The 72,089-nt window shown below is 43.0% G+C and overlaps 1 protein-coding gene across 1 annotated transcript; it reads right to left on the bottom strand.

Moving 5' to 3' along the window:
• Positions 1–2,932: 2,932 nt before the first annotated feature.
• On the bottom strand, positions 2,933–51,070 carry LOC309560448 (major histocompatibility complex class I-related gene protein-like; the record flags this gene model as incomplete). The annotated part of the gene is made up of 5 exons (XM_082264081.1): positions 50,966–51,070; positions 28,880–29,143; positions 26,353–26,640; positions 21,089–21,444; positions 2,933–2,950 (listed from the first exon to the last, which is right to left on the bottom strand). The coding sequence occupies exons 1-5, from the start codon at positions 51,021–51,023 to the stop codon at positions 2,933–2,935; spliced, it is 984 nt and encodes a 327-aa protein (XP_082120207.1). The 5' UTR covers positions 51,024–51,070.
• Positions 51,071–72,089: the final 21,019 nt, after the last annotated feature.

The raw sequence follows: 72,089 nt of genomic DNA on the forward strand, positions 1-72,089 counted from the left end.
TACAGTATTTAGCAGTTTATATTTAGTAAAATCATTTATTTTCCCTGTAGTGCGGGAGGCCAGATATAGTGAATGCAGGCTCCTGGGTATATATATATTTAAAAGACAATGAAATGTCCATGCTCATCAGCGATTCTGCCTGTAAGGGATGTAAGTTTAGTCCATGATATGAGCTGCAAAGATGATAGCTGGCTCACTTCAAGTATAACTAAAGGCAAAACTTTGTTTTTTTTTTTAAATTGTGGTTGGAGTCGAGAGGGATTAGAACACCTGTCAGTTTCTATTGCTGTCTATGTCCCCTTTAGGGAGATTCACTCTCTCTATTTGTCCTGTTTACCATTATCATTAAAAGTGAAATTAAAAGAAAATCCCACATTTTGGGTTGTCCCCAGAATAGTAATAGAGGAGAAATCTTCCAATGGGGACACTAGTTCTGGAGACCTGGGGGTCCCCAAGGAATTCCCTTAATTTGCTGGGATTTCTTATCACTTCCTGTTTGACTATGAGACAGGAAATAAAGGTAAATCTCTGATATGGGACACAGATGGCGGAAAAAAATAATTGACAGGGGTTGTAACCTTCCTTTATATAAAAAAAAAAAAAAAGTTTTGCCTATAGTTTTATTTTAAGTCTGAGTCTGAGATCCCAGGATGCACCTGTTTCCTTTTCTGAGAATGAAGGATGATGGGATTTCTTTTTTTAATAATTTTTATTGCCAGACAAGGAAGTATCAAATTACACACATGGCTCATAACAGAGCTATATAGAAAATATAACAATGGCCCACACTTAAATGTAGTCTTAACTTTGACCACTGTAGAGAGACAAAATAGACCGTACGCAAGGTATCAATATTTAATCCAAGTCCAGCATAAAAGTTTACATTTCCAAAAACCAGGAAAAAGGAAAAAAAAACACAGAAGAACAAAAAAACAAAAAATAAATAGATAAATTAAAGCATTGGTATAAATATCAGGACCATTGGAGTGTGATATAATGCTATACAGGTAGCTAAAGGAGGGTCCACAAAAACAATAAGAGGGGTTATTCAAGCATTGGGAAACTCCTCCATAGTTGCTGGAGAATCCTCCCATCAAAACTTTATCTTCATAAATTTTTTTGGGGCATCCGTGGGCCTCATACTTCATTCTATAAAGTGGATGAGCAATAAAAAACAGTTTCTTCTACATAACCAGAGTAAAGCCGGGTACATACTAGTAGTTTTTTCTTTCCTTTAACCCAGCGGGCTAAAGAAAAAAAAAAAAATGAAAGAGCTCAGAAGGAGCTCTTTCGTTTTTTTAGTACAGTGATCTCTCCTGCTGAGGTATTGTGTTCTGACAGGGAGGCGCCAGAACACACTGTCGCAATGACGAAACGCATCGGGACATGGCTGTACAGCAACTGGAAGTGATGTTCTGGCAAAGTAAAGATCGGTTGGGTGAGACGCTGCTTGCCATACGTTGGGTCCGCCGCCACCGTAATATGTCAGTTTATCACCGCTTTGTTACATGAGAGTATTAATTGTGCTAAATGTGAGTGTAATATTTATAGGTATTTATTTTGTTTTAAATACATTTATGTTAAACGGTATTGCACTATTGGAGTTTTCTTTTGTTTTACATACATGGGATATCTGTGAGTCACCATTGAAGACGGGAGATCAGTGTTGGCTGGTATGTAACCCTGAAGGGTATATTGCCTAATTTGCCAAACATAGGAATGTGAGGCATTACGTTTTGGTGCGTTTATACTAGTGATCGACCGATTATCGTCAAAGCCGATATATCGAGGGCCGATATGCAGTTTGCTCGATATATCGGGATTGGCCTTTTGATTTACCGATATTTTGGGAAAGTGCATGTACTGGGGTGATGCCTGCAGCTAGAGATCTTGTGCACAAAATCACATACTGGTATGTGATTTTTGGGCAGCCGGGCCGTCCTGCCGCAGTATATATGGCGGTCTGAAAGTGGTTAAAGGGGAACTTCACTATCTCAATCAACATGAATTATTACTATTCTTATGCAGCTAGCATTAGTAAATACGTAGATAGGAAAGTATATTGTATAAATTTTTTTAACAGTCCTTCAGTTACTTCCTGGTTTCTATGCCTAGGCAAATGATGTCATACATCCCAGGAGTCTTCAGGAGAGGAGGGAGGGTTCTCAGCTCAGCCTATCCCTGAGCTAAGGGCAAATAGATTCCAGGAAGTAAATTTTATATGAATCATCTGCCCTTACTCAAGATGGCCACTGCCAGAAATGCCATGGAGTGTTTTTCTAAATGATTTCTCAACAAAATAAAGCATGGAAACATGAATAAATGGGGGAGTTTGCTTTGAATATTAATTAATTAAATAGCATTCTTGATTTGTGGTGCTCAGATTCAGTGCAGTTCCATTTTAAGGTAGTTGTGTTTTTTTTTTGTATTGATTTTTTTTTTTTTTTTTTACACTGCTGTAGGTGTAAAGTGCAGACACCCAGAGGTGCACATGCTTGCAGCAGCCTGCAATTCTCCACCATCACGCCTGAACACCTGACTCTTCTGATGGGCAAAGTTCCGGCTCTTCCTGGTTGTATTGAAGCTTTCCCTGACCTCATGGGAGGAAATGCCACAATCTCCCGCACTATCTAGAAGAGTCGGAAATTTGCCCATCAGGAGAGTTTGGCATTCAGGCGTAGCAATGGGAACTTGCAGTCTGCTGCAGACATGCGCACCTCTAGGTGCCAGTACTTTATACCCAATAGCAGCTTTCTTTTTTGTTTTGGTATTTTGAACAGGAATGCATTTATGCATACAAGATCAAACATATAAAACAGTATAATAGTGAAATAAAAAGGTAACAAAGATGACATGAATATATGAAAGCAAAAGAATTGCAGCAGGGCTAGTCAAAGCCAGTTGCTTTTTTCTATCCCCTCTTCTTCTGTTCTTACAGGCTGTCCACGTCCTATAAAGGAAGGCAGAGATAAGATCATCATTTACTCATTCTCCGTCTTCTATACCTTTAACTGTGCTTTTAGAACTCATTTTAGATACACATGCGAGTTTGATAAGCTTGAAGTTTAAGGCTCAGTTCACACTAGCTCATTGGCGGCTGGTGCTCCATCAGTCGGGGGGGGGGGGGGGGCGGCGGCAGAGGCCCCCCCATATCACTGCCCCCGCCTGCCAGCCAGTTTACTTACCTTGTTACTCTGGAATGACAGGAGGCGGCTTCCCCCTTGGGCTCCTTCATGTCCCTCCCCAAAGCCGTCTCCTCCCCCCTTCTTGGCCAATAGCATGCCTTCTCCTTTCGGCAAATCGGAAAACAGGTCTCAGGACCCGCTTCCTGATTGGCCGGGAGGACAATCAGTGTGGCAATAGCGAATGTTCATTCACTATTGTCACACAACTGGGTGGGTAAGTGCTCTGCGCCCCGAGCCCACCCTTTTATGAAGCCTATTAGAGCCTCTGGCTCTAATCACGTGCTTAAAAAAAAAAACATTAAAATACATGCGTCCGGCGCCCTGCATGTAGATTAGGGGGCCGGATGCATGGATGGGGGGGGCGATGCCCCTGCACCCCCAATGGACGGGCCGCCACTGCACTAACTACTTCCTATCTCGTGAATATGGGTGTTTCAAGATGGCCGTGACTTCTTCTGGTTTCGCCAGGATGTGATGCTATACTTGGCTTGTGATTAGAGCATAGGCGCTGCTATCAGAGGAGCAGGGCGCCCGTGTTTATTCACACAGACCCCTCGTTTGGTGAGACGCGGGGGGGCCAGGGGGCTGTAGCCAATTTCCCCTAATTAGAGGGGGTATTTAGTGAGGCTTCTTAGCCTCAACTTTTCTGTTTGGTGAGACAGATGGTGGTGTTGGTGGATGCATTGGGGACTGGTACGTGAACGATTTTAACCCCCTATACTTTTTGAATGGCTAAACATCGGATATTTATATAACTATTATTTTTGTTTGTCTATACTGTGGAGACACTCATCCTTCTTACCCCTCTGCATTGGTTCTGAGCAATCCCCCTTCTTACAAGAGTGCACTATTCTGATTAAGGCTGATAAGGCGTGTGTGCTTTTTCTTGTGTGTGCATATATACACCATATTGTCAAAAGTATTGGGACACTTGCCCTTACACCAGGGTTCCATGGAATCCTAGGGTTCCTCCAGAGGTTGCTAGGGGTTCCTTGAGCAATGAGCAATTTTTATTTCTCAGATGCGTTGCCACTGACACAAGTGATCTTTTTAGCTACAGGTAAGGGGGCTCATTCCTCCCAATGTCCCCAGTGTAAGGAGCATTCTTCCCACTGACCATCCCACTAATGTATTATGAGTTGAAGATAAAGTAATTTTTAGCAGGGGTTTTACTAAGACCAGAAAGTTATTTGTAGGGTTCTTCTGGGTTGAAAAGGTTGAGAAAGGCTGCCTTACACACACATTAACTTTAATGGCATCCCAGTCTTAGTCCTTAGGGTTCATTGAGTTGGCTCGCCCTTTGCAGATTCAACTCTTCTGGGAAGACTGCCCACAAGGTTTAGGAGTGTGTCTATGGGAATGGTTGACCATTCTGCGCTAATGCTTTAATTCCTCCCAAAGGTGTTCTATCGGGTTGAGGCCATTCAACTTCCTCCACCCCAAACTCGCTCATCCATGTCTTTATAAACATTGAACAGGAAGAGGCCATCCCCAAACTGTTCCCACAAAGTTAGGAGCATGAAATTGTCCAAAATGTCTTGATATGATGACGCCTTAAGAGTTCCCTTCACTGGAACTAAGGGACCAAGCCCAACCCCTGAAAAATAACCCCACACCATAATCCCCCCCCCTCCACCAAATGATTTGGACCAGTGCAAAAATCAAGATTCATAAAGACATGGATGAGTGAGTTTGGGGAGGGGGAACATGACTGGCCTGCCCTCAACCTGATCGAACATCTTTGCGATGAATTAGAGCGGAGACTGCGAGTCAGGCCTTCTGGCCCACATCAGTGCCTGACCTCACAAATGTTCTTCTGGAAGAATAGTCAAACATTCCCATAGACACACTCCTAAACCTTGTGGACAGCCTTCCCAGAAGAGTTGAAGCTGTTATAGCTGCAAAGGGTGGGCCGACTCAATATTGAACCCTACAGACTAAGATTGGAATGCCATTAAAATGATTGTAAAGTCTCGATTTTTTTTTCAATAAAAATAACAAACATGTTATACTTACCCCCTATGTGCAGTTGATTTTGCACAGAGCAGCCCGATCCTCCTCTTCTTGGGTCCCTCTTCGGCTCTCCTGGCCCCTCCCTTGCTTTGAGTGCCCCCTAAGCAACCAGCTTGCTATGGGGGCACCCGAGCTGAGTCACAGCTCCATGAGTCCATTCAGACACGGAGCTGTGGCCAGGCCCCGCTCCCTCTCTCTTGGCTGACTGACTTTGAATGACAGCAGTGGGAGCCAATGGCACTACTGCTGTATCTCAGCCAATCATGAAGGAGAGTCTAAGACAGCCGAGACACTCGTGGACATCACTGGATCGGGATGGGCTCAGGTAAGTATTAGGGGAGCTGGGGAGGGTGCTGCACACAGAAGGATTTTTATCTTAATGCATAGAACGCATTAAGATAAAAACCTTCTGACTTTACAATTCCTTTAGTTTAGTTCATGTGCATGTAAAGGCAGGCGTCTCAATACTTTTAACAATATAGTATATATTGCCAGATCCATGTAGCTTAATGATTTATGACCCTTTTCCTGCTTTTTAAAGCTGAGTAATGTCACTTGCTTTGCATGCTTATTATCTTTCTGATACCAAAAGGCCTTTATTTGATATTTTGGAAGTTCAAGTCAAGCCTCTAGGACTACACATCTCTTTATGGACAAAATAGGGTGGGCTCTATAATAGTACCATTTAGGTCTCTTTGACAGTTTGTGACAGTTTGATTGAAATGGGTAAGTTCTCACTGTCCCCCTATGAAGACCTCAAATTTTGTTTAGTCTCCCTCCCCCCCCCCCCCTTTTTTTCTGCCTTTTCTGGTTAAATAGGATGATTGATTTTGTACTGTTATACAGTACATATATATATATATATTATATAAATATATATTTTTTTTTATTTCCTATTTTTCTTTGTTTTCGGTTAATTGTTTTTTTTTTTTTTTTGCAGTGTCAATCAGTAAGAGTGAATCTTGATTAAGCTATAACAGTGCAACGCATTGATTTCACACGCTTACAATATCCAATATTGACTGTGCAACACTTTATTGGTTTTATATTATATGATTTTCTTTGGATGGCACTCCATCATTTAATGTGATATAATAAAATGATGATTTTATATATTTGATGTCCTGATGTTTCCTCATTTATCGGCACATTCTAAGTCCCTTTCCCTGTGGTCGGTGAGGCCCCTTTCCTCCCTTTTCAGGCTGTGGTCCTCCCTTTTACAGGGTCATTGGTGTGGTTTGACATGTACTTGTATGGGATGGTGCCGTTATGAGGATATATTCTGTGTTTTTTTTCTGGCTCACACCTGCATCTGTATTACTTGGTTCACACTAAGTGCCGGTTCACACTTATGCGATGCGGGAAGGCTGCGAATTCGCAGCCTGTTCCCGCATCACAAACGCACCCCTGGCAGTTCACACTGCCATATGCGATACGCTGGGGGTGTCAATGAAATGTTAACGACACCCCCAGTTTGATCGCATATCGCAGTGCGATCTTTACAGTTCGCACAGGATCGGATCGCACAAGTGTGAACCACTGTGCGATCCGATCCTGATGCGGCTGCAAAAAAAGGGTCCTGTGCGTCTTTGCTGCGGGTGCAGTGCGAATTTAGCCATACAAAGTGTATGGCTGAACTCGTACCGCACAGCCGATCGCATGTGATGAAGGAGCAGTGCGCTCCGACATTACATGCGATCGCCGCAGCCGCACATATGTGAACCGGCACTAAAGCGATGTGACTTTCTTGTAGTTTCTAGTGCAACTATGTACTGTATAGACAGAGTTATTAAGGTTGAATAAAGACACTAGTCCATCCAGTTTAACCTGGGTAAAACCTGTGCGACTTGCTTGCAACTTTTCTGTGACTTTGACCTGACTTCACAGAATGTCACACAGATGTCACAAAGGTCACATCAGCATTTAGACGCAACTCCTATAAAATTTTGATGAAATCAGTTTTTTTTTTTTTTTTTTAACCATTACCTCTCCTCCCAGGTCATCCTTGCGGTCAAAAAAATGTTCCTCCCAAGAACATTTCATTCACACCTGAGTGTAGCAGAAATGTGCATTCCTGCTCTTCTTTTTTTTGTGGGTTCTTCATGCGTAAACGCCTGTCATGGATAGGGCAGCACATTCGATTGAGAAAAGGTGCAAAAAAGTGTGTGGGAACACGCTTTACCACTATGTTTAGGTGTGAATGGGATGTGCTTGGAAGGAAGTTTTCAGGTAGCAAGGATGACCGGGGAGGAGAGGTGGGAGTTAAAAAAAATGCACTTATTTAATCAAAGTCATATAGGAGTTGCTTCTTATCTATTGCTGATGCGACTTCTGTGAGGAAATTTGCATTAAAGTAGGATCGCAGTTGCATCAAGGTTGCAAGCAAGTCGCATCTAATGCAATGCTGATGCGACTTCTTTGAGTTACATAGAAGTCTATGGGGAAGAAATTACCACTATATTGCAGGAACTTTTTCCAAAATTGCACTGCGCTGAGTCACATTGATTAGAATGGGCACCATTGGAAACAATTAGATTTGCCTTGTCATGCGATTCTGTGCGACTTAAGTTGCATCAGAATGCGCACTAGTGTGAACCAGGGCTAAGTATCTCCTCTGTGGCAGTCATAAATTAAAGAAAAACATTCTATGACCTTTCTTAATCAGCCAAATCCTCCTGTATTTGAGTCTCACATTCCTTCTCCCCTCCCTCCCAACATTGCAGTTCCCAGTGGGAGGGCTTTAGCTCTGCCAATCCAGAAAGCAGTGGGCAGGACTGGGAGTGGCCAGCTGCTGATTGACAAGCTACAGGCTTGGCTTATTAGCAGATACAACCATAACAAAGAACTTGTGTAAATTATCCATTTTTAATTGTATTTTTTTTACATTAAAATAAATTAAAAAAAAAAAAAAAATTATATGTATATATATATATATATATATATACACACTTTAAATGTTAAAAGTGCTTACAATTTTTTTTAATAATTTATTACGATGTTTAATTTTTTTTTTTTTTTTTTTTTTTTTTTTTACAATTTGTTATTTTTTTTACAGGACAGGGAAGCCTGCAGCAGTGCGAGGGGGGGGGGGCGGCAAAGTGAACGGGGGGCACACGAGGAGGGGGGGTTTACAAACAGGCAGAACAGAGAGGGGGATCGGTGTTGGAGAAGCAATTACAAGAACGATGCCCTGTGTCTGTGTCTCTCCCTGCAGCAGCTGAAAGCTGGCAGGAGAGGGAGAAACTGGCTTTCAGCTACTGCCTGCAGAGAGCCGCACATTTTTTCCTTCTGTAATTGCCCCTCAGCCCGACCACACCTATTCTCTGTGCTGTTTGGGCACCCCTGTGTGCCTGGGCCCCCTACAGTAGGGCTGGTGGTCCCCTCCTATCAGCAGCCCTGCTCCTGCCACAGTGGGTGCCAGCCCCTGTAGGAGCACATCTCACTCCATGAAACAATCATGTGGTTTCAGGTTTCCAGCATGTTCCTTCAACAGAAGTCGATCTAACATTCAACTTCTGTTGAACAGGAAAGGCCACATACTGATGAAAATGTGGCTGCTGTTTGCTGAACTGGCTGAATTTCGATCCAATCTTTGGCAAGCTTTAGAACAGTGACCTAATCCCCCTTAACTCCCAGCCTGCCTGATTTGTTTAGTTTAAAGTTTCAATCAGATAGAAATAGTCAGAAGGCAAACAGCTTCTTTGTATATAAAACTCTGAATGCTCCGCAATATTGTGTTATGACTTTGTTTGCAAGATTTTTATAACTAGGGAAAATATATCAACATTAAATCACTCAAAACCATTATAGTTTCCCTTTAAAACATACAAATCACCCCAAAATACACTGTACCCATATACAGATCTTTCCGGCCCTTGCCGCCATACTTACTTGAATAGCATTTCTTTTCAATGATCACATAAGCACAAATCGCCACAAAGCCACAAAGAAAGAAAACGATGACAATATACAGTGCTGTGAGCCAAGAAGATGGTTTTCCTGTTTTTGATTCTGTTCAGGGAAAAATAAGAAAAGACAATGAATAGGTTTGCTGCATTTATTTTATTTAGAGGTACAGATTATATTTTTCAATAGCAGTTGAAGGGAAGCCACATTAGCCATCACATGTGGCAGTTGATGAAAGGATCCCTCTCCATCTGTGATTTCATACATCCTGCAACTGACACATCTTGGCATTTGATGGTGGATGTACACACTGACATCAACTGATGTTTCATTAGAAGTGTGTTTTTATTCTGTTATGTTAAAAATGGATATATGAGTTGCATTAAGGCTCCATTCACATTAGTGCGTCTCCTAAGTTGCACGATTTCTATGGCAACTTTTGGTGCAACTTTACATTCTCTGGACCAAAGTCGCAATAAAGTAGTGCAGGAGGCAGTTTTTCAAAATGGCACACCATAAATACACATGCACGTCAGCAAGATTATTAGTATAGACATAATTATTAGTAAGTCTACTTATTCTGTTTTTGACATTTGATTGGGTGGCTCTTGTAAACAAAAACCTTCTGGGCAAATAGCAAAAGAGCTGTAATACACATTTTCTAAACCGTCCAGCATAGGATCCTATTACCACTCAACTCCGAAACATTGGGGAGACTGCAATGGACACTCAATTCTAATAACAGTTATTGAATCTCATATATATATATATATATATATATATATATATATATATATATATATATATATAATGAAGGTCACTAGAGACTCCTGAAACACTTGGAAAACGTAGAGTTATCTAAAATTATACAAATACTCATAATCAGAGGACAAAGACTGTCCCAGCATCTTGCTTAGTCATATGCAGATTCTCTGATTGGTTCAGCAGCAAGGTGGGCATGAACCATTAGCAAAGATCTGAAAGCAATGCATTGTCTGCACCTAGGACTTTTAAAAGTTTAAAACCAATTTAAAGTTCCACAATTATTATATTTTTGTAGTCCTGTACTCTGCATTTTATCATTTATTTCATGTATCTAATTTTTGCTTGGAAAGACCCTGTACTCTCAGAGAAAATGCTACTTCCAGCCCTCACACTGCAGTGGTCTGTGGTTGTAGAGCTGACAAACAGCCACACCCCCTGCACAAACTTCCACACCCAAACTTGCATGGTAGAGAATGGGAGGGGCTATCTGACCAGATCAAATCAGACTAACCCCTCCCACCGCTTTAAGTGCATTCCAATGCTGGGAAGTGACCCGGACATCCCATTCTCAGGATCTCCTCCTGCCACCTCCCAGTCATAAACAGAGAGCAGGAGCTGTCAGTCACTGTACGGGAGTGCACAGAAACCTTAAGCCCTATATACAGTACATATATGTGTGGCATGTGGGCATAAGGCCCACCCTTCCTGCAGCTGCATATAAGCATTAGGGTTAAAGAGGATCTGAGCCCGCCACCACCTTTTTTTTTTTTTTTTTATACCCCTCCTTACCTTAAGGTGGTATATGCAGATTTCAGATCCTCACCCATCCAGTGGATCCAGCAACGTCACACAGATCTTTTCATGCGCGGCTACAGTTCTGTCCTGAGCCGCCCTGTTCTGATGTCATGGAAATGCCTGCTGGCTTTTCCTGGTTCAGTGGACAGGCCTCCTCCTCCTCCTTTTCTGAATGGAAGTCTATGTCTCCTGAGATATGTGATGTGCATATCCTGGGAGGCACAGCGGGCAGTGTGCACATCATTCGCCTAAGGCGACTGACATACATGAAGAGGCGTGGCCAGTCATGTTTGCCTGAAATCGAGGGAAAAGCCAAAAAAAAAAAGAGCAACATGTACAGGTGATGAGAGGAGGGGTGGAGTGGAGGGAAGTAACCAGTCTGCGACAGTCCTCAATGGACATTCTCTCCCGCTGGTGGATAAGGTGCTTTCTGGCGCACCATAAATCTTCCTGAAAACAGCACAACACCCACCAGGCATTGTTATTATCCTCCTGGGAAAAGTTAAATCCCACAGTTTTTTTTTTTTTTTTTAAGCCCGTGATGTATGAAACACACTCAAACTAACACCTGGTGTGTAAAAAAGTGCACACACGCAAACGTAAGAACCACAAAAAGTGCACTAGGCGTACACATGGCCCTCCTCCGAGAAGGAAGGGCCCTGACCCTGATCCCCCTGGGCGCAAGACTCCTGACAGGGATTGAGGTACTCACTATGGCCTGCCCAGCAGAGACCTGTGTGACCCCGTTCTCCAGGGGGACTGCCGAAACAGCCCACCCCAAGTACTAGGTGTGGCTCCCCTGAAGGGAGACCCCATGAGAGAGGACGAATTAAGCCAGAAGGCCATATCCACCCCCCAAGACTTTCAGGGCAGGCCCGAGGACCTACGCCGTACTTGTCGTGCAGTGACAACCAAAAGGGACAAACGTGGACACACAACAAATAAGAAATTCCTCTGGTCCTGGCCAAAAGGCCCATCCCAAGAGGCAGGTGCGGAAAAAAGTGTGTGTGGTACAGTGACCAAGGTGCCAAAAACTCGATCTGCCCCTCGAGAAAAGCTCTGAGCACATATGAAAGCTAGAGCACATAGAAAGCTATGAGCACATATGCGATCGCCGGGCATTAAAGCCCACTTGGCTCTCATAGTTTTTACATAATTGGGAGCCATGATGGTAATCTGTGTCAAAGACTGCTTTGTCACTGTGCTGGGAACTCTTTCCAGCACAGAACCTCAGGCTGCTGTGGATTACGTTGTTTTCCATGTCTTTCGCCCTCCTTGCTTTCGCACCAGAGTAAGCAAATCTGCATATTACTCAGATAGATGTTGGGACATTCTTTGGTCTCTGTAAATATATGTGTAGTTTTTAGTTAACATTTTTTTAATTAAAGTTATAGTAAACACACACCGTTTAAATTGTCCTTTTTCTGTCTATGTATTATGGTACTGAGAGTACCACACCTATAGGCACGTGTTTCCGGCCAGCAGCGAGTGGAGCTTTCGGCTCAGTGTCTATTGTGTTGTTGCTGAGCAAGCTGTGGAGGGAGAGCTGTGCACGGGTTAGAGTTTCCCTTTATACATATTGTGGATGTTACGGGCTGTTTCAGAGGAGATAGCGGAGAGGAGACTTGGAATACGCTGCTTGTAGCCCTGGAGAGGCTAAAAAGCTTTTATTGACCCTACTTGGCTGTAATGGTCACATTACACCAGGTGAGATTATTTATGTAGGTGAGGAGCACTTTGTGGGGATACGTTTGTCTTTTGCCATTTGGGAGCACCAATAAGAAGTGGATGGTGTAAAGGATGGGACACTCCTTGGTATTACTTGGACACTTTTAAGTTTATCAAGGAGCAGGGGCTGCATGGAGTTAAGCGCGACTCGTGGAAGCCAAAAACTATCTACAAGTTGATCCGAGCCATGGACACTGTGGAGACTGTTCCAGGCCTACCTTCAGCTACTTGCAAAGAGGTCTGGAGGAATGTCTCTTCAAAGAGACTCACCAACAGGTACAAAGATCTGGCATGGACGGCAATCCAGGGGGGTTGCTGCTCAGGACATTTACTGTATGTATGCCAGAAACCTGTGCAGATACAGACACTGCCCATTTTGCATCATCCAGGAGGAAACTGCTTTGCACGTTTTCTGGGAGTGCCCCTTTGCACAGAGCCTGTTGAGGGCCTTGGAACCTGAACTCAAAGACTTTGGTGTGCTGAATTGACTTTTTGTGGAACTTTTTCCCAGGAGGATATTAACATCTGGCGGGTGTTGTGCTGTTTTAGGGACGCTTTATGGTTCACCAGAAAGCGCCTTATCCACCAGGGGGAGACAATGTCCATTGAGGACTGTCGCAGACTGTTTCACAGTCTGCTCAGAGACTATAACTTGATGGATCTCATGGAGGAAGAGGAGGTCTGAAGATTTCCCTTTCCCCCACTCTCCGTTATGTGTCAATAAATGTTCGGGCTTGAGATCGGATTCCTCTCCCCTACCCCCCATCACACCTGTTGTTTATTGAACTGTATATGGTTTGAAACAATGCATGCATTGTTTAGTAATTCATCCCAGTACTTCATGGCAGTCAGGGTGCCATTGTCTAGCCTGTAGAGGTCTGTGCCTCCCTCCATAGATATGCCTCCCAAGACAATCACTGACCCTCCCACCAAACTGGTCATGCTGAACAATGTTACAGGCAGCATAACATTCTCCATGGCTTCTCCAGACCCCTTCACTTCTGTCCCATGTGCTCAGGGTGAACCTGTTCTCATCTGTGAAAAGCACAGGGCGCCAGTGGCGGACCTGGCAATTCTGGTGTTCAATGGCAAATGCTAATCAAGCTCCAACGTGTTGGGCAGTGAGCACAGGGCCCACTAGAGGATGTCAGGCCCTCAGGCCACCATCCTTAAGTCTGTTAGTGATTGTTGGTCAGAGACATTCACACCAGTGTCCTGCTGGAGGTCATTTTGTAGGGCTCTGGCAGTGCTCATCCTGTTCCTCCTTGCACAAAGGAGAAGATACCGTTCCTGCTGATGGGTTAAGGACCTTATACAGCCCTGTCCAGTTCTCCTGGAGTAACTACCTGTCTCCTGAATTCTCCACCATGCTCTTGAGACTGTGGTGGGAGACACGGCAAATCTTCTGGCAAAGGCACGTATTGATGTGCCACCCTGGAGGCATTGGAATGTCTGTTGAACCTCTATAGGATCCAGGTATCGCTTCATGCTACCTGTAGTGACACTGACCCTAGCCAAATGCAAAACTAGTGAAAAACAGTCAGAAAAGATCAGTAGGGAAAAAAATGTCAGTGGCCTCCACCTGTAAAACCATTCCTGTATTGGAGGTTGCTCATCTAGTGTCCCTGTTGTTAATTTCAATAACACCAAAGTTGCTGAAACTGATTAACAACCCCCTATGCTACTTACCTGGCCAGATCAATATCCCAGGAGATTAATTGACTTGATACTAAACTCTGATTAAAAAGTGTTCCTTTAATTATTTTGAGCAGTGTATAAGAGAACTGAGTACTATGATTGTATTACTAAATTACATTTCCAGTTTTCCTACATTGCTAAAGAAGTGTAGCACTATCCTGTAGGGCTTGCGTATGATGACTTGTTGGGCTTCCTCTGATTACCAGCAAACAGTCACTTAGGGACAGTTCACATATCCGTCCTCAATCCCGATGGCTCGTCACTCAATAAACAGTCCAGGGGTATTGGTTCTTTTAGTGTTTATTTTGGAACTTGGATGGAAGAAGGGAATAGTGGGATACTCCAACTGTAACTATTCACAATGGATAAGGACAACTCTCACTTGGCCTCACCAGGTTGCCTGTGGAGGCAGGTGCACTGCTTAATCCATACTGCCACATGTATGGAAAGGGTTAAATCTCCTTGCTCTTTCTCTCCAGCAATAGACTTGGTGAACTATATTCTCTTCAGGACACTTACTAGCATCCCCTTTTACTGACACCTGTCCACTGACTCTTCTAGCTGCGGAGGTGGCCCCCCTCAGGTCAAGTCCCTTGACACAGATCTGTACTCACTGTACTGCAGAATCAGATCCTCCAGTGTCTCCCCTTCCAGTCGGCTTCACAGGACCTCCGGGTTCAGTTCCTCACTCGCACTCTCTAGGCCCTCAGGTCGACCACCTGAGGCCACATGGCACCTCTACAGAGGAGGAGGCAGCTGCCCCTTCCCCTGAGACTACGCTATCCAGCCGAAAAGACTCCAAGCACATGTGCTCCTGGCATTTATACAGTATCCCAGCATGCAACAAGGCACTTTCCTTTGCCAAATCACCAGGGCTGTATCAAACACATGTGCACTCATTTGTCCGGTTTCCTCCCACTGTCGTATATGTCTCCCTATTGGACCAGTATGAAACACTCTGTAGACAGAATGAGTTGCACCTGAGCACATTGAGCAGACCCCACTAACTGATCCTGCTCTCTGATACGCAGGGAACAAAATAGATTTACCTGCAATCGCTCTGACACAGACAGGATTGAAAACTTTACTTTCTCTCTCTAGCACCTACCTAGGAGGGTGCTATAGAACCTTCTTCTAGAGAAAGAGTAAAAGAGCTATAATACATATTCATATAAGAATCAAGCTGAATAGCACATTTTCGGTTGCTACTCCCTTTTTTAATGGTGCACATCCTTTCATTAGAGATGTTGTTGTTGGGGGGCCTCTCCACAATAACTATTAGTCGTTCATCCCCCTCCATCCTGCTATTTACTCAGCTACAGTAGGAGAACATACACTGTGCACTGTGCATAGTTGGAGTGCCCGCTGGCGTAAGGAGAGTGCACTGTGTAGACTTGTCGTTGCCATAGAAGCCAGTAATACTTCACCCTATAGCGGAAGTCCAGGCTCTACCTAACTAAGCCTAAAACTGCTCCCACCTATTTTCTAACACCTAAATTAACTACCCTGTTGTAAAAGAAAGATGATTATACTAAACCTACTGGTTGCAATCAGTAGCTTAAGAAGAAAGCAGGGACAGCCTACAACGGAAGCGCCATAGTAAGCCTATAGGTGATGTCACCACTCAGTCATTTCAGCTATTGTTGGTGCTCTCTCCTCTCCCCTGAAGCCGGCTGCTAGGGAGACCATGTGGCTGGACCAGAGCACCCTGTGAGTAGGTTAGGTATATGTGTCTTCCTTTTACGGGGTAGTTAGTAAAGGTTTTAGAAGGGTGGGAGCAGTTTTAGGCTTAGTTAGGTAAAGCCTGGAATTCCACTTCAGGCTGGGTTTACACCTCCGTGCAGAGCAGCTCTCAGCAGGGGTCTGGTGTGTCCCTGTTCTACATTTCAGGTCCAATTTTGGTCCAAATTTTAGGCTAAATATGCACAGGACCCCTGTGCAATTTTCTCCGCAGGCCCTCCCGGAGCCATGTGAACCGACTCCTTTGGGAGCCAGTGACAGGCTCCTGACTTGCGAATTGGATGCAGGGAAACCCACATCCAATTTGCACTAGTGTGAACCCAGCCTTAAAGCAGATCTTCGGTTAGAAAAATGGATTTTTGTAAAATCTTACCGTAAAATCCTTTTCTCTTAGCTCATTGACAGACGTAGTCCTCGGTGATACACCACCTTCGGGTTATGTTGCCTCCACAGGAGCAGGACTAGACAGGAAATTAAAAAGCTCTGGCCACACCCTAGGGGCAGTCCCAGAGGGTATGTCCTCTCTCTCTCTGCCTCAGCAAATCAGTTATGTGAAAAAGCAGTCTTTAGAGATTTTAACCCAACCCAACTCAAAAAAACAGAGGGGCGGGGACTACGTCTGTCAATGAGCTAAGAGAAAAGGATTTTACGGTAAGATTTTACAAAAATCCATTTTTCTCTAGCGCTCATTGACAGACGTAGTCCTCGGTGATACACCACCTTCGGGACGTCCCAGAGCAGTATCACAACTGAGGGGTGGGAAAATGAAATCAAATCCCAATCTAGAAGGCCCAACCGGTGCCAACTAGAAGTTTACAATGCTCATCCTTAATGATGAGACTCAACAAAAAAGAGAAAAAATTTTTTTTTTTTTTTTTTCAAACAGAAAAAAACCCTCGAGGTAGACCACCGGTCTCCTCAAATTGCGGCCTGCAAAACCTTGCGGCCAAATGAGGCATCCGCCGATGCCGTCACATCAATTTTATAGAATTTTGTAAAGGTATGTACCGACGACCAAGTGGCCGCCTTACATACCTGGACCACTGACGCCTGATGGCGAAAGGCCCAGGAAGTACTGAGCGCTCGAGTGGAGTGCGCCCTAACAGGGAACGGAGGACTCTGACCCTTAATAGAATAAGCCTGTACCACCGTTTGTCTAATCCATTTGGCAATGGTCGCGGCAGATGCAGGCAAACCCTTTCTGGGGCCATCCGTGATCACAAAAAGTGAATCCGTCTTACGGAATGATTCCGTAGCTTTCAGGTATACCCTGATTGCCCGAACCACATCTAAGGAATGCAACGCATGTTCCCGATGATGCTTGGGCTGAGGACACAAGGAAGGTAGTACAATATCTTCATTCAGATGAAAATCTGAAACCACCTTAGGAAGAAAAGATGGCTTAGGATGAAGTACTACCTTATCCCTATGAATCACTAGGTATGGGGACTGGCATGATAATGCAGCCAGTTCTGACACCCTGCGAGCAGAAGTAATAGCCACCAAGAAGACCACCTTCTGGGATAAAGTAAGCAAGGGAATCTCCCTGATGTTTTCACAGGGAGGTTTCTGTAGAACCGACAAAACCAAATTAAGATCCCAGGGCGGTAAGGGCGCGCGGACTGGAGGAGCCAGGTGCCGCACCCCCTGGATGAAATTCCGCACCAAGGATTTGGTAGCTAAAGGTTTCTGAAAGAAGATTGCTAATGCTGAAACTTGACCCTTGATGGTGCTCAAGGCTAGCTTCTGCTCAACCCCTTGTTGCAAAAAGGCCAATATTCGAGACACCGAATAGGTACGTGGAGGAAATCCTAAAGATTCGCACCACGCAATATAAGTTTTCCATGTGTGATAATAGACTTTGCTGGAAGTCGCTTTCCTTGCTTTAATAAGGGTAGGAATGACTGAAGTAGACAAACCTCTGTCCTTCAGTACTTGGGTCTCAATGGCCAGGCCATTAAAACCAGCGACTGTAAAGCACGAAGGTAAATTGGTCCTTGAGACCACAGACACTCCCTGAGACGAAGTTCCCACGGAACGTCTGCGACTAACATGTCCAAGTCGGCCAGGCCGGCTTGAGGAGGCCAGCCTAGAATTTCTAGGACCACTGGCGCTGATTGGATCTGAACCAGGCGTCCCTAGAGCTATCTGGCCCCGACCATCCGAGAAAGTCTGGTCGTTTTCTGTTTCCACACATTTATCAGATACCTGATAGTTATCAGGAAAGGTGATCTTTTCTGGTTGAACCTCAGGGACCGAAGTCACCCGACTAGAGGCTACTTGGCCTATCTGGTCAATCAGATCCGATTCCTGTGAGGTATCGGGACTAATCTTAGGAAAAGGTAAAGGAAAAGATCTATTCAGGGAACGGTAACTACCGCTTCCTGTGGTACTTAAATGTTGGAAGGGAAGAATCGCACCGGTAGTAGTGGTTGATGCTCGATCTAATGTCCTGAATACCGGTGAAAACGTCCCCCCACCCTGAAACCGGGTGGGGGCGCACCTTCAGGCTGTGTACTCCTTTACTTCGGGTTTGGCTGGGTTGGTCCTCTGCTTGTCCGACCAGCCCTTCTTGAACCCTCCTGGAGGAGTCTTGCCTTTCCCGGGAGTACCAGCCGGGCGCCCTTTATGGGCGGTAAAGAAAGGTCCTCGCTTGTTGCGAGGTCCCTTAGCTTTTGCAGCCTGTGGCAAAAAAGTGCTCTTGCCCCCAGTGGCATCCTTGATGATTTCATCTAGGTTGGCCCCAAATAGACGATTCCCCTGAAAAGGGAGATTGGTCAAGGTCTTTTTGGAACCTAGGTCAGCTGACCAGCATTTTAACCACAGCACACGTCTGAGGATCACTGCTAACTTAGATGCATGCCCTAACAAGGGAGTAGTGTCCAAGGCTGCGTCACAGATAAACCGTAGCCCTTGTATGATCTGTTCCATCAAATCAGATGTCTCCTGGGGAATATCTTTTCCCCTATGATCTTGGCGTACCATTTTCGCCCATTCCGTAAGTGTCTGGGAAACTAGACCAATAACAATTACTGGTCTAAATGCTGACCCTATCAGAGAAAAGATAGTGCGGGACTCTGCTTCTATCTTTCGATCCACCGGATCCTTAAAGGACGAAGTGTCCTCCACTGGAATAACCGTGGCTTTATTCAGCCTGGAAATAGGCGGATCCACGACTGGTGGTACCGTCCATTTCTTAATGATGGATTCCTCAAACGGATAGCGTCTAGCAATACGCTTGGAAATAGTAAAGGTACGTTTAGAATGCTCCCATTCTCCTTTAATCTGATTACCGAAACATTTAGGTACAGGAAAAGCCTTCGCCGTCTTGATGGGCTTATTAGTCCCAAAAGGCCTCTCTGTTTCAGTTGCCTCTGCCGGTAAAGCCTCAAGTTTTAAGGTTTCTTGCACTGCCACAACTAGTGCGTCCACCAATGCTTCTTCCTGAATTATAGCAAGAGAAGAAGCGTCCTCCTCACTGTCTGAGGGGGCTTTACCTGGGATAACAGCCCTTGCAGAGGAACCTGCAACTGCCGTGACCATCTCTGAATCTGAGTCAGAGGTGTCAGATAGTATAGGGGTAGGCGGGGGTCGCTTCCTTGACCCCCGTCCCTGACAGGCCGCCTCCACCCGAGCCACCAAAGACTCCAAAATTGCCGTAAATGACTCTATACTCTGTGCACCGGCGGGTCCCGAGGCCCCCTCGAGGGAAAACAGGTGGGGGAATATGTGTGGCAGGGTCCATAATAACTCCAGTTACTTCCTGGATAATATAATTCAAAAGTAAAGAAAAAAACTTTTTTTTTTTTTTTTTTTCTTTTCTGACCCCCAGCGCCACAAAAAGCCCCTTAGTGTTACCTGCTAGGGATCCCTATCGATCGAGAGAGAGAGAGATAGACCCCCAGGCTCACCACTTGATGCTCAGAGTTAAACTGCAACAGCTTACAGCGCTGTCTTGACAAACAGGAAGTCTTTTGGCTGGCTGCCCAGGAAGAAAGGAGGCGGCTCCGCCCCTCTGCACGCCTTCCGGCGCCTCCCCCAAGCTCCACGAGGTGTAGGATCACCTCAAACATGGCCGCCCCCATGCTGGAGACACGAGGCTACGCCAAAATGGCGGCTCGTGCGATCCAGCAAAAAAAATGGCGGCGGCCTATACTGAATAGCGGTGTGCTGCAGGGCACACAACACTCTCTCTGCATGGGGATATGGCGTGGTTGGCGGTACCGGCCCTGGCGGACCGCATGGCCGTTCGGGAGGCCTGCTAATAGCTGGAGATCTGATTTGGAAGGCAGTCTACATGTCCGTGGCTTCTGACTGGTAGGTAGCTTATACTTAACCCATAAGATTCCCAGAATGCCACAGATTACATCTTTTAAACATGTATACAATAGATTGTTAGCTCCCAAACCAAGCCTCCTGGCTTTTGCACACATAAAATCACACTCAAAGTAGGAGGATTTGTGACATGTTATAGGATAGAAAGGACTCTTTCTTACCATACAGAGAGGGGCCCGCGTTCACCACAAAAACCGTCAGGGAAAAGGGGGAACATACTACTCACCATACCGGAACCAGGCGGCCACCAACTCCTGACAGTACCCCTCTCCACCGGGGCGGGAGGGCTGTCGACCGATACGGACGCCGTGACTCATGGTCTTTGGCGTTTCAGCGAGACGTTTAACTCGCGGGTTCAGTCCTTTTAATGGGACTTTGTCGCGGCCGACCCAGCGCGGAGCTATGGCCTGCACGCGCTCGTAGGCTGAACTGGGGTGACCACCGGATCTCAACATCCAGCCCGTCGCCCAGTTCAGCTTTCTTGCTTGAAGATCTCACAGGAACACTGGAGAAAAAAAGCTGTCTAACAATCCTTTAAGAAAAAAATTCTTGCCAGGACCTAAGATCCCAGCAAGGTATCTAGGTCCTTACTCCTAACTAGACAGAAAATAACTGATTTGCTGAGGCAGAGAGAGAGAGGATATACCCTCTGGGACTGCCCCTAGGGTGTGGCCAGAGCTTTTTAATTTCCTGTCTAGTCCTGCTCCTGTGGAGGCAACATAACCCGAAGGTGGTGTATCACCGAGGACTACGTCTGTCAATGAGCGCTAGAGAAATAACAATTAACAGTAAAAATGATCAGGTCATTAAAAGATATAAAATGAAACCAGCTTTTATTGCAATATTCAACATCAGTCCATATAGACTTCAGTGGTAGTGCACCTAAAACACACCACACGGATGTGAACCGACCCAGGACTTACAATTGAAATCAGCACAAAAAGTTTGCATACAATTACATTTAGATCTGAAAAAAATGCTGTACCTTTCATATCCTGTTCTGTCAGATTCACAATAAGAACATCATCGAAACTGCTGTGGCCCACATGACAGGAGTAAGTGTCTCCCTCCTTGGTTGGCACTTCCACACTGACTCTGATCTGATAGCTGCCATCAGGATGGTGGAGGATTGGACTCATTTCATCTGAAGAAACATGGTCTGTCCCATTCCTCACCCATTTCACATCCACAGGTTGAGGGTAAAAACCGTATGCCAAACAATACAGTCTAGTCTTCTCCTCTGACTGATGACGACCCCACACCTTCACTTCTGGATGCACTAAAAAAAAACGTAAATAGAGACGATAAAGTTATAGCAGAACTCTGGCAATATTTTCCCCCCATGCAGTGCTCAACTGTTTGTTTTAGCCAAGGGTGCACAGAAAGACTATACTCACCCAGTCCTTCCCTCACGTCCAGCAAGGGATTGTACCTGCCATCCTCACATCCAGAGCTGGTCTATGGGCCGGATGACATTATTAGGAACAGTCCATGAACAAGACTGCTAGTGTGCAGGGGGGGGGACAGGAGCAGCAGGGACGGGTATTTTACTATGAGGATTGGCGGATTAGGTAAGTATATCTCTGCTCTCCTCACCCCTAGACAAAAATGAGCAGTTAACCCATGCAGTGAAGGCAAAGCCCCACGGCATGGGAACTTTTTTTTTTTCTTTTGCTGGAATTCTTCTTTAATATTCTAGACTTTTCAGAGTGGTCTCCAAATACAGGTGCATCTCATAAAATTAGAATATTATCAAAAAGTTAATTTATCTCAGTATTTCAATTTTATATGCTCCAAAACAATAAGGTGATACCACCCTTCTCCTGCGCTTAGGATCCAAGCTCCCCGACCACACTCCCCACGGGACTCACAACTGGCATCTCAGATGGCTAAGGTCTTGCTGCCCAAAACGGACTGGGGTAGTCCAACGATACTAGAGGCAAAGAAAAACAAAGAAAGGGCGCACCGACCTAGCGCATTATCCTCATTAATAGGCTTTATTCATGCAACATATAAAATGGCTACTCACAAACATAGGCGAAAAAAGATCATATCGAGCTCAGTTGCTCCAATGTCAGGAGTAGTCCATAAATTAGTCCATATCCAATGAGATGACGGCTGACACGTTTCGAGGCTCAGCCTCTTCCTCAGAGCCTCGAAACACGTCAGCCGTCATCTCATCGGATATGGACTAATTTATGGACTACTCCTGACATTGGAGCAACTGAGCTCGATATGATCTTTTTTCGCCTATGTTTGTGAGTAGCCATTTTATATGTTGCATGAATAAAGCCTATTAATGAGGATAATGCACTAGGTCGGTGCGCCCTTTCTTTGTTTTTCTTTGTTTCAATTTTATATAGATGAGTTACACACAGTGATATATTTCAAGCATTTTTTTCTTTTAATTTTGATGATTATGGCTTACAGCTAGTGAAAACCCGAAATTCAGTATCTCAAAAAACTAGAATATTACATAAGACCAATAAAAAAATGATGTTTAATACAGAAATGTTGGTTTACTGAAAAATATATGTCCATGTACAGTATAGTATACACTCAATACTTGGTCGGGGTTCCTTTTGCATGAATTACTGCATTAATGCGGCGTGGCAGGGAGGTGATCAGCCTGTGGCACTGCTGATGTGCTATGGAAGCCCAGGTTTCTTTGATAATGGCTTTCAGCTCATCTGCATTGTTGCATCTAGTATCTCTCATCTTCCTCTTAACAATACCCCACAGATTCTCCATGGGGTTTAGGTCAGGTGAGTTTTCTGGCCAATCAAGCACAGTGAAACCATGATCATGTGACCAGGTATTGGTACTTTTGGCAGTGTGGGCAGGTGCCAAGTCCTGCTGAAAAATTAAATCATCACTGACTGTGAAAACTTCACACTGGCCCTCATGCAACTTGGATTCTGTGCCCCACTACTCTTCCTCCAGACTCTGGGACCCTGATTTCTAAATTAAATGCAACATTTTCCACAGTCAGTGATGATTTGGGAAGCCATGTCACCTACTGGTGTTGGTCCACTGTGTTTTATCAAGTTCAAAGTCAGTGCAGCCCTCTAGCAGGAAATTCTAGATCACTTCATGCTTCCCTCTGCTGACCATCTTTATGGAGATGCTGATTTCATTTTCCAGTAGAACTTGGCACCTGCCCACACTATACCAAAAGTACCAATACCTGGTTTATTGATCATGGTATTACTGTGCTTGATTAGCCAGCAAACTTGCCTGACCTAAACCCCATAGAGAATCTGTGGTAAATTGTCAAGAGGAAGATGAGAGACACCAGACCCAACAATGCAGACAAGCCGAAAGCCGCTATCAAAGCAATTGGGCTTCCATAACACCTCAGCAGGGCCACAGGCTGATTCCCTCCATGCCACGCCACATTGATGCAGTAATTCATGGAAAAGGAGCCCAAGTATATAGTCCATACTATACTGTACATGAACATACTTTTCAGTAAGCCAACATTTCTGTATCCTTTTATTTTTTTTAGATGCACCTGTATGTGTTCACTATTTCAGCTCTTACAAAGTGATGACATGTACAATGAATGCTCCAATAGCAAAAATTAAAATAAAATTGTAACATTTTGATACATTTCAATAATTGTATAAAGTGCATGAAGTGATGTACTTCCATCCCATCCCTCCATTTTTGGATTTAACCACAGTATTTAAAGCAGTATTTTTCCCCTTATTTTAGGAGTGTGTTATTCTATATCAATATTTTTAAATTTGATTTTTTGACCTGCAGATATCATGTCAATAGTATCTACTCCTGAAGAAGTGAACTAGGTTTACGAAACGCGTTGAGATTTGGATGCGATTGATTTTGGCCTTTAAGAGTCCATTCACACTGCCGCGACTTGTGAGGCGACTTGTGTGCCCTCAAGTCGCCCCCAAGTCGCTTGACATAGCAAAAGCAATGTTAATCAATGAGTGCCGTCTTAATTGGCACTACTGAAGTCGCTCCGACTTCTGAAAAGGGTCCTGTACTACTTTGAGGCGACTTGTGATCTGACTTGTCCCATAGACTTCAATTGGAGTCGCCTCCTTATCTTATTTGATCCGACTTGTGATCCGACTTTCCATTAAAGTGGTCTTGAACAAGAAAAAAAGAGCATTTTTCTTATCATTTTTAGTAGCACAGGTACACTTTTTAGACCCCCCAGACACTAAATCCAAAAAAATTCATGCCTGCCTCCAAAAATGCCCGATAAATGCCTGCAACAAAAACGGCCAGGTGGAGAGAAGCCACTACCCTGTGCTACTAAAAATTATAAGAAAAATTATATTTTTTTTCTGGTTCTGGACATGCTACAGAGCTGAAACTTCACAGGTACACTTTTTAGACCCCCAGACACTAAATCCAAAGAAATCTCTTTTTTTTTTTCAATAATTGTTTCAATAATTGGCTCTATATCAAAAACGACAATTTTTAATAACTTTTTTTCGTGTGATTGAGCATGACCCAGAACCATCATATTCTGATTGGCCAAATACAAAGTCGTACAAAGTCGTCTATCACACAAGTCGCGCTGAATACACGCAAAGTCGCGCTGAAGTTGCGCTAACAAGTCGCCCCTTATGAGGCGACTTAGAGGTTGCGGCAGTGTGAACCGGCTCTAACTGTTACTTTGTGTAATTTAAATATTTATATGTAATCATGGTTATAGTAGATCAGCTAGTTTATTTTATTGAGAAATGTTTTATACATTATTGTTTTATTGTAATAAAAACTTTTTTAATTACATTGTTGTCTCTGCTATACCTCATATAAAGTTCCATGGGCATTTGAATTATTATTGTATATAATTTCTATATATTTGTTCACCCTATAATAAAAACAAAGTCCTTTTTATTATAAAAACTATGTACCAAAAACTTTCTATGACATTAAAATGTGAATACACTGTTTAAAGTTTAAAAATTAGCCATATAGTTATTGTTAAAGCGGAACTAAAGTAAGCAAATACTCACCTGCTCCAACGATTTGATGTCCCCGAGCTCCCTCACCAGTGCTGTCCTCTTCTCCCTGGCTTCTACCTGGTGTGGGGTTTTGGGCCATCTTAATTGGCTGGTGTGGGATTATGTAACTTCCATGCATGTGTATGAATTGATTCATCCCAGCACCAAGGCACTGTGCCAAGAGTGTGTACAATGAGCTGGACATGCAAAGCTCAGCGTACAAAGAGACCAGACAAAATTGTAAGATCTGGCTCTTATTGGCTTCAATGGAGTTTGTGTACTATGTTTGGAGTTTGTTGATTTCTGGTTGGGCTAAGCTAATGTTAGTTGGACAAAACTATGCTTAGTTCCATCTCTGTAATGGCCGGCATCCTCAGCAACCCTCCAGATGGGCCTGGGCTGCATGCTAAACTCTCTTGGACACCTGCCTGATTGGATACAGAGTGAATGAATAGATAGGTAAATCCTCCTAGTCCATAGTGTAGCATGTGTTCAAGCCTATCTGGAGAGACGCTGGAGATGCCATGCAAATATAGCAGTCGCGGCAGTTTACTCTGACAAGCCAGGCAAATGCACGTGTGGAGGGATGCCGGGATCTGGCGCAAACCTAGTTAATGGGTGCAGGGTGTGTGCTAATGACGTCAGCTGGTAAACTGTTGTGTCCCACTGGCTCTTACATCCCAAAATTTACATACAAGGAAGTCGTGAAGTTTTCTATAAACAGAGCAAGGGCTAAGGTAAGGCCTTGTTCTAAAAATCAAAGAAAGCTTTCCTTTTTCTGGTACATTAGTAATAATTGGTACATAAGAGAGCTGGATTTTGGAAAAGGTGAACTTAGCCTTTAATGGTTTATTTTAAGGGGACACATGTCAACTATGACATTCTTTCTATGACTACCTTTCTTTTGCCTTCTTGTGTGTTCCTAGAATGCATTGCAATGGGCCTCCTTACTGCCAGTTTATAATTTGAGGTAGATTATTAATGAATAATGGGAGATTTCTCAGGTCTGGGGGTAGAGAAGACCTGGAAATAGCATGTGTCACCTCCCTGCAGAGCCATGATATCTGAACCTACAGTTCTAAAGCTATGAAGCTTACCATTTATACCATTATAGAGGACACAGTCTATACCCAGAAGATCTTCTCATTTTATTGCAGGTACACTCCTACTGGTAGATAATATAATTCTATCTTTTTTTTTCTTACCAGGTTTTAAGGTCTCTTTCATATAGTCCAGGTAGACCTTGAACCACGTTTTACACTCTTGCTCCATATACCACTTTTGCTTTTCAGCACTGGACTTGCGGCTATTCCAGACATCCGTCATCTTCTTCGCATCTTCCATCAGGGCAACATACTTGGACACAAATGTATCCAATGCTATAAAATGACCCCCATTGGCTGCAAACTCTTCATATCCGCTATAGTTGTCATCTTCATCTCCTGACATCTGGCACAAAAATCGAACTTGTAAAACAAACCCGTTATTTTGATCTGCAAGAAAAATAATAGTGAATTTATATAAACCATTTAGCAATATCAAAAGCTATGTAGAATGTATAACATGCACACAATTAGGTTCAAATAACGAGGCCGGTGAGGATAAGTCAGTTGAGGCAACCAATCAAATTTCCTCTTTGAATAAATGGCAGCAGCCTGAAAATGACAGTTGCTGTTTAACCACTTAAGCCCCGGAAGATTTTACCCCCTTCCTGACCAGGGCCTATTTTGCGATTCGGCACTGCTTGACTTTAACGGACAATTGCGCGGTCATGCGACGCTGTACCTAAACAAGTTTGACGTCCTTTTTTTCCCACAAACAGAGCTTTCTTTTGGTGGTATTTGATCACCCGTGCGATTTTTTGATCATGCTTTAACATTTTAGGCCAATTTGTTTTATGCTACATATTTTTGGTAAAAAAAAAATCACAAAAAGTGTATTTTGATTGCTTTGCGTTTATTAACTAAGGGAAAGATTAATGCGTAATGGCGGCAATCTGTGATTTTTTTTTTTGTGGGACTGCGACATTGCGGCGGACAGATCGGACCCTTGACTGACATTTTTGACACTTTTGGGGTTACCAGTGACATTACTACAGTAATCAGTGCTATACATATGCACTGTTACTGTAAAAATGACACTGGCAGTGAAGGGGTTAACTTTTTTTTTAGAGGGAGGGGTTAAGTGTGTCCCTAGGGGCGTGTTTCTAACTGTGATTGGTTGTGGCTGTGTGTGTAAGAACAGTGATCAACGGTCCTGCATAGCAGAACCGTATTATCACCATTCTTACACAGGGGAGAATGACAGGTGGCTTTGTTTGCATTAGCTGCCTGCCTTTCTCCCAGTGTAACGGACGATCGCGAGTGCCCGGCAGACATCGGGTCCGCCGGGCACACGCGCGAGGGGGTCCGTGACAGCGCATCCGGCGGCACGCGCTCGCTCCCCAGAGCCTCACAGGCTAGCGACGTAGACCTACGTCGCTTTGCCTGTGAGGGGCTGACTGCCGACATAAATCGTCGTTAGGCAGTCAGCAAGCGGTTAACAATATTGATGGATTACTGCACTATGCGATTTGGCTAGGTAAAGTGGAACTTTAGTCAGAAAATTAAGTCCCGCTAGATCACTTCAGGCTGGCCCCTTTTGTAGGTATAGCTATGTAAAACATTAAAAATAAGTGTCTATATTGTGTAAAATGCAGTAATATACTGTCACATCCTGCTCTGCACATGCTCAGTTGCTCTCCATTTCAGGCATTTTAGGCACTGCCCAGTTTGTAGAGACTAATCTGCTGCCAGCCTTAAAGAGGGATAGGCCCTCCTATTCTTTATAGCCAAGGAAGCTGCTTCTGTTTAATCCGCAACTGTCATGGTGCTGCACATGTGATCAGTTATGACACTAGCCATTTGATGATTTGACAGTTTGGTTAAGGACACAAGCAAATATGACAGTTAGCAACCCTAGCATTCCAGGAATGTTTTTTGAAACCATTAAATTGATGGGTTTAGTTCTGCTTTATGATTTACTGCTGTTCAGGGGCTCTGAGCTTCAGCAAAATGGCGGCCTCCGGCAAAAAGAAAAAGGAACAATGCTGGAGGCAATTTACAGCACACACTAATCTCTGCATGAATCTCTGCATGATTGATCAAGCTCAGCCTATTACTTTGGTTTCTGCAATTGGTTTATGTTGTATTTATGTATATGTTGATTCTCATTGTATTTACTGCATTTTTTATTTGTTCATTAGAAAACTTCTTCCCTGAAGAAGCCGATATGGCAAAACCGGTCGGAAACAAAAGCTCAGTGAATAATATAATCTATATACACTGAATATTTGGTTGTATAAAATGTTTTTATACTTCTTTTTGATAAGTAAATGTTTATATTTTTTATACATACCAAAAATGTTTTTGCTATTTTGTGTCTGAGCACCTTAAAAGTCCCGCACCCCATATTTTCTTGAACTCTAGGATGGTAATGGGGCAGAGATGTTTAAGTGGAAGTGAAACTGCAACAGAGAAAGATCGGATTCCCTACCCTGCAAGGCAGGACTGTGCTGTATAAGTCTCTGATCTGGATGGACAGGACTTAAAATCCTTTGGCAGGTAAAAGGAGGTTTTTCATCTGTGTTATATGTGTTTCAGCTGTTTGCCTGGAATTCAGGTTTATGTTTGTGTTCACAATATCTATATAAACCTCTTTTGCTCTGTTTACGGTTGATATCTAAATCTTTACCTTTGGAGTTGTTGAAATGTTTTACTAGGTCTTGTGTGATCTCCTGCTGCCTGCCCTCATAATACTGAGCAATCCGGGTCTGATTCTCCCAATGCTGAGGACTTATTTCTGTCTCCATCCAGGGCAGGAGAAGCTGTACTCTCCGGGTCTTACTGTCATATCTTGAAATCTGAATATCATCTACGTAACCCACCGCTTGATATGATGGGTTCCCAGCTCCAGGAGAGGAGTCTGTCGTAAAATGATAACGAAGGCTGTGGGATTCTGTAATATAAATGAAAGGGAAGATAAGATTTTATTAATCTTTAAAAACCCTGCTACATTTTTCTCTGGTGTTCAAACAAGCTATCTCTTGAAAGAGTCAGAGGTAAGCCAAATGATCTAGGAATAAGTAGACTTAAAGTGGATGTAAACCCCATTCATGAAATTTGACATAGGCAGTTAGGCACATCTATCTGTAGTGTTTACTTATCTTTCTTCAAAGCCCTAAGTCCCATGACTTTCTCCTGCTCTGTTCTCCTGATATCAGCATGATAACTTCTAACAAGTTCTCTGTAAACTGATATAAAACCAGCCTGAAACTTGTGTCGGGGTAGATGTATAGCAATAGATTAGCAGACAGCTGATCTATTCACAGCACAGCTCTTCATAATTCTTCCTTTTTCTGCCTATGTGGAGAGGGGTGTGCCTCTCCTCCAATCAGCTGTCTCACAGTGTATGGCTAAACTTCCCTCCCACAGTTGTGAAGAGAAGAGAAAATTCTAACAGCATGTGCACTTTCCAAACAGAAAGCTGAAGACAGCACATATACATGTAAAACCTATGTAGGGTGATTTGTTTTATCTCTGTGTATCATCTGAAGCTGTTCACTTCACTGGGTATAGGAGAGGGTTTTACATCCACTTTAATTGCGATGCTGAATCTGTACATGTCCAGTCTGTAAAGAATTGCAACATTTGTAAATACCATCTGGATTCTGCAGGGAGGGATTACAAAGTTTGATACTTTGATATTCAAGGAGTTTTGATTCGTCATAAAGTATTTGATTTAACCAAATGTGCAGATTGATTCAGTAATCTGTAGACGCAATACCTTTTTTATTCCATCGTAGCTAGAACTTCCCATTGAAACAAATTGATAAATTTGTATTCTTAAAAAAAATGACCTAGCTTTGTCTTCAGTCGGTGGCTAATTGAAGCAGATGCAGTTCCCTTTAGAATTCATTTCTGGAGAGATGACCACATAATTTTTGATGGCCACCAACCCTAAACTGGTTAGTTTGCTGACTGATCTTCTGGTTCATGTGAACTGTAATTGGTAGTGATGACCAGGTTATGTTCTGAGACTGGAACTTTTATCAGAGGTAAAACATACTTTTCAATGACACAAACGTACATGTGATCTGTAAGTTCAGAGTTTGCCTGCAGGTGGCATAGGAAGCAATTTTTGTCTATAAGCCACCATTTAGCAGGATCTGGGGCAGCACACATATATGATAGATGACATGTTCAGAGCAATGTGGCCTCCTGTTCAGAGTATCTATAGCAGTGATGTTAGAAACACATTTAGTAGGGGATAATGGCCTTCTAAATAGGGAAACTGCAAATGGGTTTTCGAAGTTCAGGGATTACAAGCCTCTGACAAGGTTCCACCATCCACAATGAGTAGTTTACCATTCCAGTGCCTCAGGAAGTGAGAAATGCCCCTATCTCTTAAGGAAATACAAATACCAAGCACAATGAGGTTCCAAGGAGATATGTAAATAACCACAGTAAGGGCAGCTCCCACTACTCATCCGACCAGCAATGAGGCTTGAGCACAAAACAACAAATAAAGGAGCACTCCCAGCCCTGTGAAAGTCAATAGAGCCACAAGCCCAGGATAAAATCAGAATTCACTTTAATGTAAAGTTAAAAAGCATGATATTAGTGCCCAGACTAATACATCGCCAAGCCAGTGGAGAGGAGAAACACATAATTCCAAAAGCTGAAGGATGAGACATGATCCCAGTCCCAGACCCAACTGTCAGTTACATTGCCCAGGAGCCACAGGACAGTAGGGGAAGTGTGTGGATTAGGGCTGTTGGAAAGATAAAATCAGAATTCACTTTAATGTAAAGTTAAAAAGCATGATATTAGTGCCCAGACTAATACATCACCAAGCCAGTGGAGAGGAGAAACACATAATTCCAAGAGCTGAAGGATGAGACATGATCCCAGACCCAACTGTCGGTTACATCGCCCAGGAGCCACAGGACAGTAGGGGAAGTGTGTGGATTAGGGCTGTTGGAAGTCATGTGTCCCAGAACCGGATGTGATGTCATACACCTGTTGAAAGATCGCCCCAAGGTCGAATGGTGAAGGCAAACTGGAAGTCTTGAGGAGCACTTAAACTATGTCAAACCAAATGAGAGAAGCAGGTCACCATGATATCAATGCACAGCGAAATTCAGTATTCTTTGAGCAAATACAATAGTTTCTAAGTCCGTCAATATCTCTGACTATTAAAATTCAGCAATGTATTATATCACAATAAAAGCAAGGGTCTGAACCAGATAACAGCCACCTAGGAAACATCATATTATGACGACTGGCTTCTCTCCTTTGGTTTGATATGGTTTGAGTGCTCCCCAAGACTTCAAGTCTGCCCTTACCAGCTGACCTTTGGAAGTTCTTTCGCCAGGTGTATAACATCACATTCAGGATTTGGGACACGTGACTTCTGGTGGACACGCCTTCAAGTGACCCTGGCGGACGTAATCCACACACTTCTCTCAATATCCTCTGAGCTCCTGGGCAGTGTAGCATATTTTTGAGTCTGGGATAATGTGTCATCCTTCAGCTTTTGAGATTATGTGTTTCTCCTCTCCACTGGCTTGGTGATGTATCAGTCTAGGCACTCCTGCATGTCATGCTTTTTACTTTACAATAGAGTAAGCGCGCATTCATTTGTTGTTTTGTACCCCAGAAGGTGTCTACCACTCTACTGATTTCCTGGAGGTCCTGCTACGGCAACGATGTAGCAATTTATAGATTAGTTAGGCCCCAGATTGGTCCTCAAAATTCAGTAAGAACCTCATGCCGAATTAGAGCATCGGCTCTCACAGCATAGCACTGGAGATATGCACTACTGCTGTTCATTTTCATCACTCTTAGGCATAGGAGTCATCTAGATAGAAAAAAATGAGAACTGGTCAGTTGACTGTAGTGTCATCCTTTTACCATGGTGGTCTTACCTGCAACTCTACTAGACTCTTCTCTACTAGAACTTGATATACATTGACCTGAATGTTTATTTTGGTGAGATAGTTTATTTATGACCACCCTTTAAAATTCCCAGCTTATGCCCCAAAGGACATGCAGGACATTTGCACTGACTCACTTTTAATTTAACAAAATCATATAATATAATATAAATATGCTGAAGAAGAGAGCTTATAGCTTTCAGGCCTGGCAAAGACCAACAAACATAAACTGAAACCTTATACATTTGTTTTTCATAGGCATCTTTGTGATTTTGTGATCATTTGCCAGCTTTGTTTTAGGGGCTTCAAAGATGACATATTACCAAGGTGGTTCTTAACTTCACTTTCCAAGTTCATAAGAATGGTTTCATACCTTTGCAGCTTGAATAATTAGAAGCCCCACATTAAGAAGAATCTACCGGTGCAGAAAATTACATTATTAGTCAATTAGTTGAGTAGAATTCGGAATTTTGATGTACATTTTTTTTTTTTGCCATGCAACAATTAAAAGTAGAAGCCTAGAAAATAGGAGTTCAAGCATATCTATACTAAAATGTTAATGTAAAGATATAAGATAATGGATAGATAGACAGAAAGATTGTAATATACTTATCATTCCTGGAAAAAAAACTGCTCTAGGTTCCTCTGGTGTTAGTCACATATCCAGAATCTTAAGAAATGTACTTACATGATCACTACTAAAGGGGAGAATTAGTCAATCTTAACTTTAATCCTCCCCAATAGCAAGTGAGATGAGTCTTTAGAATTTGGTGCAGCATATTCAGTTAGATACAAATAACAGAGATATCCCATTTCCTATCCAGTCTACAAAGGAGATTGTGGATAGGCTGTACTGTTTTACCTCCAAGTCATAATTCATCTGTCCTTCAAACATTTTGGTCGTCAAGATCGGAGATGTTACCATGACTCCAGAACCTGTTTTGGTCTCCGTCTGACGTTGGTCCCCATTGCACTTCTCCTTCACTTTCAGCCTTTTACATTTATGCCTTATCCAGGTATAGCTAGATAAGGAAAATGTAGCTTACACTGCACCGGATTCACTTATCTCTCACTGTAGCAAGAAAAACACATAAAAATGTAATAAATATTGAGCAATTTTAACAAAGTAGTGCATCATAGTTGAATTAACCAGATTCCCCTGCCAGAATACTGCATATTTTATCCTGAGATCGATACTACATTGCATACTACAGAAGAAACTAACTGTGCACATGCAGATGTGTACTCCTTTAAAAACAATTTAGAAGTATTTTTAAACATAACCAGCGCAAGTACCTAATTCTGCCCAGATATCAACCTCTTATCATCCATTACACAGCAGCACTTAGAATGGGAGAGGGAGGGCCAGTACTAGGACAATGTGCTGACAGGAGGCGTGCTGACAGGAAGCATGCTGACAGAAGAGAGAGCAGAGTGAGCAGAGCTGATGACTTATAGTTGTGTTCCTGCTCCTTCATAGTCCAGTCAGCAGGCTATGGGCAATGAGCCTACTTTATTCACCCTTCTGGCTATGCTGTCTGGCTGAGGTTGTATAAATAGTGAAAGTGGCTTGACAAATTTATAAATAAGATCATTCATATTTGTGATTTAGACTGAGCATTTAGCTGTTTGCCTGGAGTTTAGCTTCAAAGCAGAGAACAATATTCAAAGCAAAGCAAACCCATTAGGGTTCATCTTTTACTGATATGGCATTCTAGAAAAAAAATTACATTTCATCTAATTGACATTATTAACCTCCCTGGCGGTCTGATTATGTCAGAATTTCTGTGCTAAAAGCGGTACATTGTTTTACATGGAAATTTGTTGTTTTATATTTTAAAACGCACATTCCCCTGCGATCCCCCGCTGTCCTTCCCCGCTCCGGCCATCCTCCCGCCGTACTCACGCTGTGTGCTTGGCAGATGCCCGCACTTGTCTTCCGGTTCCCTTTCCTGCTAGCGTTGTGATGCAGGGGGGTAGAATCGGTGGCAAATTCAAAAATGTAAATACACCAAATGACATGATACAAAGTTGTGATCCTATCGGATTACACTGTATCATTCCACTTCACCACAGGATTGCACCTGGTGACTTTTCCAGTGCCCTGCCTGTGCTTTTCCAGTTCTTTGTGCCTGGGAAATGGATAAAGACCATGGCGTACAAAAAGCGTTCTTTTTGAGCAAAAGTGCTTTTAGACGAACTGGAAAACAGCGACAGCGAAACTGAGTTACTTGAAGAACTGAGCGATAGCGATTCGTGGGAAAATTCGTCATCAGGTACGGAAAGTGACGACAGCGTCGATTCTGATGTCTCTTTCTGGCACATCGCTCCGTTGGAAATTCTGAAGAATCATTTCATATACTTCCCAAATTCCACAAGCTATGTGCCAGAAAGAGACATCAGAATCATCGCTGTTGTCACTTTCCGTACCTGATGACGAATTTTCCCACGAATCGCTATCGCTCAGTTCTTCAAGTAACTCCGTTTCACTGTCGCTGTTTTCCAGTTCGTCTAAAAGTGCTTTTGCGCAAAAAGAACGCTTTTTGGATGCCATGGTCGTTCTCTATTTTCCAGGCACAAAGAACTGGAAAAGCACAGGCAGGGCACTGGAAAAGTCACCAGGTGAAATCCTGTGGTGAGATGGGATGATACAGTGTAATCCGTTAGGATCACAGCTTTGTATCATCTCATTTGGTGTATTTACATTTTTGAATTTGCCGCCGGTTCCACCCCCCCTGCGTCGCAACGCTTGCAGGGAAGGGAACCAGAAGGCAGGTGTCGGCATCTGCCAAGCACAGAGTGGGGAGAGAGTGTGAGGATGCCTGCAGGACGGCGGGGGAGGATGGCGGGGGATCGCAGGGAAGGTGAGTGTGATTCTGGGGTAATCCCGAGTGTGGCTCGGGGTTACCGCTTTTGGTACTGAAAAGTAACCCCGAGCCACACTCGGGAATACCGCCAGGGAGGTTAAATTATTTAGAGGAGGGGCATGCGGACACAGTAAGTTTGGCATGCGGCCCAGGAACATCAGGGGAGACGCTGGGGATGCCATGCAAGCACAGCAGCCATGGTAGCCTACACAGGCAAGCCTGGCAAATTCATGTCGGTAGGGATACCAGGGATGCTGTGCAAGCACAACAGGCACAGCAGCTTACACAGACAAGCCAAGCCAGGCAAATTTATCTCTGTAGGGATGCCAAGGATGCCATTCAAGCATAGCAGCGGTGGCAGCTTGCATTAAAAAGCAAGGCAAATGCACATCTGGAAGCATGCCAGGGCTGCAATATTTTTGCAATAGCGCCAGCAGCAAGGAATGCAGTGGCACCAGGTGAACAAAAACTGAATGACACGACCTAGGGGGATGCTGGGGTGGGCTGCGCCCCTCCATATTTCAACTGCACTCCTCATCGAAAGTCCCCTACCCACAACCCCCCTCTTCCTCCACACGCAGCACACACATATGCTACATTCACACCGGCGATTAGGGCCGGGAAGAATTGTAGCTGCAGTTCCTCCTGCTGCTCTCAGGGAGAAAGTGATGCCGCTGGCCCTGTTCACTATAATGACAGGTCATCGGCAGCCACACCTATTTGTGGGTCTCTGCACAGCCAGCAATTACCTGTGGTGAGTGCAGCTGGATGCACTTTGTCTGCGTCCAGCAGCGATCACCACAGGTAGTCGCTGGCTGTGCAGACAGCCGTGAATAGGTGCGGCCGCCGGTGACCTGTCATTACACTGAACAAGGCTGGCGGCTGCACCTAATTGCTGAGAGCCCCAGGAGGAACTGCTCATCCGATATCCTTATTGTTGATTATCAAAAACGGAGTCTGTATAAGGATAAAATGATCCTTACTGATATCTACATCATAATACATGATAATGCATATATATAATAAAATAGTAATACAGTGGGTACGGAAAGTATTCAGACCCCCTTAAATTTTTCACTCTTTGTTATTTTGCAGCCATTTGCTAAAATCATTTAAGTTCATTCTTCTTCCTCATGAATGTACACATAGCACCCCATACTGACAGAAAAACACAGAATTGTTGACATTGTTGCAGATTTATTAAAAAAGAAAAACTGAAATATCACATGGTCCTAAGTATTCAGACCCTTTGCTGTGACACTCATATATTTAACTCAGGTGTTTTCCATTTCTTCTGATCATCCTTGAGATGGTTCTACACCTTCATTTGAGTCCAGCTGTGTTTGATTATACTGATTGGACTTGATTAGGAAAGCCACACACCTGTCTATATAAGACCTTCCAGATCACAATGCATGTCAGAGCAAATGAGAATCATGAGGTCAAAGGAACTGCCTGAAGAGCTCAGAGACAGAATTGGCTCTTAGGAACCTTTCTTTTTTAATAAATCTGCAACAATGTCAACAATTCTGTGTTTTTCTGTCAGTATGGGGTGCTATGTGTACATTCATGAGGAAGAAGAATGAACTTAAATGATTTTAGCAAATGGCTGCAATATAACAAAGAGTGAAAAATTTAAGGGGGTCTGAATACTTTCCGTACCCACTGTACATGCTCAGTGATACACAATCATATATTTAGGTATATATAAGACTACATAGAAGAATTATGAGTTATTCATGAGTGCAGTGTGAAGAATAAATATACATTTATAAAGTATTTCTATATTCATATTATAGAAATTAAAATGGCGTTTGGAATATGTTTTTGATTAAGATGTTATCACAAGTGGCCAGGTACTAGGATGACAAAGCATGAAATGTGCATGTGTTGTATGTGATAAGAATCCCTATAAAAGGGAAGTCTGAGCTGTTTCAGACCAGAGCATATAGAGCGGAATTACATATGTTCTCACGTAGCTACGTTTGATAGTAAAATCTTCAATTCGGAACCTTCTCAGTCTGCAGGTTGAATTATTACAGGAAATCTTTGAAATTCTCCAGACAGAGTCAAAGATCACACTAGTTTTATGTGGTCTTCTTTAGGGATGCACCGATCCGACTTGGTCCCGATCCCGATCTTTTGCTTTGTGAAATCGCCGATCCCGAGTCCGATCCGGAAGTACTGTTTTGTGAGCTTATAACAAAATAATACTTCCGGATCGGTATCGGTATCGGCAGATACCTTATAACAATTGTGCATTCAAAATCTAAAATGTCATGGGTTTAGTCTTTAAGAGGTTAAACTTCCCTCCTCCGGCAGACGGAACGAAAAGATACATTGTAATCATTGTGTTTACTTAACTGGGAGAGTTGAAAGGCATTTGCAGGAGGCTCTTTTTTTTTCTTTGACAGCTGTTCTCTGCTCCCTCACAAGCTATAAAGAGCAAAACCGGATCGGCCCGTGGATCTGTTAATTTTACCGATCCCCCGATCCAGCTATTTTCCCCCTATCAGGGCCGATATCCAATCCAAATATCGGATCGGTGCATCCCTAGTCTTCTTTTAATTTTATAATAAAAAATATTTTTAAAAATGAAGTTGTATTACTCACATAGGTCTATTTATCAGTGTTCGTTATCTTATGATTTGTCCAATTTTTCACATTTTTTTATATGAAATTCCTCCCAAAAAAATGTAAAAATCAAAATTTTTTATAATTTTTGGCCAATTTGTTTTCTGCTACATATTTTTGGTAAAAAAAAATAAGCGTATTTTGATTGGTTTGCGCAAAAGTTATTGCGTTTACTAACTAAGGGAAAGATTTCTGTCATTTTTGGTGTTTTTTTTTTTAACGAGTAATGGCGGCGATCTGCGATTTTTTTTTTTTTTTGCGACATTGGGAAGGACAGATCAGACCCTTGACTGACATTTTTGACACTTTTGGGGGTACCAGTGACATTAGTACAGTAATCAGTGCTATACATATGCACTGTTACTGTAAAAATGACACTGGCAGGGAAGGGGTTAATTTTTATTGGAATGGGAGGGGTTAATGTATGCCTGGTGCTTACTGACGTGTGTGGGGGGAGCTATGCTGAACCCTGCAATCTGACCCTGTCTGTCACTTAGGAGATCCGCCCGCTTTGTTTACACAAACGGGCAGATCTCCACACTCGATTCCCCGACGATCGGGGAAGAGCGGCGGTGATCACCGCCGCTCCTCCCCTGGCCCAACTCCTGCTGTGACTGAATACAGCCGGAGCGAGCCTCTGGCGGCGCGCGTGCGGCGCCCACAGGGGGAGGAGTCCAGCGACGTAGACCTACGTTGCTGGACGATAACGAGCCACATTGCCACAGTAGCAGCAATGTGAGCAGATGGAAAGTGGTTAAACCCAGGAGACCTACCTTATCTGCTAAGTGGCTGTAGTTTCCATCTGGGCATGTATTGTGTGGAGCTGATTGGCTGGTAAAAATGGGACTGATTAACAATCAATTACTAGCAAAGAGATCATACTGCAATTATAACCCAACATGCCAAGCTGACAGGCGGCACCACCTGTCAAACTCAGCCATTCAAGTCACAGTCGTGGGCCAGACCTTGGCTCGCAGTTGCAGTGCATTAGCCCCATTCTGTTTGGCAGATCACCTCCTGAATGCCTGACAGCGCCATGCTCTGAAAATATTTTTTAGAGATTTGGCTACTGTGCACCTAGCCTGAACTGCAACCACTTCCATTTTATTCTACAGGGACTCTATTAAAAAAAAATATATATATATATAATATATAGAATTTGTTTTTTTCCTAGCTAGAAATACAGATTTTAACGTGTGAGAAAAATGAAAAATTTACTGCAGGGGGTTTGTGGTAAATGTCAGCACTACCAGCCAACCAGTTCAAACCAGCTTCTGAACATTGCTGTTATCACACTATTCCCAGTAAGTGGAGTTTGGCTTATCTCATTCCATAACACTTCACAATTTTTATGTCTCATGCTTCTTTTTTCACAGCTGCTCTTTTCCAGATAAAGCCGGGTACACACTAATATTTTTTTTTCATTCAGCCCAGCGGGTTGAATAAGAAAACTGTCAGCTCTGGTCGGAGTCGTTGTACTAACCATCAGATGTTAGTACAGTGATCTCCCCCACTGAGCTATTGTGTTCTGACAGGGCATTGCCCCACCACCAGAATATTGTGATCAGCGCTCTCAGCCATTGGCTGAGAGCGCTGATTGGGAGCCGGTCGGCTGCTGGTTTTCCAGCATGCTCGTCCAATAGAAGGCGGTCAAATGGCCAACTTGTGTCGGCATGGTTGACATACACACGGGCCGAATGTCGGACAGGTTTTTTTTGAGCCGGCCAATGTCTCCCAACATTCGGCCCATGAGTACAGGGCTATAGGCTTCACTCACATGGGTGATCCATACAACGCAAACATTTATGTGGGTAGAGCCACCTATAAAGCTGTGTGTAGGCAGCCTATGTTACTCTATGGGGATGCAGCAGCTGTAAAGACACAGCCGTGCATCCTAATTTGATAGGTATGCACAGCCCTGAATACACACTGTCTGAAGGATCTAACCTTCTATCAATTTGACCCACTTCATAATCATAGTACAAGTAAAAATACTGCAGACTGTGAACGTCCCGCAAGAGCTGCCGCATTGGAGTTGCTCTGACCCAGTCTTCTAGTCATTACAATTTGGCCCTTGTCAAAGTCACTTAAATCCTTACACTTGCTCACCTGAATGAGACAACGTGTTCAACTGAATGACACAGAGAAAAAGTATTGAACGCGCTAACTGAAATGTATTTAATACTTGGTATAAAATCCTTTGTTGATAATAACAGCTTCAAGCTGCCTCCTGTATGGAGAAACTAGTCGCATGCATTGAGAACATTGAAGGCCTCTTCTATGAACTCTGACCTTTAGTTCTTTCCATAGATTTTATATTGGATTCAAGTCTGGTGATTGGCTGGGCCATTCTAGCAACTTTATTTTCTTTCTTTGAAAACTTTGTGTTTGGGATTATGGTCTTGCTGAAAGGTCTACCCTTGTTTCGTCTTCATCATCCTGGTAGATGGCAGCAGATTATTATCAATAATGTCTTGGTACATTTTTCCATTCATCCTTCCTTCAATGACATCAAGTTTGTCAGTACCGTATGCTGAAAAACACCCCCGCACCATGATGTTCCCATCTCCAAACTTCACTTTTCGTATTGGGGTGTTTTTGGGGTGATGTGCCATTTGACCTCCAATCATGATGTGTTTTATGGCATCCAAAAAATTCAATTTTGATCTTATCTGACCGGACTATATTCACCAGTATTTCACAGGCTTGTCTAAATGTTGTGCAGCAAATGTTAAACAAGCTTCAAGTTTTTCTTCTGCAATGGAGTCCTGCATGGTGAGCGTGCATACAGGCCATGGCGGTTGAGTGCATTACTTATTGTTTTCTTTGAAACAAATGTATCTGCTAATTCCAGTTCTTTTTGAAGCTCTCCACAAGTGGTCCTTGGCTCTTGGACAACTCTACTGATAAATATTTTCACTCCTATGTCAGAAATCATGTGAGAAGCACCAGGTTGTGGATGGTTTATGGTGAAATTATGTTCTTTCCACTTCCAGATTATGGCCTCAACAGTGCTCACTGGAACATTCAAAAGCTTAGAAATCCTTCTGTAACCAATGCCATAAGTATGTGTTGCAACAATAAGGTTGAAAAGGTCTTGAGAGAGCTCTTTGCTTTTACCCATCATGAGATACCCATACTATAATGCCAAAAGTATCAGGACACCTGCCTTTACATGCATATGAACTTTAACTACTTGCCAACCAGCCGCCGTCGATATGTGGTAGAAGGTTGGCAGGTTCGTGGGAGCGATCCTGGGGGCGCATGTGCCCACTCGCCAGTGGGGAAGCCGATCTACGGGGCCGTGATTGCTGCCTAAGAGCACGTGTGCCCACTCCCTAGGGTGGGGAAGCTGATCTACGGGGCTGTGATTGACGCCGGGTACCCGCGATGGCTTCCCATGAAGAGAGAATGACGGTCTGCTGTTGTAAACACAGCATATCGTTGTTCTCTCTGGAATGAACACAGAGAGCCTGTGATCCTTCTATATAGGAAGACAGGTCTCTATGATCATTTCACAAGCCCATCCCCCCTCGGCTCACATTTAACCCTTTGATCGCCCCTAGGTTAACCCCTTCCCTGCCAGTGTCATCATTACAGTAACAGTGCAGATTTTTAGCGTTGATTACTGTAATAATGTCACTGGTCCCCCCAAAAGTGTCAAAAATGTCAGTTAGAGGTCTGATCTGTCCACCGCAATGTCGCAGTCCCGCTAAAAATCGCTGATCGCCGCCATTACTAGTAAATAATAAATAAATAAATAAAAATAACATAAATCTTTCCCCTCTTTTGTAGACGCAATACCTTTTTTGCAAACCATTTTTTTAACCAAAAATATGTAGCAGAAAACAAATTGGCCTAAAATTATGAAAAATTTGATTTTTAAATTTTTTTTATTGGGAACGTTATAAAGCAGAAAGTGAAAAACAGTATAGTTTTTTTTCAGACTTGTCGCTCTTTTTTTGTTTATATTTAGTTTTTTTTGTTTATAGCGCAAAAAATAAAAAAAAATCGCATAGGGGATCAAATACCACCATACCAAAAAGGGCATCAATTTTTTTAAGGTACAGCCTCGCACGACCGCGCAATTGTCCATTAAATTAACGCAGTACCGAATCGCAAAAAATGGCCTTATCATTAAGGGGGAAAATCTTCAGAACTGGTTAATGACATCCAAATCTTAGTCCGCAGGCTTCAATATTGAGTTGGCCCACCCTTTGCTACCATAACAGCTTCAACTCTTTTGGGAAGGCTGTCCACAAGATATAAGAGTGTGTCTATGGGAATGTTTGACCATTCTTCCAGAAGTGCATTTGTGAGGTCAGGCACCGATGTTGGAGAGAAGGCCTGGCTCACAGTCTCTCTGCTCTACTTTATCCCAAAAGTGTTCTTTCGGGTTGGGGTCAGGCCAGTCAATTTCCTCCACCCCAAACTCGCTTATCTATGTCTTCATGGACCTTGCTTTCCTTGCAAAGTTGTGAGCATGAAATTGTCCAAAATGTCTTGGTATGCTGACGCCTCTAAGAGTTCCCTTCAGTGGAACTAAGGGACAAAGCCCAACCCCTGAAAAACAACCCCACACTATAATCCTCCCTCCACCAAATGATTCGGACCAGTGCACAAAGCAAGTCCATACTGGACCTGGACTAGGATACCATTAAAGTTCATGTGTATGTAAAGGCAGGTGTTCCAATATTTTTGACAATATAGTGTGTATATATATATATATATATACACACACACACACATACATACACCGTATATATATATATATATATATATATATATATATATATATGTGTATACATTTATATATGTATACATTTATTTTGGTTTTACACAATTCATAAAAGCTTTGTTATATTTATTCTTACAGTATGTCATGCCATGTTTCAGCCCTGATGAAGGAGGCAATGCTTTGCCCCTGAAAGGCGGTGGCTGTTCTACTCATTTCATGTTTGGGGTAAACTTTATATTAGACTTGAACCTTTCAGTGTGGCACTTCATTTCCAGGTCAAAAATTTCTTCCATAACCCAAGATGAATCTGGTGACCCTTCAATGTGCAGAAGCTGCCTATGTATCATTCGGATGCCCCTACAGTAAGAGTATTACTAGGATTCCCCTACAGTGAGAGTATTACTAGGATGCCCCTACAGTGAGAGTATTACTAGGATGCCCCTACAGTGAGAGTATTACTAGGATGCCCCTACAGTGAGAGTATTACTAGGATGCCCCTACAGTGAGAGGGAATTACAGGAATCTCCTGCACAGAGGGAAAGTCTAACACTGGATTACTGCACAGATCTGGAAGAAATACACAAAGCACACCAAGATTCAAGAAAGAATGCACATGATTTTAGTTCTTGGGCAATATTTGCTTATCTCTTAGTTCAGCTTTATGTAGTGAGGTAGTGCCTGGGGGGAAGAATCACAGTGCACACTATATATAGTCAGGAGACTGAGAAATATGCAAATGTTTATTTTAACTGAATTCCCTCATCACGTCAGAGTACAAACAGCTAAAAGTGGAAAGGAAGTCGTACAGTCATAATAGTACATACAGTACTGTGATTATATTATTGTATATTATTGCTCAACCTGAACCTTTGAGAAAGCCCATTGGGCGCTACACGTGAGGTGGGCAGTGACGTAATCACGCTGGGACTAGGTGGAGCTGTGTATGCAGAGGATTGTATTGTGAAATGCTTGTTTTTTACTTCTGAAATGTGAATGGATTTTTATATGGAAATAAATGCTTTTTATTAGTGATTTGCACTATGGTTCATTCCTCTTGCCTCCAATATGATTGGCACCATGCTGAGAGCTGCTGAGAGCCACAGATTTGGAGGGTACGGCCAGTGGGAGCGGTGCCACTTATAAGACTGCAAAGTGCATATAGACCTCCTTTAATTAGTGAAGTCCATTCAAGCAGGTGAAAAATACCCCCATAGGTGGGGGGAAGGGCACTGTGGTGATCAGAGGCAATTACTGAAGAGTTTCTGGTGTATGGGACTGCACCCCCTTTTTTTTTCACGGACATTGAATCATTTATTGATGGATTGTGTATATATTTAAAAGAAATGTTATTTATTAATTATTATTCATTATTATATTTTAACTCACGTTATTTAATTTATTATATACAGTTGATTGACAGTTGATATTGTTTTCAGATATTTATTTATGCACTATAATTTCAATGCACTTTATTGAAGGAGAGCACTGCACTTTTTTGTGACTATATATATTTATTGCATTTTGTACAGGAGGTTGGATGCATAGTGGTGCTAGCTGCTTCCTATATTATATAGAGTTGAATAATAGGTGGTTAATACACATGGATAGCATGGAGATTTTTTTTCACATCTGTAATTCTTATTGCTATCACAAGGGATGTTGTTCATCAACATCCAAAATAAAAAAAAAAAAAAAAAAATGTAAATAAAAGAAATAAGAAAATATATATATATATATTTTTTTTTTTAAAGCGTCCCGGCTCACTGTGCTTGCGCACAAAGGTAAACGAGCATGTCGGTTCCACATACATACACAAACAGCAATTGCACCTCACATATGAGGTATTGCCATGAACATCAGAGTGAGAGCAATAATTCTAGCACCAGACTTCCCCTGTAAGACCCCTTTCACACGGGCGATCCGATCTGCCTGTCAGTTTTTCAGGCAGACTGGATCGGATGCTCCATGCATCCCTATGGAGCAGCGGATGTCAGCGGATCCAATCCGGATGGATGGAAACCCTATTTTCCATCCGTCTGGACAATCGGATCGGATGGAATCGGATAAGAACGGACAGGGGGCTCTCATCCAATCTCCCATAGAGGACAGCAGGGATCGGACAGCTCCGTCTCTGCACACAGAGTGGAGAGGGAGCTGTCACCCGCCTGCTCAGCGGGGATCGGCGGATCGATCCCCCGCTGAGAAGAAAGGGGCCTAACTCTAAACTGGTAACCTGCAAAGGTTTTTAAAGTGTTGCCTATGAAGAATTTATAAGAACCATAGTTTGTCACAATTCCACAAGTGTGCATTATTTTAAAGTGTGACATGTTCGGTATATTTTTACTCTGCCTAACATCATCTTATATATTTTACCAAACAATTGGATTTTCGATTTTGTTTTTGTGCATTAAAACTCACTAAATTGTATTTTTTTCAAAAAATATTGTATTTGAAAAACCACTGCGCAAATACCGCGTGATGTAAAAAAAAGTGCAACACCCACCATTTTATTCTCTAGGGCCTCTGCTTAAAAAAAATATATATAAATGTTTGGGGTTTCTAAGTAATTTCACAAAAGAAAAAAATTGCTTGTTTGTACATGTAGGAGAGAAGTGTCAGAATAGGCTTGGGGCTGAAGTGCTAATCAGATTCACATCAGCATGCAGAGATGCATAGTGATGCAAACTTTCGTGAAAAGAGAGAGAGGTCCACTTTATCTAATATATCTAGACATTAACTGATGTAAAAGCATAAAAAATTAGCATAAAATACAAAAAAAATGCAAAAAGTGCAGATTTCTTCTGAAAATGCAATTGAAGCCAAGAACACTACCACCAAATGATGAAACAAATACATCAAGAACTAAAAAAGGAAGGTAGACGCACTAACCTGCCCAGACGATCAATAAACACAGATAGTTGATCAGGACATAGCCTAGTAGAGCCATCCTAATAAGCCGTGTCTTCTCTTATGCTGTAAACCCAGAGATGTATAGTAACGAAGTAGAAATACTTAAGTACTGTACTTAAGTACCGAAATGCGGTATCTGTACTTTCCTAGAGTAGAATTTTTTTCTCCTACTTCTACTTTTACTTCACTACATTTTTTCGATGATTTCGATACTTCTACTCAAGTATTTTTTTTTTGTGCTGCATAGTTACTCGTTACTTTTAAAAACATTACCACTGCCAGAACAGTAGATGGCAGGTTGCATAAAGCTCAAAAAAATGTGTATAATGTCATTTGTAAATCAGCGCATACGAAAATAAAGGCTGTGTATAATAAAAGCTGCTATACCAAATCTTTCCAATAAAAAGAAAATATGAAACAAACAAATAAATGGTGCTACAGCGCTTAAAGTGCATCAAGAAACTACTAACAAACACAGGTTAATCATTTGAATAAATCATTTGAAATAATAAAAACAATATGATGTTCAAACTTTTGACTTCTTTCTTTAATAACTACATAACACAGTACTTGTACTTCTACTTTCAGTACTTGAGTAGAATTTTTTTTTCAAAACTACTGGTACTTTTTACTTTTAGTACTTAAGTAGCAAATTTTTTGAAAAAACTACTTGCAATACTTAAGTAAAAAAAATGTTGAATACTTTAGTACTTCTACTTAAGTAACTTTTTCTGCGAGCACTTCCACTTCTACTCAAGTCACTTTTTGATTGAGCACTTGTACTTTTACTCAAGTAGAAATTTCGAGTACTTTATACAAGTCTGTGTAAACCTGCTTAATGAGTTTAACATCGGTTACTTTCTATGGGGATTTCCCACAGCTACATGATTTGATAACGCAGATCTGGCCACTTTCTGAGCTCCAATAAGCTTGAGAACTCATTTCTATTCTAAACAGCTGCAGGAACACACCGACCATAGCACAGAACATTGTGTAATCATGTAGAGGCTGCTTCTAAGACAGGAAACTGCTGTTGTTGCCTGTGATAATTACTTCAGTTCCAAGAAGATTAACCCCCCCTTCATGACCAGGTCATTTTTTGCTTTTATCGCGTAGCGTTACTTTAAATGACAATTTGGCAGTGGCACTGCATTACTGCAGTTATGCAAAACTGTACACAAATTATGTTTTATATAATTTTTTTCCCAAAAATAGCGCAAAAAATAAAAAAAAACCCAGTGGTGATCAAATACCACCAAAAGAAAGCTCTATCAATGAAAAAAAAAACTGCCAATTTTTGAAAGATAAACAACAGTTTTTACTTTCTGCGATAAAACATATCCCATAAAAAAACATTGGAAAATCAAAATCTCTTAATAAGGTTTGGCCGAAATGTATTCTGCTACATGTTTATGGTTAAGAAAAATCCCAATGAGTGTATATTGATTAGTTTGCATGAAAGGTATAGCATCTGCAAACTATGGAACATATGGTTTGCATGAAAGGTATAGCATCTGCAAACTATGGTATATATACTGTATACTGGAATTTTTATTTAAAGTATTAATCAGAGTAGAACACGCACCTTAATTTTAAGAGCAAAGTTTTAGGAAAAAAACTTAAAATTTACATAACATAGCATTTACATAAGAACTTTGAAGCAAAATGAGGGTCAGTGCCCATCAATGCATCCTTACCAGTGCCCAACAATGCAGCCTAATCTGTGCCCAATCAATGCAGCCTCACCATTGCCCATCAATGCAGCCTGATCAGTGCCCATCTGCAGCTTCACCATTGCCCCTCAATTCAGCCTGATCAGTGTCCACCTGCAGCTTCAACATTGCAGCCTGATCAGTGCCCATCTACAGCTTTACCACTGCCCTTCAATGCAGCTTGATCAGTGCCAGTCAATGCAGGATCACCATTGCCCATTAATGCAACCTGATCAGGGCTCATCTGCAGCCTTACCATTGCAGCCTGATCAGTGCCCATCTGCAGCTTCACCATTGCCCCTCAATGCAGCCTGATCAGTGCCCATCTGCAGCCTCACCATTGCCTATCAATCCAGCTTGATCAGTGCCCATCTGCAGCCTCAACATTGCCCATCAATGCAGCCTTATCAGTGCCCATCAATGCAGCTTCACCATTGCCCATTATTGCAGCCAGATCAGGGGCCACCTGCAGCCTCGCCATTGAAGCCTTATTAATGCCCATCTGCAGCCTCACCATTGCCCATCAATGCAGCCTGATCAGTGCCCATTTGCAGCCTCACCATTCCCCATCAATGCATAATGATCAGTGCCCATCTGCAGACTCCCCTTTGCCCATCATTACAGCCTGAATAGTGCCCATCTGCAGCCTCATCATTGCCCATCATTGCAACCTGATCAGTGCCCATCCACAGCCTCACTATTGCCCATCATTACACCCTGATCAGTGCCCATCTGCAGCCTCACTGTTGCCCATATTTGCAGCCTGATCAGTGCCCATTTGCAGCCTTACCTATGCCCATCATTGCAGCCTGATCAGTGCCCATCTGCAGCCTGACCATTGCCCCTCATTGCAACCTAAAGGTGCCTATCTGCATCCTCACCATTGCCCATCATTGCAGCATGATCAGTGCCCATCTGCAGCCTCATCATTGAACATCAATGCAGCCTGATCAGTGCCCATCTGCAGCCTCACCATTGCCCATCAATCCAGCTTGATCAGTGTCCATCTGCAGCCTCACCATTGCCCATCAATGCAGCCTTATCAGTGCCCATCAATGCAGCTTCACCATTGCCCATCATTGCAGCCAGATCAGAGGCCATCTGCAGCCTCACCATTGTAGCCTTATTAATGCCCATCTGCAGCCTCACCATTGCCCATCAATGCAGCCTGATCAGTGCCCATCTGCAGACTCCCCTTTGCCCATCATTGCAGCCTGAATAGTGCCCATATGCAGCCTCATCATTGCCCATCATTGCAACCTGATCAGTGCCCATCCGCAGCCTCACTATTGCCCATCATTGCAGCCTGATCAGTGCCCATCTGCAGCCTCACTGTTGCCCATCATTGCAGCCTGATCAGTGCCCATTTGCAGCCTTACCTATGCCCATCATTGCAGCCTGATCAGTGCCCATCTGCAGCCTGACTATTGCCCCTCATTGCAGCCTAAAGGTGCCTATCTGCATCCTCACCATTGCCCATCATTGCAGCATGATCAGTGCCCATCTGCAACCTTACCATTGCCCATCAATGCAGCCTAATAAGTGCCCATCTGCAGCCTCTCCATTGCCCATCTTTGCAGCCTGATCAGTGCCATCTGCAGCCTCAGCAGATTAGAGCCGCTGGATTAAACAGAGCGGGGATCTCCTGTTTACTCGGCTGACACTGTTATAATTCCCACCTCCTGAGCCTGCTCCTATGATAGACAGCACATGTCCCGGCATTGGACCAGTGTGTTGTCTATCATAGGAGCTGGTCCAGAAGGCAGGACTTCCTAAAAAAGTGGAAGAGGAGGATCCCCGCTCTGTTTAATCTGGCGGCCCTTCCCCCGGTCCTCCCCCCCTTCGAGGCATATATCGGCGTATAACATGCACATGTTATTTTCACTCCGTTTTCAGGGGGGGATGTTATATGCCAATAAATACAGTAATTTATTTTTTTATATACCAGCAATGGAAGTAATCAGCAAACCTAGACCCTTTTTACACGGGGTGGACTTCGTCCAACAGATGTGCCTGTTCAGTGGGGGATCATAGCAGAACAGATCTGCCTGTTCTGCTATGCAGAGTGGACACAGACACAGCCTGCTCTCCTCTATGGAGCGGTTGGATGGAAATGGATCGCTTGACTGTCAACCAATCCAATCTGCCAGATGAATTGGGAACAGATCCCCATCCGTCTGTTTTTGGTGGCCCGAATCAGATGCCAAGGGGTGTCAGCGGACATGTCCGCTGATATCTGCTGCTCCATAGAGAGCTATGGATGGTCCAATCGGGTCCGCCTGAAAAATAGACAGGTTGCCCCAATTGGTCCACTCATGCGAAAGGGGCCTTTTAGTGGGAAGACATGCAATCTGATACTGACACTTTGTGAGAACTAAAAAAAAAGTAGATTTTTACATGTAGGGGCAAGGTTTTAGAATAGGCTTGGGAAGGAGGTGGTTAGGGTCATCACAGAGGACAAGGGGGCACTCTTTATGTCTACAGGAAAAGAGATTTCCTCTCTAAGGTGTCCTTTTATGAACGGGTGAATTTTTTTCTCCATTGGCTTCTCTACAGTTCTCCGGGGAAAATGATCACATCTGGCACCCCTTTTATGAATGGGAGAACTTCAGTTCGCCCAGGGTGATCAGAGGAGAACGGTTTTCTTGGAGATCTGTGTAGAAGTCAATGGAGCGTCTGTAATCTCGTGAGACAAAGCGAGATTACAGTAGTATGAAAATCCCTCGCGCTTTAACAAGCAGAGATAAATTATCACTGCTGAGTACACGAGGTTATAAATAATAGTCCCCTTACATAAATATGTATATATATACACTGAATACACACACACATACATTGTATATATATATACACATTAAATATATATCTACATGTATGTGTGTATATATATACATGTATATATATACATAAATATGGCAGGGGGACATGATTACTGTGTTGGGGGGTCTGAACGAGGAAGAAGGAAGTCCATAATCTTCCTTTTTCCCCCTCAGTTCTCCCCCGATTCTGTCTTCACTCCCCGCTTCACAAGCTCCAGGCTGGTGAACCCGGGAGTGTGAATTCTGGCACAGATCGCCAGTGAAGTGCTGGGATCGCAGCTTCATAGCCTGGCCATTTCTGTGTCTGTCAATGACAGATTCCCATGTGAAGAGATGATCAGCGGAGAACATGTTCTCCCCCGATCATTTCTGTTTCATAAACTGAGAATGATCGGAAATGAGCTGTGATCAGCAGGATCACTGCTCATCTCCATTTCATAAAAGGACACCTAAATATGGAAAGGTTTCTTCACAGTAATAGCTGTGAAAATGTGGCTCCCTCCAGAGGTGGTTCTGGCCAGCTCAGTAGATTGCTTTAAAAAAGCAATGGTCCTGGATTCTTTCCTAATTAAACATAATATAACTGGGTATTAACATTTATAGGTAAAGTTGATCCAGGGAATATCCGGTTGCCTCTCAGGGGATCAGGAAGGATTTGTTTTCCCCTGCTGGAGCAAATTGGATCATGCTTTGCTGAGGATTTTTGCCTTCCTCTGGATCAACTGCGGGCATAGGATTAGGTATATGGTATTGTATGGTTGTGTTTTCTTTTTTTTTATTGGTTGAGCTAGATGGACTTGTCAACCTAACTATGTAACTATATGTAAATATGAACCCAGCCTCAAGGGTCATCTGGGCAGCAGCAGCTCCAGCACTACCTTCAGGGAAAGAACATAAAGATGGGAAGTAAAGCAGTAAAAAAAAAAAGGGTTAGTCGCTTTAACACCAGCATGCAAAGATGTATGCTAATATAAATTTTAAAGAAAGGGGGAATGGTCCACTTTAACTGATATATATATATACACATACATACATATATATACAGTATAACTGTTTACTGATGTATAAGCATAGAAGATGAAGTACAAAAACAAAAAAAACTGCTAAAGTACAGTGCGGTGAAACAAATACACCAATAAATACTGAAAGTAAGAGCACTAACCTGCAGAGGAGATCAATAAAGGCAGATAGCTTATCAGGACATAGTGGAGTAGATCCATCTTCGGAAATTGTATTTTCTTTTCTGCTACAATAACTATGCTCAATAAGTTTTGTCAGTTCATTTTTATGGGAGTTTCCGGCAGCTCTCTGATTTGACAATTCACATCAGCCCACATTTCTGTACTACAGTAACCTCTCTCTCTCTAAACAGCAGCCAGGAAAAAATGTGAATGAAGAACTGCGAAGCCAGAGAGCTAGTAAAAGTTATGCAATCAGATTACATTAACAACAAATGTGTGCTAACTAAACCCTTGTTTTGACGTAAACTGTTAGACAGGTTAATTTGGTGTGTAAGCAAACTGGTTAGCAAATTGAACTGGGAATTTTATTTTTGTTTGTCTCATATGCAATCAGATTACAGTCTGGTTTAATACACTTAAAATGACAAAATGTTTACGGTACATGTACATGAGTTGATAAAAGTTCTTAATTGCTACCCAGATTCAGGAAAGTTTTCGTGTAACCTAAAACACCGTACACATTCCTCTAAATGTATCATTTGCACACCAACAATTTTCCATGCAGACTACACTGTGTGCAGTGCACCCACTTTTGAATACTCAAATGCCAGCAAGTGCTCCAAGCAAGAAATACATGGAAGGAGAGTTTTCCCGAAGGGTGATTGATGGTCTTTAACCACTTAAGAAACCAGCTTTTTTCTGGAATTTGTTGTTTAAAAGTAATAATCTGTATTTTTTTTTTGCGAGAAAATGACTTAGAACCCCCAAACATTAAAATGTCTAAACCGCTGGCACAAGAGTAAGTATACGCCTATGTCCTAATTGGGCCCAAAGTGTCAATATTTGTTTTGCCCACCATTATTTTCCAGCACTACCTTAACCCTCTTGGGCATGGAGTTCACCAGAGCTTCACAGGTTGCCACTGGAGTCCTCTTCCACTCCTCTATGACAACATCACGGAACTGGTGGATGTTAGAGACCTTGCACTCCTCCACCTTCCATTTGAGGATGCCCCACAGATGTTCAATAGGGTTTAGGTCTGGAGACATGCTTGGCCCTGTCCATCACCTTTACCCTCAGCTTCTTTAGCAAGGCAGTGGTCATCTTGGAGGTGTGTTTGGGGTCGTTATCATGTTGGAATACTGCCCTGCAGCCCAGTCTCCGAAGGGAGGGGATCATGCTCTGCTTCAGTACAGTACAGTACATGTTGGCATTCATGGTTCCCTCAATGAACTGTAGCTCCCCAGTGCTGGCAACACTCATGCAGCCCCAGACCATGCCACACCAACCACCATGCTTGACTGTGGGCAAGACATACTTGTCTTTGTACTCCTCATCTGGCTGTCGCCACACACGCTTGACACCACTCAAACCAAATAAGTTTATCTTGGTCTCATCACACCACGGGACATGGTTCCAGTAATCCATGTCCTTAGCCTGCTTGTCTTCAGCAAACTGTTTGCTCGCTTTCTTGCGCATCATCTTTAGAAGAGGCTTTCTTGGGCCTGGGACGACAGCCATGCAGACCAATTTGATGCAGTGTGTGGCGTATGGTCTGAGCACTGACAGGCTGACCCCCTACCCCTTCAACCTCTGCAGCAATGCTAGCAGCACTCATGTGTCTATTTCCCAAAGACAACCTCTGGATATGATGCACCTGCACTCGTCTTCTTTGGTTGACCATGGTGAGGCCTGTTCTGAGTGGAACCTGTCCTGTTAAACTGCTGTATGGCCTTGGCCATCATGCTGCAGCTCACTTTCAGGGTCTTGGCAATCTTTTTCTAGCCTAGGCTATCTTTATATAGAATAACATTTATTTTTTTCAGATCCTTAAAGAGTTCTTTGCCATGAGGTGCCATGTTGAACTTCCAGTGGCCAGTATGAGAGAGTGAGAGCAATAACACCAAATTTAACACACCTGCTCCCCATTCACACCACAACACATTCACAACACTAACGAGTCACATGCCACCGGGGAGGTAAAAAAGCTAACTGGGCCCAATTTGGACATTTTCACTTAGGGGTGTACTCACTTTTGTTGCCAGCAGTTTAGACATTAATGGCTGTGTTGAGTTATTTTGAGGGGACAGAAAATCTACACTGTTATACAAGCTGTACACTCACTACTTTACATTGTAGCAAAGTGTCATTTCTTCAGTGTTGTCACATGAAAAGATATAATAAAATATTTACAAAAATGTGAGGGGTGTACTCACTTTTGTGAGATACTGTACATATTGCGGTCAGCAAGTGGTTATATACGGCTCTGGATGTAAGCTCTGAATGCAAAATTACCAACTGGAGAGAATGCTTTGGAGTAGACAGGAAAATTCACTTGTCTCTCTATTCGAGAATTATTTTTAACAGACCTTTCATTTCAACAGCAATCTTCTTAGAAGATTATATATGAATTTAACATATTTTATTCATGTTATTTACCTGTAAAATCCTCCCTTGTGTAGACGTCGGAAAGCCATGAGACTGCTGCTGGATGCCGCTATCTTGGATGAGATATCAGCAGCCTCAGAGGTGAGCAATAAATGCAGATAATTTATCAGAACATAGCGTAATAGATTCATTATTGAGCCATAATTTCTTTTATGCTACTGCAGTGCCTTGAAAAAGTATTCATACCCCTTGAAATTTTCCACATTTTGTCATGTTACAACCGAACAAAAACGTAAGAGTATTTTATTTTGATTTTATGTGATAGACCAACACAAAGTGGCACTTATTTGTGAAGTGGAAGGAAAACAATAAATTGTTTTCAAATTTTTTTACAAATAAATGTGAAAAGTGTGGCGTTAATTTTTATTCAGCCCCCTTTAGGCCCCTTTCACACTTGTGGACCGTTGAGATTCGCCTGACCATTTTTCAGGCGGATCTGAACAGATGCCCCATGCATCTCCATGGGGCATCTGATGTCAGCGGAGACATCCAATCCGTCAAATCCGGACGGATGGAAACCCTATTTTCCATCTGTTTGCCGTTTGGCGGATCAGGTCGGATGAGAATGGACAGGCGGTCCGTTCTCATCCGATTCCCCCATAGAGAAGAGCAGGGACCTGACAGCTCTGTCTCCACACAGAGCATGGAGACAGAGCTGCCATCCCCCTGCTCAGCGGGGGATCGGCAGATCGATCCCCCACTGAAAAAAAACTAAGTCCATCGACAGAGCGGCAAGTGTGAAAGGGGCCTTACTCTGATACCCCTAACTCACCAAATTAGTAAATAGAGTCCACCTGTGTTCAATTTAATCTCAGTATAAATACAGCTGTTCTGTGCAGCCCTCAGAGGTTTGTTAGAGAACCTTAGTGACCAAATAGCATCATTACAGCCAAGGAACACACCAGACAGGTCAGGGATAAAGTTGTGGAGAAGTATAAAGCAGGGTTAAGTTCCAGAAAAAATATCCCAAGCTTTGAACATCTCACGGGGCACTGTTCAATCCATCATCCGAAAATGGAAAGAGTATGGCACAACTGCAAACTAGACATGTACAATTCATTTCAGTCCGAATACAAATTCGGACGAGTTTTTGGTTATTTGGATGTATCCGAATCTCCGAATGAAATAGTAACGAGTAGTAACAAATTTGATTGAAATCCGCTAAAATTTGTTTCATTTATTAATTTTCTAACAAATTCCAACTGTTCAGAAAGAATAGAATTCTGATCAGTTGAAAAACAATCGACTGATTCGAATTCTGTGTGAAAAGATAGCTGGTTGTTAAGCACGTCCTTAACCATGACTATTTATCTGTCAGTGGGCTTTCCCACTGGCAGATGAGTGTAAAGAAAACAACACTGGCATGGCCCGGCAATAGAACTTTTTTTTTTTTTTTTTTAAACGGCGTAGGGTACCCCCCCAGTCCATACCAGGCCCTTCAGGTCTGGTATAGATTTTTACCACTTGACGACCGCCCACCGCAGATTTACTGCGGCAGGCAGCTGCTCCTGGGCAAACTGATGTAGTACTACGTCGCTCGCTCAGGAGACTCTAGGGGGCGAGCGCACGCCGCCGCCGGCGCGCTCCCACCCCCGCTCGTCAGCTGGGGAGCCAACAGTGCATGTGACAGGCGGCTTCGATGGCTGCCGGCCACTCACGAACTCCCCCCCGCTGACAGAGAAGGATGGACGGCTGATGTAAGCACAGCCGTCTGTCATTCTCCCTGAAGTGATCACAGAGGCTATGCGATCCTGCTATATAGGATCACATGCCTCTGTGATGATTTCACAAGCCACGCCCCTAGGGACACATTTAATCCCTTGATCACTAATACTGTTAACCTATTCCCTGCCAGTGTCATTATTACAGTAACAGTGCATATTTTTAGCACTGATTACTGTAGTAATGTCACTGGTACCCCCAAAAGTGTAAAAAATGTCAGTTAGGGGTCCGATCTGTCCGCCGCAATGTCACAGTCCCGCAAAAAATCGCAGATCGCCGCCATTACTAGTAAAAAAAAACAATAAAAATGACATAAATCTTTCCCGTAGTTATTAAACGCAATAACTTTTGCGCAAGCCAATCAAAATACGCTTATTGCGATTTTTTTTTACCAAAAAACAAATTGGCCTAAAATGTTAAAAAATTTAAATTTTTACATTTTTTTTTTTTGAGAATTTCATATAAAAGAATGTGAAAAATATTGTCATTTTTTCAAACTTGTCGCTCTTTTTTTGTTTATAGCGCAAGAAATAAAAATCGCATAGGTGATCAAATACCACCAAAAGAAAGCTCTGTTTGTGGGGAAAAAAAAGACGTCAATTTCGTTTGGGTACAGCGTTGCAAAATTGGGCCTGGTCATTGAGCAGCCAAATCCTCCGGGGTTAAAGTGGTTAAGGGGAACCCCATGCTAAAATAAAAAAAATAAAAAAGGCATGGGGTCCCCCCAAAATCAATACTAGACCCTTATCCGAGCATGGTCAGGTCAGGATGTGGGGGGTAGGGGACCAGCAAGCCCCCCCCCCCGAACCATACCAGGTAACATGCCCTCAGCGTGGGGGGGTGCTTTGAGGCACTCTGCCCCTCTCACCCCAAAGCAACTTGTTCAAATGTTGATGGGGACACGAGCCTCTTCCTGACAACCCTGGGCTGTGGTTGTCGAGGTCTGTGGGTAGGGGGGCTTATCAGAATCTGGAAGCCCCCTTTCACAAGGGGGCCCCCAGATCCTGCCCCCCCATGTGAGGGTATACCCATACCCATTCACCAAAAAAGTGTGAAAAAATAATAAAAGCACAGTGCCCCCAATGTAAATACATCATCAATCATGCCACTCGTTGACCCAAAAAAAAAAAAAAAAATGAATAGCTCTCGCCGACATAGAAGCTCTATGCCTACTGCAGGCTCCTCCATTTGACAGTTCTTTTATAGGTAAGGGCGGGGCCAACTGTCTTTGTCACCTGGTGGCGCCCCTTCTGATGTCATGGACCCAGCATGCACCAGTCCGTGACATGGTCCCATTAACATAGGGGGGGAGGCCAAGATCTGGGGGCTCCCTTGTCCAGATTCTGATAAGCTCCCCCCCTGCAGAATCCGACAACCACAGCCAAGGGTTGTCGGGAAGAGACCCTTGTCCCCATCAACATGGGGAAAAGGTGCTTTGTTGTGGGGGGGAGCAGAGCCCATGTTGGCATCATGTTGTGGAAAAGCTTTTCTTTAGCAGGGACAGGGGAGCAAAATACAAGGACGTTTTAGAAGAAAGCCTCTTAGAGTCTACAAAAGACTTGAGACTGGGGCGCAGCTTCACCTTCCAGTAGGACAAGGACCCTAAACGTACAGCCAGAGCTACAATGGCATGGACTTAGATCAAATCATATTTATGTGTTAGACTGACCCAGTCAAAGTTCAGACCTAAATCCAATTGAGAATCTGTGGCAATATTGCTATGAAATAATAATATTGCTATATGAAAATTGCTATTCATAGACGCTCTCCATCCAATCTGACACAGCTTGAGCTATTTTGCAAAGAAGAATGGGCAAAAATGTCCCTCTCTAGATGTGCAAAGCTGGTAGAGACATCCTCAACAAGACTTGCAGCTGTAATTGCAGCGAAAGTTGGATCTACAAAGTATTGACTCGGGGACTGAATACAAATGCATGCCACACTTTTCACATATTTAATTGTAAAAAACATTTATAATTTTCCTTCCACTTCATAATTAAGTGCTGTGACAGGAGTAACTTTAGTTGGGGGGCCCATGGAACCCAGCTTACCTTAGAGAGGTTGGGAAACCCTGTCTCAGCCCCCCAGGCCCCTCCTATGTGTAAGTCACCCTGTGTCTATTAGGGGCACATGGTGATCCAGAAAATGATGGTCAGCTACTTACTGGACACTGAGAATGTGGTTTGGATTACTTCAAATGGGACAGTAATAATTATCAACAATATCTCTCAAGAAATCTATGATATATATTAATTCCACTGTATCAGAATGATGGAACATTGTATGAGCTTTGCCTCATAGATAATTGTAGGTTGAAGCTGGACAGTCTGCTACTGGGGTCTCCTGCTATTATCTGTTTAAAAGGGTGTTCTGTTTTTATACTTAGGATAATGTGTAATGTACTTTGGTTTAGCCTTGTTGCCAGAAGTTCAGCCATTCAGGCTGGTTTAAGTGCTGAGTTAATTAGCATATTAAAGTGATTGTAAAGTTTTTTTGTTTTTTTTTAAATAAAAAACATGGTATACTTACCTTCTCTGTTCAGTTGATTTTGCACAGAGCATCCTGGACCCTCCTCTTCTCGGGTCCCTCATTCCTGCCCCTGGCTGCTCCCTCCTATTGAATGCCCCCATAGCAAGCAGCTTGCTATGGGGGCACCTGAGCTGAGCTGCAGCTCTGTGTCCATTCAGACATGGAGCTGCCATTTGGCCCCGTCCCCTTTCTCTCCTGATTGGCTCACTCACTTTGATTGACAGCCGTGGCTGTATCTCAGCTAATCAGGAGGGCGAGTCCTGGGGCGGCCAAGGGACTCATGGACATCGCTGGACAGAGAGGGGCATAGGTAAGTGTTAGGGAGTGCTGGGGAGGCTGCTACACACAGAAGGCTTTCTATCTTAATGCATAATGCATTAAAATAAAAAAAGCTTCTTGCCTTTACAACTCCTTTACCACTTCTGGAACGGAAGGTTTTACCTCCTTAATGACCAGGCCATTTTTATGATACGGTACGGCCTTATTTTAACTGAAAATTGCGCAGTCCTGCAATGCTGTACCCTAATAAAATTTATGTCCTTTTTTTTTCCACAAATAGAGCTTTCGTTTGGTGGTATTTGAGTACCTGTGAGATTTTTATTTTTTTGCGCTATAAACAAAAATTGGTGACAATTCTGAAAAAAAAAAAAAAAATTTTTTGTTTACTTTCTGCTATATAGCATTCCCAATAAAAAAAAATGTAAAAAAGTAAAAATCAAATTTTTTCATAATTTTAGGCAAATTTGTATTCTGCTACATATCTTTGGTAAAAAAAAAAATCCCAATAAGTGTATATTGATTGGTTTGTGCAAAAGTTATCGCATCTACAAACTAGGGGAAAGATTTATGCAATTTTAATTTTTTTTTACTAGGAATGGCAGCGATCTTTAGCAGGACTGCAACATTGCAGCGGACAGGTCGGACACCTAACTGACATCTTTGATACTTTTGGGGGAGCCAGTGACATTACTGCAGTAATCAGTGCCAAAAATATGTAACTGTACTGACACTGGCAGGGAAGGGCTTAACACCAGGTGCGATCGAAGGGTTAAATGTGTCCCTACGGGGTGCTTTCTAACTGTGTGGGGGATGGGCTTGCTGCATGAACACAGAGACCTGTGTTCCTAAATAGTAGGAACACAGGATCCCTGTGTTCTTAATGGACAGAACAGCGGTCTGCCGTGTTTACAATAGAAGATCGCCATTCTGTCCCCACAGGGACCGATGGCGGGTGCCTGGCGGCAATCGTGGCCGCCTGATCGCTGATTAGCTTCCCTTGTGGCTAGTGGTCCCGCGAAGCGACGTGCAGGTACATCGTTTTGCGGGACAGAGCGGACCTACCGCAGAAAAACTACAGCGGCTGGTCAGCAAGCGGTAATTTATATCATTGTCAGCTAGTAGTTACTAGAGCGGGGAGATCCCTGTTTGTATTGTTAATTGTGCTAATTAACTCACCTGTTGTCTTCTAGGGGATATGGTTATACTTGTAATAATGTGAGCTGGTTGCCAGCAAGTCTGACCTGGAATGAGATCCCTGATTGTCCAGGTGGTTAGTTTAATTAACTTAATATTTAGCTATAGTAATTATATTCATGTGTGGAATTTGTATTTTTAGGGTAATATGATCAGGAGGGGACTGTCCTCCTGTGGGGTATAAATTCTCTGTGAGTTTGTTCAATAAAGTGTTCCAGATCTCAGACTAGAGGAAGCGTTATACTGACGGAAGCACTCATGCACAGTGTGGGTCGGTTCCGTCACTTGTGCCACTTTATATTGCTTCCACCTTATGTTGTTCACCTGAAACAGTAGGTGTATCGCTTCTCGGCCTTTTGGCTAAGATCAAGTGTAGTATCTGTTCTTATCAGTTGGTATGGACCCTGATGGTTAGTATCGGCAGGGGCTGAAATGAACCGGGGCGCTCCAGACGTCACTGGGGGACCGGGAAGTAGGCACTGTCAGAGAAAGCCGGATGGGTCCGTTGCCTTCTGATTTGAATGGGTCCGCCCCTACCAGTTTGAAGGGAGCGAGAAAACTGGATCTGCGGCCAGTTTGTACTGCTCCTGGATGTGATTGGTAAGGAACGGCGGTGGCGGTGGGGGAGCCTTTCCTCCTGGGTTGAATCTGGCCTTGCAAAAGGCTTGTCCCCAGTTGAAGGCAGGTTCTCCCTAAGCTGTCCAAAGTTCTGATGCCTCCTGGTAGGATAGGGCTACGCTTGGTCTGGCCTTTGGGCCGGGGTAGAAAAAGCCCGTAGTGTATGTGCCCCTGGGGTGGCAGCCCAGGGGTGCCTTAATTCTCACTGGTGAGGGGCAGCTCGCCTTGAGTTTTTCGGCACCATGGTCACTGCACCTACGCACACTTTTTTAAGCACCTGCCTCTTGGGCAAGGCCTTTTGGCTTCGACCAGAGGAATTTTTATTCCGGCCGGAAGGCCTGCCTTTGTATTTTTCACAAGGGCACTAATTCACCTCTCCACTTCCCCTCCCCCACCTTTTTGTTTGTGTGTGCCTTTTCTTTGTGGTTTGTCACTTTTCTATCACCTTTTTTCACTTTGCACGACTTGTAGGGTGTGGGTCCTCGGGCCCTACCTTGAGTCTTGGGAGGGGGTGGATATGGCCTTTTGGCTTGGTCCGCCCTCTCTCATGGGGTCTCCCTTCGGGGGAGCCCCACTTAGTACTCGGAGGGGGCTGTTTCGGCAGTCCCCCTGAAGAACGGGGTCAGCCTGGTTTCGGCCAGACAGACCATGAGTACCTCAAATCCCTGTCAGGAGTCTTGCGCCCCGGGGGATCGAGGTTCGGGTCCTACCTCTTCGGAGGGAAGACCATTTGTTTGCACACCCTGTGCACTTTTTGTGTTCCTCACGTTTGTGTGTGTGCACTTTTTTATGCACCGGGTGAAGTCTTTTGAGTGTGTTTCACACGCTACGGGCTTTAAATAAAAAAAAAAAAAAAAACATGTGCCACTTTATATTGCTTCCACCTTATGTTGTTCACCTGAAACAGTAGGTGTATCGCTTCTCGGCCTTTTGGCTAAGATCAAGTGTAGTATCTGTTCTTATCAGTTGGTATGGAACCTGATGGTTATTATCGGTGGGGGCCGAAATGAACCGGGGCGCTCTGGGCGTAACTGGAGGACTGGGAAGTAAGCCACACCAGAGAAAGCCGGATGGGTCCATTGCCTTCTGATTTGAATGGGTCTGCCCCTACCAGTTTGAAGGGAGCGAGAAAACTGGATTGGTTCCGTGCCCAGTTAGTACTGCTCCTGGATGTGATTGGTAAAGAACGGCGGATGGCGGTGGGAGAGCCTATCCTCCTGGGTTGAATCTGGCCTTGCAAAAGGCTTGTCCCCAGTTGAAGGTAGGTTCACCCTAAGCTGTCTAAAGTTCTGATGCCTCCTGGTGGGATAGGGCTACACTGGGTCTGGCCTTTGGGCCGGGATAGAAAAAGCCAGTAGTGTATGTGCCCCTGGGGTGGCAGCCCAGGGGTGCCTTAATTCTCACTGGTGAGGGGCAGCTCGTCTTGAGTTTTTCGGCACCATGGACACTGCACCTACACACTTTTTCAGCACCTGCCTCTTGGGCTAGGCCTTTTGGTTTCGACCAGAGGAATTATTTATTCCGGCCGGAAGGCCTGCCTTTGTATTTTACACAAGGGCACTAATTCACCTCTCCACTTCCCCTTCCCCACCTTTTTGTTTGTGTGTTGTTTTCTTTGTAGTGTGTCACTTCACTTTCACTCTTTTCTTCCTGCACGACGAGTACGGTGTGGGTCTCTGGGCCTACCTTGAAAGTCTTGGGAGGGGGTGGACATGGCCTTCTGGCTTAGTTCGCCTTCTCTCATGGGGTCTCCCTTCGGGGGAGCCCCACCCAGTACTTGAGGTGGGCTGTTTCGGCAGTCCCCCTGGAGAACGGGGTTTGCCAGGTCTCGGCCAGGCAAACCATAGGAAGTACCTCAGTCCCTGTCAGGAGTCTTGCGCCCCGGGGGATCAAGGTATAGGTCCAACCTCTTTGGAGGCCAGACCATTCGCACACCCTGTGCAGTTTTTGTGTGTTTCACGTTTGCGTGTGTGCACTTTTTAATGCACCGGGGGTTAAGTCTTTTTGAGTGTGTTTCACACACTACGGGCAAAAAAAAAAAAAAAACATGTGCCACTTTGTGTTGGTCTATCACATAAAATCCCAATAAAGTACATTTACATTTTTAACGTGACAAAATGTGGAAAATTTCAAGGGGTATGAAAACTTTTTTAAAGCGTAACTCCACTTTTGTTGAGCAAAAAAAAAAAACATTCCCCTCTGAGTGATCTCTGTACATTGCAAGGATTATAACAAACTTTGTTGCAGATTCCTACCTTTTGTTATTCTGAAGAAATCCCTGTTTGTTTCTCCATGCCTCTGTGCTGAGTGGGTCTAATGAGAGTGGTTCCATAATTATCTATCAGCTGTGGCAGCTGCAGGGCACCAATTAGGAAATCTGCTGGGCCTGCAACACTTTTGTTGCAGGGGTGCCAGAAATCTGGCTTGTATCTTAGGCAGACTTTTGGGAAAATTGGTAAAGCCAATCGCACAAACAGGAAATGATGTTTCTGGGGTGTGGTCAGTATACATTCTGTGTATAGAACTCCTCCAGGTAGCCATATTGTATTGCATTTCAGAACATTACAACAGCTGTAGATTGAAAAGGAAAGGTAGTTTTTAATAACATTCCATTACAATATGATTTGTGTCACAATTGTATACACTATATTGTTTTTTTCTTTATATGCAGATTTTTTCCCCATGAAAGTGGAGTTATAACTATGCTCAATGAGTTTTACTTCGGTTACTTCTTATGGGGAATTCCTGAAGCTCATTGATTTGATAACTCACATCAGGCCACATTTTTGTACTACAGTAACCTTTGGCTCTAAACAGCAGATAGGAAAGGAAACGTGAATCAGGAAATGTGAAGCCGCAGAGCAAGTAGATTGTGCAATCAGATTACAGACTGGTTCTATAGACTGACAATCACAAATGTTTACTGTAAATGTACACGAGTTACTAAAAATACTTCAACTGCTACATTGATTCAGGAAACTTTTCATGCAACCCAATACACCGTGCACATTGCAACGATACCGCATATGTGCATGCTATTTGTGGTTTGTACCTGTAGTAGGGCCCAGAAACAATGGTGCACATTTTGCTTTTTCGGGACTCTCTGATTGGACACAGTCGATCTCCTGGTTTCAGACAAAATCTTTGGCTGAAACCTGTTGAATAACTTGTGCTGTATCCAATCACAGCAGGGATCGGCTTACACCCCAAAAACCCGGAAGCAGACAGGCAACTTATAGGTATATTGTCCGGCCTGCCTGTGCTGCTTGCCTGCAGGAGGGACTGTGGGTGGGTGGCAAGAGGTTAAGGTAGTTGGGTGCATCATCCAAAGCTCAGGTTTCTCATTGAAAAGTAACGTTTACATTTTCGACGGGTGTGCCAAAAGATTTTGCATACTTTTAACCACTTGCCGACTGCCGCACGACTATTTACGTCGGCAGTCAGCCCCTCACAGGCAAAGCAACGTAGGGCTACGTCGCTAGCCTGTAAGGGTTTTGGGAGCGAGCGTGCGCCGCCGGATGCGCGCTTCCGCGTGCCTGGCGGACCCGATGTCTGCCGGGCACTCGCGATCGTCCGTGACAGCGGGAGAACGGCAGGCGGCTAGTGTGAACAAAGCCGCCTGTCAGTCTCCCCTGTGTAAGAATGGTGATCAAACGGTTCTACTATGTAGGACCGTTGATCACTGTTCTTACACATCAAGCCACAGCCAATCACAGTTAGAAACACGCCCCTAGGGACACACTTAACCCCTCCCTCTCAAAAAAAATTAACCCCTTCACTGCCAGCGTCATTTTTACAGTAACAGTGCATATGTATAGCACTGATTACTGTAGTAATGGCACTGGTACCCCAAAAGTGTCAAAAATGTCAGTCAAGGGTCGGATCTGTCCGCCCCAATGTCGCAGTCCCGCAAAAGAAAAAATTGCAGGTCGCCGCCCTTACGCGTTAAAAAAAAAACTACAAAAATGACAAAAATCATTCCCTTTGTTAGTAATCGCAATAACTTTTGTGCAAACCAATCAAAATACACTTTTTGCGATTTTTGTTTTACCAAACATATGGTAAAAATAATTGGCCTAAAATGTAAAAAAATTTTGATTTTTACATTTTTTTGGGAATTTCATATAAAAAAATATTGTTATTTTTGCAAAATTTACGCTCTTTTTTTGTTTATAGCGCATGATCCAAAAATCGCACAGGTGATCAAATACCACCAAAAGAAAGCTCTGTTTTTGGGAAAAAAAGGATGCCAAATTCGATTAGGTACAGCGTCGCCCAACCGTGCAATTGTCCGTTAAATTCACGCAGTGCCAAATCGCAAAATAGGCCCTGGTCAGGAAGGGGGTAAAATCTTCCGGGGCTTAAGTGGTTAAAGGATGCCACGACCTGAAATTGAGAAACTGTTCTTTACTAGATAGCAAAATATGATCTGACACATTCAATATCTATCTACCTCCATCCCTATATATGTATACAGCGGGTACGGAAAGTATTCAGACCCCCTTAAATTTTTCACTCTTTGTTATATTGCAGCCATTTGCTAAAATCATTTAAGTTCATTCTTCTTCCTCATGAATGTACACATAGCACCCCATACTGACAGAAAAACACAGAATTGTTGACATTGTTGCAGATTTATTAAAAAAGAAAAACTGAAATATCACATGGTCCTAAGTATTCAGACCCTTTGCTGTGACACTCATATATTTAACTCAGGTGCTTTCCATTTCTTCTGATCATCCTTCAGATGGTTCTACACCTTCATTTGAGTCCAGCTGTGTTTGATTATACTGATTGGACTTGATTAGGAAAGCCACACACCTGTCTATATAAGACCTTCCAGATCATAATGCATGTCAGAGCAAATGAGAATCATGAGGTCAAAGGAACTGCCTGAAGAGCTCAGACACAGAATTGTGGCAAGGCACAGATCTGGCCAAGGTTACAAAAAGATTTCTGCTGCACTTAAGGTTCCTAAGAGCACAGTGGCCTCCATAATCCTCAAATGGAAGACGTTTGGGACGACCAGAACCCTTCCTAGAGCTGGCCGTCCGGCCAAACTGAGCTATCGGGGGAGAAGAGCCTTGGTGAGAGAGGTAAAGAAGAACCCAAAGATCACTGTGGCTGAGCTCCAGAGATGCAGTCAGGAGATGGGAGAAAGTTGTAGAAAGTCAACCATCACTGCAGCCCTCCACCAGTCGGGGCTTTATGGCAGAGTGGCCCGACGGAAGCCTCTCCTCAGTGTAAGACACATGAAAGCCCGCATGGAGTTTGCTAAAAAACACCTGAAGGACTCCAAAATGGTGAGAAATAAGATTCTCTGGTCTGATGAGACCAAAATAGAACTTTTTGGCCTTAATTCTAAGCGGTATGTGTGGAGAAAACCAGGCACTGCTCATCACCTGTCCAATACAGTCCCAACAGTGAAGCATGGTGGTGGCAGCATCATGCTGTGGGGGTGTTTTTCAGCTGCAGGGACAGGACGACTGGTTGCAATCGAGGGAAAGATGAATGCGGCCAAGTACAGGGATATCCTGGAAAAAAACCTTCTCCAGAGTGCTCTGGACCTCAGACTGGGCCGAAGGTTTACCTTCCAACAAGACAATGACCCTAAGCACACAGCTAAAATAACAAAGGAGTGGCTTCACAACAACTCCGTGACTGTTCTTGAATGGCCCAGCCAGAGCCCTGACTTAAACCCAATTGAGCATCTCTGGAGAGACCTAAAAATGGCTGTCCACCAACGTTTACCATCCAACCTGACAGAACTGGAGAGGATCTGCAAGGAGGAATGGCAGAGGATCCCCAAATCCAGGTGTGAAAGACTTGTTGCATCTTTCCCAAAAAGACTCCTGGCTGTATTAGATCAAAAGGGGGCTTCTACTAAATACTGAGCAAAGGGTCTGAATACTTAGGACCATGTGATATTTCAGTTTTTCTTTTTTAATAAATCTGCAACAATGTCAACAATTCTGTGTTTTTCTGTCAGTATGGGGCGCTATGTGTACATTCATGAGGAAGAAGAATGAACCTAAATGATTTTAGCAAATGGCTGCAATATAACAAAGAGTGAAAAATTTAAGGGGGTCTGAATACTTTCCGTACCCACTGTATATAAAAAAAAAAAACAATAGTTTTGGGACTTTAAATTAGGTCATTGAATTATTAAATAGCACAAGGGGTAAATTCCAATAACAATTTTATTGTGCGTTCCTTTATTGTTATTAAATATATAAAAATAATATACAATTATAATACATACATATGTATAGAAAACTGACATGACAATTCATTTATTGTTACACTTTAAAATAAATAATTATTAAATATTTCAAGGAACTATATAGACAATCTTTAACCACTTTAGGACTGCTCACTGTGCTGCCACTGCGGCACAGTGGCAGCCCTGTGTCCAGCGACCTAGACTCCTCGCGGTCTCGGCAGTGTGTGCTTGCCCCCGGAGGCTCACTCCCGCTGTGTTTAGACACAGCGGGAATCGGGCCGGAGGAGAAGAGGCAGCAATCGCCGCCTCTCTTCCCCGATCGTCGGGGAAAGTGTGAGAAGACCCGCCTGCTTGTGTATACAAGCAGGCGGGTCTTCTCTGTGACAGACAGGAGGAGATCACAGGATTCAGAACCCCCCACACACGTCAGTAAGCATGAGGCATACATTTAACCTCTTGATCGCCAACAGTGTTAACCCCTTCCCTGCCATTGTCATTATTACAGTAACAGTGCATATTTTTAGCACTGATTACTGAAGTAATGTCACTGGTCCCCCCAAAAGTGTCAAAAATGTCAGTTAGGGGTCCGATCTGTCCGCCGCAATGTCACAGTCCTGCTACAAATCGCAGATCGCCGCCATTAAAAAATAAATAAATAAAAATGACAAATCTTTCCCGTAGTTAGTAAACGAGATAACTTTTGCGCATACCAATCAAAATACGCTTATTGCGATTTTTTTTACCAAAAATATGTAGCAGAAAACAAATTGGCATAAAATGTTACAAAATTTTGATTTTTACACTTTGGGGGGGGGGGGGGATGTTATATATCAGAATGTAAAAAATATTGTTTTGTTTTTTTCAAAATTGTCGCTCTTTTTTTCAAAAATTAAAAAAAAGGTGATTAAATACCACCAAAAGAAAGCTCTATTTGTGGGGGGAAAAAAGACATAAATTTAATTTGGGTACAGCGTTGCACAACCGCGCAATTGTCCAATAAAATAACACAGTGCCGAATCGCAAAATATAGCCTGGTCAGGAAGGGAGTAAAATCTTCTGGTCTTAAAGTGGATAAAAATACACTCATTGAGAATTTTTTTGTCAAAGACATGTAGCTAAATACATTTTGGCCTAAATATATGACAAAAATTGAATATATTGGATATTTTTTAACAGTCAAAGTAGAAAATGTCAAGTTTTTGCAAAATTTTCGCTATTTTTTTATTAATATCGCAAAAAATAAAAAGCGCAGAGGTGATTATATACCACCAAAAGAAAGCTCTGTTTGTGGGGAAAAAAAGGACGTAAATTTAGTTTGGGTACAGTGTCGCACGACCACCAATTGTCAGTTAAAGTCGTGGCAGTGCCAAGTAGAAAAAAAGTGGCCTGGTCATTGAGCAGCAAAATCTTCCGGGGTAAAGTGGTTAAAAAGTATATATAATTCAATAATACATCTTGATATCTATGGGTTCACGGTCTCTAAATAGTACATCCAATACAATTATACATCTTAATATCTGTAGGCTCTACGTGTTTCATGGACCTCCGTCCATTCATTAGGAGCTTGAATAAAAGTTATATGTCTGCAAATGTACTGTAAGTTTGTATTAGGGTACAAGAACCTCTTATAAATGTTTAAATCTATTTAACGATATGTGTAACGTATTACTACCTTTAGTTGGAAATAATCTGGTTGCTTGTTCATAATGTCAACTATCAGAAAATATGTCCAATATTTGAAAGGGGGAGTAGAGGCGCCCTGTGCGACACCTGATCCGGGGCTGTGGCATGGATGGCACACCAAAAAACAGGAAGCAGGCAACTTATAGGTACATTGTCCGGTCTGTGCCGCTAGCCCGCAGTAAAAGGACTGTGGGCGGGTGGCAAGAGGTTAAGGTAGTTGGGTGCTGTATCAGTTGTGGATATTTCTAAACTGATTCATGACAAATGTTCCCATACATGTGTAATAATCTCTCTCACCCACAGGTGGTTAAGTCTCTTTTGTATAAAATAGCTGATACTTATTCAATGAGCCATGTGGTTGTGGGGGATGTGAAGCCATGTGTTGATGACCTCACTCGCAAAGTGAGTGAGGAGTGGTCAAGAGGAATGACCACATCCTGTGGGTGGTCTTTTGTATACAGGACTATAAAAAGGAGTAATTAGCATGAGAAAAGCCTCTCTTCTTTGGATTTGAGCTGTGGGACAGCCATGATGCAGCCACGATTTCTCAATGCCTCGTTTTCTCCAGAGATCCATTGGAAGCTGTAGAATATCAACTACCAGAGCTAAGTAAATATTTGATTTTGTTGGTACCTCAAGCCACGAAGAATGGGACTTTAGTGGCAAGTGAATTTTATACAAAGTATATAAAGTAAAATATTTGTATTTATTTATAAAGAGAAAGTATTTACATAAGTCATAATCAATAAATATATGCATTTATTGTGCTGGATTATAGACCATGATTGAATGAGTGAGAAAAGTAGAAAGTATTGTGACATGTGTCATATGGTGACATAATCTTGGAATGTTTATCTCTGTTCATCCATGCTTGTGGGCTTTGAAGTTTTGGTCAGAGAAAATTCCCGGTGCGTATCCTACGCGTTTCGGCTTTTTACAAGCCTTTATCAAGGATTATACATTTATTGTCACCATTTCTGTAACAATAAAATATTTTACTTTATATACTTTGTATAACATTCACTTGCCACTAAAGTCCCATTCCTTGTGGCTTGAGGTACCAACAAAACATACAATTCAATTCAGGGACAGAGGCAAACACACACTCTCGTAGCTTTATAGAGATCAAAACAAACCCCATAAGTAATTATTTGATATTCTTGGGACAAGGGTTGTATGTTTAAGAGGTGGTAATTTTAAGCGTATTTCTGCAGTTTACAGACCATAGGCTGTTCATTTGTTAGGCATTGTTATATCTGCCAGTCTTGTATTATGTTCCTAATATTGCAATAGTTTGTATGTACAGCATGTTTTGTATAGTAAAAGCCCATTTATACAATGCAGAGGTCTGAGCTTCCTTGTTCATACCGCAAAGTAACCTTGGTAGATAGACGCAAGCAAAACAGGTGCATCATCCAAAGTTCAGGTTTCTCATTGAAAAGTAACGTTTACATTTTGGACTGGTGTGCCTAAAGATTTTGCATACTTTTAAAGGATGTCGCGACCTGAAACAAAAAAAATTGAGAAACTGTTTTTTACTAGATTTAAACAGCATATTGGTATAAAATCTCCAGTCAGGAGACATGGCTTAGGCTGAGATGATTTTATCGGTCTTTTGCAAGCAGAAGGAAGCATCTTCTCAGTCTCCTCTCCTCATCAGACAGCAACACTGTAAATTTGTAGCACATCCAAGAACTGTACAAGCCCCAGAATTTACATGATTGTGTCACCTTTCTTCCTGCATTAGAATCCAGGAAGAGGATGGTAACCCTGGATGATGAACAAAGATGGTGAGTCTTTCTAAAGCGAGAAGATGCTGTTGTCAGGGGGGAGTACTGTGATCACCCTTATGGCCCGTACACACGATCCCAAAATTGTACAAAAAAATACCACTTTTGAAGCAATGGTAAGACAATCTGATCGTTAGCTTTCGCTAGCTGATAACGACAGTTCATCCAATATTATCTAATGCAGTGGTTCTAAACTCCTGTCCTCAGGGCACACTAACAGGCCAGATTTTAGGTATTACCTTGGGGAGATGCAGACTAGAATACTGCAATCACTGAGCAGCAAATGATATCACCTGTGATGTATTTCAGTTATCTTGCAAACTTGGCCTGTTAGTGGGTCCTGAGGACAGGAGTTGAGAACCACTGATGGGACAAGCATGAACATTTTCCTTGTACTTTTCCAGATCATACACTTTTCGTTTAAATCAGTAAAGAAAAAAAATTTGCTCTCTTTAACAAATATACAAATAGTGCAAACAGCAACTTATCTGTGAGATATTGTCACAGTTCAAATACAATATAGCTTTTTTAAGTTGCTCTTAATTAGTATACAGTACATACAGTCCACAAGTGTATTTTGATAATCTTGGTTAATTTCACTATTATCCTCCATCCTGAAGAGTGATCCTGTGTGTAAACAGCACCACTAAATAGCTGAAAAACACCCTTACCAAATTACATGGACCTCTCATTACAAAAGGTCACAAGTGCTTGTGGCTCCATATGCAGCAAGGGCCTTTTGAACTTCCAAGGGTCTTCCAACTTGACTCACCACTCTTACTTGGGTATTCAAAAATACCACAAACATGGAATCATGTACAAAGAATTCCTGGCGCTGGAAACCGGATAATCAGAGATCCCAAAACCTGTGGTGTCAAGCTAAATGGGATGGACGGCCATAGATAGAGTGCCAATAAGTCAATGTCAGGGGTGCAGCTGTCCCATGCTCAGATCCAGCTGAGAAAAGTACAACACAACAATTGATGGGTTTGTAAGCGCTCCCCAAAAAAATGACAGGTGGGCACTGAGGTCACAAATAAAAACTCATGATGAATGATCACAATTGATGAATGTCACATTTATTAAAAATCGGTGAAAGAACTGTTGGGCAGGATGCATCCAAACAGTGAGGCGGTACCTGTTGTGGGAGCCAGAGGGATGGATGGAAACATCTCTCTAGCTTCTCGGATGGTGAAGGTGCCTCAGGGGCAGCCGCACAAGAGGAATGGAGATGAGGCCTGAGGGTGAGGGGGGGGAAGGCACGACCCCCCGTAAACCGAACCGGCCGCAGGTCCGCAGCACACCGGCGTCTCCTCGCTTCAGATGTCCTGAGCGGCGCCGATGGATGACGTCATCGGCGGATGACGATTGGCTCCCGAGAGTCCGTTCTAGGCACCAATGCTGATGGTGATGGCAGCCTCACCGTGCAGGACGTGTCGAAAACCGCAACAGCGGTCACTTCCTAGCAATGGGGGGAAGATAAACGCCACAAGAATGGAGATTGCATGTTTCGGGCCAAGCCCTTCGTCACAAACATGGAATCCAGACCTTGGGTTCACTGGGGTGGGGTGGGCAGGGTGAGCATGGGGACATCCAAAAGACAGAGCGTAATCCCCTGAATAGTCAGCGGTTAAAATGGTAGTGATGTGGGACAAAGCCCTTCCACAGCAGGACTGCAGGACAGTGGTATAAGTGCAGGAAAGTCCCACCAAATCAGGGACTGTTAGGAGGTATGAAGCAGCATCACACAAAACAGTCCAGACCTAAACTTGTTTTCCTTTATTTAATTTCCTTCATTTTGTTTTGGGTGCTTCTGACATTAGGCAAAGTGAGCTCAATTCACAAAATTATAATGATTGTCATATTTAATTCTTTAATATAAAAAGACAAAAGACAAAACACCGCAATCAAAAACCCAGGTAAAATTCATAAAACAAGCAAAAAAACAATAAGAAACCATATAGGTTTAATAGACACCCCCAATATACATATATTTAACACACACACCTCAAACCATAGATTTTCTGAAAGCACACGACCAGTGGAATAAAAATAGGGTGCTATTGATCTTTTAAGGCTCTGCGATATTTGCGGAAATGTTTATCAAATCATTATTTGCATTGAAACTACACCTAAATCATTATTCGTAGATAAAAACAAAGCAATTTTACAAATTCCTGCTAAATACCTACTGTATAAAAAAGCTTGACCTGTGTTGAGTTAATAAATAACAAATATTTGTAAATTTAAAACTGCGCCTTTTTTTGCGAAATGATAAAAATGGAACGTATGCAAAAATATAAATATCCAAATTTCTCAAAAATTCTGAAGGTTTTCATTCTTCACTTACAGCTTTCAAAGTTTGTAAAAGACCCACTAAACTATTTATTTTCTGACGCCCCGTCATATAACAGTTTAACAATATTTTTAATGAAAATACACAAAAATCATTTCTAGCAGAAACAAACAGCAATTTTTACAAAATGCCTACTAAATATAAAAGCTTAACCTGTATTAAGTTCATAAATAATAAATATTTGTTGAATTGAAATTGCGCCTTTTTGCGAAATGGTGAAAATCAAACGTATGCAAAAAATTTATATAACCAAATTTCTCTAA

This window comes from Pelophylax lessonae (assembly GCF_965119305.1).
Source record: "Pelophylax lessonae genome assembly, chromosome: 7".
In the NCBI taxonomy this organism is placed as follows: domain Eukaryota; kingdom Metazoa; phylum Chordata; class Amphibia; order Anura; family Ranidae; genus Pelophylax; species Pelophylax lessonae.